General features: G+C 44.7%; 5 protein-coding genes across 7 annotated transcripts in view; 2 read left to right on the forward strand and 3 right to left on the reverse strand.

Moving 5' to 3' along the window:
• The window catches only part of gan (gigaxonin), a 7731-nt gene extending 3726 nt beyond the window's left edge, over window positions 1–4005 (reverse strand). Inside the window, exons 1-8 of one of the 3 annotated variants that reach the window (XM_070907416.1) lie at window positions 3897–4005; window positions 3092–3288; window positions 2801–2915; window positions 2293–2643; window positions 1473–1541; window positions 1134–1285; window positions 723–844; window positions 514–626 (exon numbers count right to left, since the gene is read on the reverse strand). In XM_070907416.1, coding sequence (XP_070763517.1) covers window positions 514–626; window positions 723–844; window positions 1134–1285; window positions 1473–1541; window positions 2293–2643; window positions 2801–2915; window positions 3092–3276 — 1107 coding nt within the window. In that variant the 5' untranslated portion in view covers window positions 3277–3288; window positions 3897–4005. Of the gene's footprint in view, window positions 1–513; window positions 627–722; window positions 845–1133; window positions 1286–1472; window positions 1542–2292; window positions 2644–2800; window positions 2916–3091; window positions 3514–3896 lie in introns of those variants that run through there. The other 2 variants (XM_070907414.1, XM_070907417.1) reach the window with 2 other exon arrangements.
• Window positions 4006–9607: 5602 nt separating this feature from the next.
• Window positions 9608–10892, forward strand: foxl1 (forkhead box L1). Its single transcript, XM_070907907.1, has one exon. It carries the CDS (start codon window positions 9608–9610, stop codon window positions 10760–10762), a length of 1155 nt encoding a protein of 384 aa, XP_070764008.1. The 3' UTR covers window positions 10763–10892.
• A 9512-nt stretch (window positions 10893–20404) lies between these two features.
• On the reverse strand, window positions 20405–32777 carry kiaa0513 (KIAA0513 ortholog). The gene is made up of 12 exons (XM_070907697.1): window positions 32274–32777; window positions 30808–30907; window positions 30290–30363; window positions 28839–28909; window positions 28182–28389; window positions 28043–28083; window positions 27284–27356; window positions 26050–26127; window positions 25625–25654; window positions 22521–22601; window positions 21421–21515; window positions 20405–21094 (listed from the first exon to the last, which is right to left on the reverse strand). Exons 1-12 carry the CDS (start codon window positions 32675–32677, stop codon window positions 21045–21047), a joined length of 1305 nt encoding a protein of 434 aa, XP_070763798.1. The 5' UTR covers window positions 32678–32777; the 3' UTR covers window positions 20405–21044.
• Window positions 32778–39153: 6376 nt separating this feature from the next.
• Window positions 39154–46830, reverse strand: ces3 (carboxylesterase 3). The gene is made up of 13 exons (XM_070907478.1): window positions 46764–46830; window positions 45190–45388; window positions 44949–45087; window positions 44287–44420; window positions 44001–44154; window positions 43805–43909; window positions 42257–42358; window positions 41691–41831; window positions 41501–41581; window positions 40506–40647; window positions 40226–40375; window positions 39918–39990; window positions 39154–39337 (listed from the first exon to the last, which is right to left on the reverse strand). The coding sequence occupies exons 1-13, from the start codon at window positions 46828–46830 to the stop codon at window positions 39154–39156; spliced, it is 1671 nt and encodes a 556-aa protein (XP_070763579.1).
• A 6186-nt stretch (window positions 46831–53016) lies between these two features.
• zfpm1 (zinc finger protein, FOG family member 1) overlaps window positions 53017–71065 on the forward strand; it is an 86413-nt gene continuing 68364 nt past the window's right edge. Inside the window, exon 1 of the mRNA XM_070907855.1 lies at window positions 53017–53067. Within this exon, the coding sequence (XP_070763956.1) occupies window positions 53028–53067 (40 nt within the window). The 5' untranslated portion in view covers window positions 53017–53027. The remainder of the gene's footprint in view (window positions 53068–71065) is intronic.

Raw genomic sequence — 71065 nt, forward strand, 5'->3', positions numbered from 1 at the left:
ATCTGACGTCAACATTATGAATCGTATATTCTAATATAACTCTGACTTTAATACATTAGTATTGTGTGCAACAATACATAGGCAACATATAATGTGAATGACACCACTGCCTGTCCTACCAGCTAGGGTTGAACCTGTATTGCAGCACTGCTGACAACTAGTGGTCATGATGTAAAAGGTCATAACATACATAATAATATATTATGTATATAAATAATATACATACTGTGACATGGCTGCAGAAATGCACTCCGTCTCATTTATCCTGCTTACAAAATCTTAAACAGCAGCAAACACCAACAACAAACATGATCATTTTCAAACGTTTTCAGTTTTCTTTGATAGGAAAATTGAAGTGAGTGAAGGATTGGACTGCATAGAAAAATATAAGGGGGAAAAAGGGGGACAGAAATTCTACTGCAAAGATAACATTTATATGGGGGGGGGGGGGGGGGGTAATTCTAACTGCTGAAGCCTCAGGAGAAGTGCAGTTACAGAAAGGGGTGAATATACCTGTAGCATTTGGGGTATGGGGCTCCAGGTGTTGGAGTCAGGGTCATATTTCTCTCCACTGTCCAAGACTGTGTTGTGTTCATCTGTCCCGCCCATCACAAACAGAAAACCCTCTAACAGACAGGAAACACAATATGTCATTCGCCCCCTTTTCTACCAAAGGAACTCTCTTAAGCCCTGATCCTGATGAAAAAAATCCCAGCACTGACCGGCAGCGACCACCCCATGGCCGAGGCGGGCAACGCTCATTGGCTGCAGCTCGATCCAGGCCTGTCTGTTGGTGTCGTAGAGCGGACACATGCAGCGCGTCACGGCAGTCGGCTTCCTGCTTCTGTACGGGACAAAAACCCATCAGACCAGACAGGATGTGAGCAGACTGTGTGAACTCGGCACTAAGTTAACCTCTTCCTCTGGTTGTGACCACAGTGTGCTCTGAAATGCCATTATTTTCTCGGTGATTGCGAAACAAAGTGGGTTTTTTGTGGGTCATGATAGGACACTAAGACCAAATCCGGCATTGCGTCAAAAGCGCCAGTCCTTCAGATCAATTTGAATGCAGGTAGTCAGTTTAGGCTGCGGCGGTGGTTACACGACAAAAGAGAAGGTGGACAGCGACTCACTTGCGATCCTCTCCTCCGGCGATAACTATACACTCTGAGTAACCTCGGGGTTTGAAGGCAGCGAGCAGAGCCTCACCCTGCAGCTGACCATCGCCCAGCACCGGCTGACAGTACTCTCTGATCACCTCCCTCATCAGCGGCTCCCCCATGGCCTGATGGGAAACCATGCAACACACGACAAGGTTAGCTACTAAGCTAGCCCGGAAGAGTTTTTGCCTCAAAAACAGCATATGCACAAAACTTTGTGAGACACTTTAACTGGACATTCGCATCATCATGGGTTTGTGGGTTCTTGGGTTCTGTTGTTACACTATAAAGGCACTTTGCAGCCCCCCCTACCTGCTCTCTCAGGTAGCTCACATCCAGGCCCTGCAGCCATACTGCAGAGATCACTTCCTTCATGTGTACCTGCAAATACAGACGGAATAAGATTCACTTTGTGGCTTATTGAACAAACACAAGCTTGGAGCACATAGAGCCAAATTCGTTCACGAAGGGCTGATGTTTAGGTTTTTCATAAAATCGTTTCTTCAGTGTTCGCCTGTCATTCCAGGTTAGCCATTGGTTTCCATTCATTTTGAACCTAATAAAAATCGAATAATTAAGACTCTTGAAACGTGTTATACTCGTGTTATCGATCACACTGAACATCAACTCCGCATTAATTGCTGTTCCGCGTTTCATTAAAGCATTTTAAGTGCAGATGGATTTGAAATGTTTACGGTTTTCATATCATGCAATTGTAGATGGAAACCATTGGATGCATTGAAAGAATGCGTTTACATTTGCACAACACGACAGTATGTTTGCGAAATACTTGTGTGTGGTAAAGTACATGTGATTTGTACTAAATAGGTTGAAACACGAATAGGCGTTGATACGTCTTAAAATCTAGTGTTTGTTATAAAAACAACTTGGTAAATAAACCTTTTGGTTCACAAAACTTGGTAACTAAGATGTCCTGATCTTCCCTTAAAATTTACTTTACTCCAACGATGTGATGTATTGCCTTGCATTTTCATTGAAAGCTTTATATTAGTCAGTAAAATTGATATCATTTTTCTAATCAGCAGTTGGCCAGTTGAGTGAAAAAGCTGCCCGTCTACATTTTTCACGACCTCTTCTTTCTACACTAAAGCCTGAAGTGAGCATCACCCACCCTGCGATCCTTCGGGTCGTGTGCGAACCACCGCACCACAGCCTCCAGCACGTGCTTTTCGTTGCCCACGTTCAGCTTCTCCATAGCCAGCACCTCACAGAGCCGGTCCGGGGGCAGCTCCCAGAACTCCTCGGTGTGCGCCACGTCGCCAAAGTGCGTCTGCAGGAACTCGGTGGCGGAGTAGTGGACGTGGTAAAGGCAGTAATGCAGGGAGAAGAGCCGGATGCCGATGCAGTTCTCTGCAGTGATGCAGCTCTCCAGGAACTGGCAGCACAGGGACTTGAGGTCGGTCATGAGGAGCAGGTCAGACGCCTGCACCATGTCCTGGATGGTCTCTTCACTCAAAGTGATCTGTGTGTGAAGGGCAGACACACACACACACACACACATGCGGGTAGTGAGACAAATATATTAGGATGGGCAGGACACAATTACTTGTGCTTACCACACCTAAAAACCTAAGCATGTCCTTCATTTTTTTTTTTTTTTTTAAAGCCCCCACACTCACTTCACCGCTGAAGATGTAGTCCAGGATCTGTTTCATGATGGGCATGGAGACCCCCTGCAGCTCAATTCTGTATGTAGACCCATCTTCCTTTGGAGGATTGTAGTTCAGCTTGGTCCTAACAGGAAACCATTAACACAACTGAATATGAAAATAACCATTGCCATTGTGAGCGTGGACACGCCCATGTCGCTTTCACAATGTAAACACCAGCGCGCAGATAACGAATGCGCGATCACATCTGGGCTGGTGCGCCCGGCTCTTGCGCCGAAAGGCCAGGGCCCCATGTCTGACCTGATATAAGGGCTGGCAGCAGCCAGGATGTTTTTCTGCACAGGGAGCTCCTCTCCACCAACCACCAGCAGCGCATCGTGGAAACTCTGCTCTTGCCAGAAGACGCGAAGGACCCTGAGGAGTTTCTGGGAATGTTGCGGGTCCGAAACCTTCGAACCGGTTCCACCCGATGCAGAATCGGGCATGTCTAGGCTTGACTTTAAACAAAATGAACAGAGGGACATTCTTCGGCTGACACAAAATACAACACAACACTTGTTTCGATGAAAAAGAAAAAAAAAGACTTAACAATCGGTTCGCAGGCTACTCGTGTAATGAATTAAACTACTACAACACACAACAATGGGCAGTGGCGACCTGTGTTTACAAATTAGAAACGTTCAAATGTATGAAATAGCATGCTGCTAAGTGAATCACTTATATGCCGAATACTGCGGGGAAACATGACGAGTCGTCATACGAATGAACTAAATTAAGTTTGGGCGAACTGGTGGTGCAAATGGTACGTAACTAAAGGCTAGGCTAGTAGCAAAACCACCTTCGGTAAACAACAGTTCCTACGTCAAAGACGACATAATGTCGCCACCGAAGTTGTTTACAGTTTACAGCAGCGAAAGAGGTGGCGTTCATTTAGCTAGTGTTTAGCTAACTTTGGTTAGCCAAATTGCTGACAAAAGAGGAAAGCTACAAACACATATTTGACGTAGCTGGAGTCCTGCGCTGTATGTTCACAATGGTTCAAACGTGTTATGTCATGTTTTCCCTTTTAACAATTAAACAAGTTGACTCAGTTTAAGTGTCTTACCTTAAGACAACAAAATGCGCTTGTCTTTTTTTATGGGCACGGACTGTACCTAACTGCATTTAGGTCAACATGAATCACTCCATGGGAGAATGTTGTAAGTGGACGTGAAGACATGCATTTGTGCTGCGTTCATGGTCAAATGACATTTGGTAAATGAGGGAGTCCCGTGTTAAGATCTCATTATATGGACTGCATGTCCAAATAAAGATAGCCGATAAACGAATATATTCACATATTATGATCAAAGCTCTCATAACAAGCTGGTTTAGAACACGCTTTCATCATCACAGCCGTTTGAAGTGCAGAATTCATCTGGCACTTTGAACGCAGCATCTGCTAGGCGGAAAGCAAACGACGTTCCAATACTTTAACAGCAACCTGTGTACCAGCAGAATTGTGGATAACAACAGACATGTAGCTCAGTTATACGAAAGACTTTGTGTGACTTGCCTTTGCAAACTAAGACAAACAAACCTCTTCGCGTGTTTCTTCGGTCAGATTTCGAAATGGACATATAAAGTGAGAATTCAAAAGAAGCGGAACGGGGCCACAAAGCGAAACTCCCAGCAGAAACCGATCGATATGGCAGAAAGCCGTCGAGATTATCACCGAACAGTATTTCCGGTGTGAGTAAAACCCTCTTGACTAACTAGTATTGTGTTCGCATACTTTCAGTCATATAAAGCAGCTAAATAACGCGGATAGCGGTTATGTGATAATGAATAAGTCATATTTTCGCTGTATATATTCACGGCCATATTGGTATGCGCAAGAGTCAGTTACACGGCCTAACATTTGCGCTTTTAATTTGAAGGAAAACTCGTCTCCAGTCTGTCCACTGTTATCTCTCGGTAACTTGAAACAACGTTGTCCGCCATAACTTCGGACGCACGTAAATGTCTTGTTATGTTTTGTTTACATAAAGGTAATAGCGCTGGCTACTTGTGTAGGCTAGGCTAATACTATGCTGTGCTAAGTTAGCTAAGAGGCTATCGTGCGACATTGCTGTAAAAACTGTCCGTGGCGGAGATGTCAGTAATGTGCCAGTGTTTCGCGCTTCAAGTGGCTTAAGCTATACGTGATAACTTCTTCCCGCGATTTAACCAGACTGTATCACGTTAAACCGACATGTTAGTGTTTTATAATGGCTCATAGGCAGTATGCCTTTCGTTTCTAGCTCCCATTGTGATGTTGCGATGGAGGAACCACTGAGAAATGTTTGCCTGACGGAACGTAACCGGAGACGCACCGTTTGAAACTGCACAACATGCCGAGACCTGCTTGGAGCAGACTGTCTCCCTGGATAGAGAGTCTGCTCCTGGGCTATGGCAGTCGGGAGGGGAGCAGCAGCAGTAGCGGGCGGCTGAAGGCTCATGTCATCGGGGTGGGTCAGATGTCTCAGTCCCAGGCTCAGGGCTCCGAGGGCCCCACGGGGCTGCTCTTCCTGTCCGACGGGGCGCTCCAGATCCCTGCCATACTCACCGCGTCAGCCTGGGAGCATCTTCAGGAGCAGGAGGACCGCGAGTGTTTCACCAGCCTGGTCAACACCACGGTGTGCATTCAGGACTACCAGCTGCAGTTTCACATGGCCCTCGAACAGTCTAAATGCGGATTCTTCTTAATGGTTGGAGAGCTGGCTACTACCGCAGCCGGTCCAATTAAAGACAACACCCCTTGCTGCACAACACTGCCCTCCGTCAGGCTCAAGATCTGCAAGACCTGGAGGGCCCTCATGGGCCAGGAGGGGCAGGACTCTCAGAAGGGCCAGTGTGGGTTCGATCTGTCGGAGCTGCTGGGGGAGTGGCAGGATGACTGCCTGCAGGCTGTGCTGGAGGACGTCAGGGAGAGGCTGACGACGGCGAGCAGCCGCCCTGTCAGCCCGCAGCCCTCCACTTCGACTTACACCTCACCGCCGACCAGCCCGGACGCATTCGCTGCCACGGGCTGGGACATCGACAGGGTCCGATACAAGGGAGTGAAATGTTTCGGTGTCCCCTTGAAGTGTCTTCTCATCCCAGAGGGAGATGCTCAGCGGCTGCAAACACCACCTAGCGTTGCAAGCGGGACGCAGAGTGGGCTTTCTGTGGCCTCTGATGACAGAAAGGGAGATTTACCACAAGTCTGCAGACCTCCAGAGACAACGCCGCCTTCTTTTGACGTTGCAGAGTGGCGAATAGCCAAGCCGGCAGTTGTGGAGACGGATTGTGACGCCAGTGAGAACTTGCCCCTTCCTGTGGAGGACAGCATGCTACTTGAGCACATAATTGACAGGGTAATTGACAGCGGCATCAGGCCTTTATGCCAGCCTTGGGACCTTTTTCCTCCATGCGACACCTCGTCATGCTCATCCCCAGAAGCGACACCAAGCCGCTCATTGCACGACCCCGCCGCTGCTGAATCTAAGCCGGATCATGATGCGATTTCAGCCAGCACGCAACTTCCTGTCCACAGTTCGAAGGACACCTGGCAGATTTCGGAGCGCAGCTACCTCCCGCCGTACCAGAAACTGCCACACTCCGCTAGCCTTCCCGCTCCAACCGGTTCCTCAGCTTCTGTGAGTCCACCAGGACCCTTTACCGGACCGTCAAACCCCTTTCCCTCCTCAGACGAACACGGCACAGACGCGACGCGACAACATATTCCCGCTGTGGACCAAGAAGGCCAGATTATGGAGGAGACTTGTGAGAGAAAATATAGCAAGGCAAAGAGAAAGAGAAGTGAGCCCACAACGGAAGCGCTAACCACCTTAGTGGAGGAGGAAGATGAGGATGCTCAGATCAGTGGGAGCCCTCCATCCTGGCTCTTCGACACTCAGGCGGGATGCGGGGCAGAAGTGGGCAGCAGCCACAAAAGGATTCAAACTGTCAGGACTGTCTCGAGGCGGACCCCCACTGGCCACGGCGACGGCAGGCTGTTCTCTTACTTTTACCAGGCGTCTGGACAGGATCTGCAGGACTTCAGCCGATTCAAAGTGGACGAATCCTTGCTGCACTGGGCCGTGAAGTATCTCGTCCCACAGCAGGCAGACGGTCAGCACAACACATCAGTAACCTCCAATCAGATGTCGTCTGACAGGGCCGAGGTCACTTCCCTTTAGGATCGCTGTTCTGTTATTGTTTCAGTGTTGGCTCCTGTAAATGTTCCAGAGCAGCTCTGTATAGTGAGTCTCTTTGGCACGGCATGTCTTAAGCACCGAGTAAGAAAACACTGGGACATGTTCACCGTGAAATGTTTTAAGCTTGTCCATCTTAAATAAAAAAAAAAGGAAACACAATTTCCTTTGCTGTCTTAACCCAAACTGAAATACTTTCAATTCAAGGTCCCATTACCAGCTTCTTCTTCTGGAGTGACACATATATATATGTATAACTACACAAGTTTCCTTCATTTAACTTTTCAAAGTAGACACACATGAAGTTAATGATGAAAGGTGAATTCTTGACCGCAGTTTTCAATTTGTCCAGAAGATGTCACCAAATACCACGCGTTTTCTTGAACCTGCATTAGAAACGGGACGGCGCTGAGTTTAAATGCAAATGGATGGTGAATCGTGACCAAGGTGCAGGTCACAATCCCGGCGGCTTTACCGTGCAGAAGGCTGGTGAAGCCTTTAGCTGACGCTCTCATGTGTTGTAATTGTGTTGCAACAATTGAAAGCTGTCTGCACATCTGCCCATAGCTTTATTCCCATAATTGCAGATGACCTATTGTGACACCATTGGGGAAAATATACCAGTGGAAGAAGTTGTAGTTAGCTCAGTGGTTAAGCGGTTTGAGCGCACAAAGGTGTGTGTGTGCTAGAGCAACAAGGAGCGCCCCCCCCCCCCCCCCCCCCCCCCCCCCACTTTCCAAATCAATCCTGCACCCCTGGCCCCTCTTGACACGGCTCTCAGTTGACCTGCGCTCACCTTCAAGTGAAGCAGGAGACATCTTTTGTCCTTTGAAATGCAAAATACTTGCTCAATGAGGGGAGCCGTGGGTGTCAGAAGAGTTTTAACTTTATAATTGAGCTTCTTTTTTTGTAAATGATTATTCAAAGCACCGAAGATCAGCGAGTTGCATCTTTCAGGTTCAACTTTACGAAACTGAGAGAAGGCAAAGGGTCTAACTCATTCACTCAACTTATTAACTTTTTTTTCTTTTTTTTTAATGTATTAGGGCTCTGCTTTGTCACACCAATCGTGTGATGTTGATCATGATGTGCAGCTTTTGTTAGTTCTGCAGCATGGAGGCTTAACTCGCTTGAGTTTTAACGCGTGCGTGCCGGAGGCTGCGGCATTAACACCTTAAAAACTCCCGACCGTCCACGTCACGGGCCCCTGAGTCTATAGTGCGTTCCTATTCCTTTTAAAATGTGTCTTCTGACGCGTCTCACTTTTGTTAGTTTAGTCTCATTTGCTCATGAATCACCGTCTGCCCGAGAGAGAGAGAGAGAGAGGGAGTCAGAGAGAAGCGACAGAAAAGGCCGACTTCTGAGTTTATCCGCTGAAAAAAGCTCCAAACCCCTAATGTAAGCAGGGGCCAGCTGTGCGCACTTGTAAAGTTGTTATAATCCTCCTTTGACCTGTAAACAGGAAAATACAGAATATAAAGAATCATGCTCGCATCTACAAATAATACACCGTCCGTGTTGTCCTTGTAAGGCAATACAGTCCCAAAGCGCCCGCCTGCAGCCTCTCCAAGGGCAATTAAAAGAAAAAATATGTAGACTTGTAATCCCTTTTAGATATGGCTCTTTCAGGGCGGCTGATGTAATGTAATGGTGTGTTTTTGCAAGAATATATATATATATATATATATATATATATATCTGGGATACACATCCTGGTTCAGGTGACCTCTGATAACTGACAGTAGACCAGCAGCAGCAAATATCATATTATACATATAGCATTTTCATTCTTCTGTTCCATTTCACGTAATTCGGGCAAAGTGGGAACACGGTCCCACCGGGCCCAGCAGCAACTTTGACATCTTGATATTATTACGTTGTTTTTATTTTATTGGTTCTGTCCTAAGTTTTGGATTTGTCCAACACACACTTGTTGCGTTGGGGGGGGGGGGGGGGTGTAGAATCAGTTCCTCTTGGTGGACCGGAGGCAAGAAGGGGAGAGAAATTGTTTGAGTTATTTTCCCTTTTATACACTTTGTTTTCATTTGAGCGAGCCCACAGCAACCCCCCCCACCCCCACCCCCACCCCACCCTCCCCCCCTCCCTCAGAAAAAGGACTCGGCGATGTTTGCTTGTTCTCTCTGTGTGAGCAACTCTCAGCGTCAGGGGTGGACGTGATATTTCAAACAGCACATCAGTGCGTTTATGTATTGGGTGCCCGGAAATTTTTTCCAAATAAACACAGCTTGATTCAACTTGGGTGGGCAGACTTATCAAGCGGCTAATTCTATAAACAGATGAGGGAATAAGCCGGCGCTTCATTGGTTGTTGGGCAGAGGAGGGAGGGAGGGAGGGAGGATGGGGGGGGGGGGGGCATGAGGGAGTTTCAGCGCAATGAAATTTTAATTAATGTGGGTGGGCTGAGAACACCACCGACTGTTTATGATGGACAATTTATTTCCTAGTGCAAAGTCAACATAACACAGCAAACGTACAACAATTATTAACATTTTCTGGGGGTCCTCATGAGGCTGCGGAGTCAGTCAGAGGAGGAGAGGAGCTCCGGGAGCAGGCGCAACTTCCCCCCGGCACGCACGCCATGACTCTCTACCACGGCCGTCTGCCGTCACTCGGAGCGCCATCCTCGGCCCTGAGCCTCCCCGGCCCCCCGCTGATCTACTTGTACGGAGGGGACAGGGGAGGGGTCGTGCCCGCCGCCCTGAGCTTCGTGCCGGCCCGCCAGGAGCCTCCGCAGAAGCCGCCCTACAGCTACATCGCGCTCATCGCCATGGCCATCAAGAGCGCGCCGGAGCAGCGCGCAACGCTCAGCGGCATCTACCAGTTCATCATGGAGCGGTTCCCCTTCTATCACGACAACAAGCAGGGCTGGCAGAACTCCATCCGCCACAACCTCTCCCTGAATGACTGCTTCATCAAGGTGCCCAGAGAGAAGGGCCGGCCCGGCAAGGGCAGCTACTGGACGCTGGACACCAAGTGCCTGGATATGTTTGAGAACGGCAACTACCGCAGGAGGAAGAGGAAAGCCAAGAGCCAGCAGGAGGCTCCGGACGCCAAAGCCGCTGGACACAAGCGCACCAAGGGCCCGGGGCCACCCAGGGACCCTCAGTCCTCTCTGAGACATCAGACTGGCTCGGGGACAGCAGAGGGACCGACGAGGCAGGATGCGGAGAGGATGGAGACGCGACCAGACACAAAAACTGTTCGGGTCGAGTTTAACCCCGCCGAACAGCCGCAAACCCCCCCAATACAGAGACTGAAACTGTCCCCCAACCGAGACACCTCTGCGTCCACCGGGAGACGGCTTGACGCCCCCCAGCCGGAGCCATGTCCCGCTCCGAGACACGCTCCGTTGTGGACGGACGGTGCGAATCTGCCCGGCGCGTCCTCCCGCCGGGAGCCGGAGGAGAGGGGCGGGGGGGAGCGAGAGAGAGGACCGCTCTGCAGCGTCAGCTGCGCAGGAAACACAAAGTTGGCTGCACTTGCGCAGGACAGGCCGAAGGGAAACGCTCCGGGCAGGGACAAATCAAAAGGGTTCAGCATCGAGAGCCTCTTATCGAGGAGCGAAGACGAAACGCGCGGTCTGTCCGCGGAGACGTGCGCGCAGCGCCGAAGTCCCGCTCTCGGTCCGCCTGTGGTCCTCGGCGCTCGACCGCACCAGTGGTACCAGATGGGACTCCCCCTTTGCTCTTACCTGTCACTCGCCTACCCCGACAGAGCCCTGCATTTTAAATGAACACGTTTGGACTGGAATGCGTTTTTACGCACAGGCGCGTCACGGCGTAACGTCTGGACATCACCACGAGGCATCTCTGCCGTCTTCATCCGCCACGGCGACGTTGAGTCAAGGACAAAGAGCAGCAGGTGTGGGGGGGTCGGGGGGTCGGGGGGGGGCTTTTAGATACACTTTGACGCCTGTCAGGTTTGTGGATATTTTTTGTTCCCAAGACTGCTGCTGACGACAGCCCAGAGTAAACATGTAAGAATAAAGTTTAGTTACTCAGTAATATAATCAAGTCACATTTTACGCTCCGCCATGACTTTTATACGTGGGACAATAAAACTAAAGTTACAAAAGTTCTTCAACGTGTGTGTGTGTGTGTGTGTGTGTGTCTGTGGCATCTATGGCATGACGGCGGGTCTGAGGTCTGATGCGCGGTCGATGTGGATCACCTGGTCCCGGATGGTCCTCTCTGAGCTCCGGCTTGCAGCTGCAGAACGACACCTGTGTGAAATCAAAAGAGCTGCACATGCGCTGACAGCATCATTACAAACACACACACACACACACACACACACACACACACACACACAGAGCGGCCATGTCTAAATATAGGCCTGGAGCCGGACCGCGGAGGGGCCGGCGCTGCGCAAATGAGGAATGTTTGTTGAAATAAATAAACGTCCCCACATTAGAGGAGAGGAACTAACAATCACAAGCACTTCCTGTGTATAGGATTCTTTTGGTCAGACGTGTAAATAGAACATGATGAAAACCTCAGAAGGGGAAATAATGGAGGACACGGCGGGGGGGGGGGGGCGCTGCGATTGTCTCTGTTGGCTCCAAAGTCTTCTTAAAAAAAAACCAACAAAAAAAAAAACTGAATGAATAGATGTTGGTTATCTGATGGTCTCTGAGGGGGTGTTTGGACAGTAAAAGATCCTCATGAGAAAGCAGCGCAGACACAAAAGGGGGGACCCCCCCCCCCCCGCCCCCATCATCTCGGTTTGATTTGTTATTGGTTAAAACAAACCGCGCCGGCGGGCTGTGGCCTGAGATCTCTTTAGCCTTTGGGGGCGTGGGTGTGATCCCGGTGCTCGTCTTCTGGGTCAGATCAGCCAAACTCAGAAACACACACACACACACACGTTTCCTCTAAATTTAAAGTTTTTCCATAATCTTTATTTGTTTTAAGGGCGTCCTATGTATGTATTTACTTTATCTATCTATCTATTATCTATCTATCTATCTATCTATCTATCTATCTATTATCTATCTATCTATCTATTATCTATCTATCTATTATCTATCTATCTATCTAATGTTTTTTTTACATCCATCAGTTTGCCTCATTCTCTTGAAGGAGCTCCCTTCCTTGACTTCAGGGTTTCTTTACTTACTTAAGAGCAAGAAGAAGAGATCATATTAATGGATTTTTAAAGCCTTAGAAAATCACCCACCGACTTGATGCGTTTTATGCGGTCTGCTTCTTTCACGTCATGCCACGCAGCTATCACATAAAGGAAAGTGTGGTTCAGGAGTCTCTCTGCTCACAATGTCTCCAATCTAGATCACCAGTGAGGAGAAACCTTGTTTTGGTTTGTAAAGAGACGCAGCAGGTCGATCAGCTGGTGTGAATAAAAATTGAAAGGACGCAAACAGAGTAGGAAAGAAAAGGCAGCTGTGACGCACATGTTCAGCAGGGGTGTGTGAAGGCAGGTAGGAAGGAGAGGCTTGTGTCCATGTGATAATAAAACAAAGGCATGGGAGAACATTCATGTAAATAAAACGGGACGTGATAAACTCGGTGAACGGCTCCTAAAAATGACTTCTTTTTTTTAAAATCTAAGGTGTCCAGCCAGATGAGAGTCCATGACCCTGAGATATAGAGGAGTCATCAGACTGCCTAGAATATATATATATATATATTTTTTTTTTTTAAATTTTGAACTTCATTTGATGCACCAGTGTTGCGGTAGTTTTTTTTTTTCTTTTTAAGGACCAGTCTCCTGATTTTAACTGTATGAAGAGAACATGTCTTTGGCTGGTTTGCAAATGGAGACATTTTGTTTTGCCTATTCTCACTGGCCTTTTGTTTCATTAGGAAGTGGTACAAATGTGTTTTTGTCACACTTTTTCTAAGGTCAAAAAAAGAAGAAGAAGAAAAAAAAAAGCTCGCTTTTCTTCTTCTATTGAATCCAAACAAACCAGAAACAGAGACAGAGGATATTCTTCCCACCCACCAGACAGTGCGTGTGCGTGTGTGTGTGTGTGTGTGTGTGTGTGTGTAACGCCGTCAAATGCAAACGCTTTCATCAAGTTCAATCAATGTTGATGTTGTAATGATCAGTAATGGACAAGTATTTATATATGAAGATGTTGTGGATTAATCACATCAAACTACATTTAGCCTCTGCAGACTGGCTGCAGGGAAAACTGAGGCAGAACGCAAAAAAAAAAAAAAAAAAAACATTTGACAAGGGACTGACATGCACTGACATGCACTGTGTGGCTAGACCGGCTACCAAAACAAACAAAAAAACCCCAGAGAAACTTGGATTCCAACACAAAGGGGGATTGTGAGTTCATCCTCTACTCGGGATGCAATCACTCCACTGTATCTGTACACAGCAAACAGCTGTTCGCTGCTACATTAACGCTCAAGATCTCATATGTTGAACCTTTCAGTCACTTTTGGGAGAAGGGCCATTTAAGATTGGAGTTTCCTACGGAAGCCCTGAGAGGCAAGTGAGAAAAAAAAAAAAAAAATATATATATATATATATATATATATATTCCGGTGATCTAAACCGTTTTCTCAGAGCAAATTATGTATTATTATACACGTTGGTTACTCGATCATATCACACAAGCTTTTCAGTGTTATCATTCAGCAAAATATTATAAAAAAAAAATGAAAAAAATGAAATTCAGCAACATTAAAAACTAAAAAAAAAAAAATGCAATATACGTTTGTCAAAGAAGGTGAGAAAGGAGACTAGGGACTTTAAAGGGGAGGTGGGAACACTGAAAGGTGGTCATGTGCCGCAAATGAAAGAAATGCAAACACAGTTCTAATGACAAATGATTTGACCGGGAGAATTATTATTATTAAAGAAAAAAAAAAAAAAAATCTTCAGCTGCCAAAACCATTTCACTTGTAAAAAAAATTTTTTTATTCACCTTCAGTAATTAACACAGGAAAGAAAACTGTTTCCATCACCGGAAGTTTTTTCTTTTCTTTTCCTCACTCACCTCTCAGGGCTTCCGTAAGAAGCCCTTTTCAGTGACACCCTCCTGTTTTGTTTGGCGGTCAGCTAAAGTAGTTAGCTGGTTTTCTCTCCCCCCCCCCCCCCCCCCCCCCTCACGCTAATTTTTAGTCTAGATCTGTGTTATGCTAAGTCAAGTTTTTGCTTTATTAAGTCCTTTGATATGTCCTTTCCCCCCCCCCCCTCCTATCATATGACTATTGTAAATACTGTAAATACACCTAGAACCAGAACGCTGCCATATTATTTCATATAATATAATATTGTAAAGAGCGCGGCCTAGACCTGCTGCACATGTAAACAAACACAAGCTTGTGTGTTGATTGGTTGGTCCAGGGGGGGGGGGGGGTCAGAGGATAACTGGCGTTTCTTTTAGCGCCACCATGAGGCAAACCTTTGTGGTTTTGAGTGAAACGTCTTGACCGTTATTGAACAGATTTTTCATGATATTTGGTTCACACGCTCAGCTCATGGTCATCCTCGAGATTGGAATGAAATAACTTTTGGTGGGGGGGGGGGGGGGGGGGGGGGGTTCTCCAGCACCATCATCTGGTCAAAAAAGTGTGTCCAATACAACACCGGCAAAACGAATGACGTTCATTAACGAAATGTTAGCACGCTAACACCCAAACTAAGACGGTGAACGTAGTACACATTTCTTGCTTGAAATCAGCGTGTTAGCGTTGTCATAGTGGGAGTCTTAGCATTTAGCATAAATGCGTGGCGCGCTTGCTGTGTGTGGGGCTCCTTCGGGGGGGATAACTGTGGATTAGTTCAGAGCATTCGGAGCGGCTTTAAATATCTTCACCATGACTCATTTTTAGACAGAGAGAGCTGCAAAGCGCCACCGCCTGCGTTTCATGTGCAATCAGGTCCCAGCTCGGCGCTCCGTCGCGCGCTTTCAAGCTCGCCGGTTCAAACGGGGCTCCCGGTCCAAGTGTTTATTATATTTTTTCACTCTCTACATAAACCGGCTGCACGCGGCTTGTCAAAATACACACTCGGCACCGGGGCAGAGGGCGGGGCCCCAGATGAAGATTGATGGGCTCGGCTCGGGCCGACATTAGCCGCTAATCAGGTTCGATTTCCTGGCACGGAGCTCTATACATCATTACGCGCCTCAGATGTCCTCCAGATTGGGACTGTTGTTGTTTACAAGCTGGACACGAACGCGTATGCGGAGAGGCTTTACAGCACACCAACATGAACACCTGTAAAACAAAAAATACAAGTCAGAGAAACCCTATGGTTGTGTCTGAGCCTGTGATTGGTGTATTGTGTCTGCATTGCACGATGTTGTATGGAGGCTCACTAACGCGCTCCGTGTCGCAATTACACTTTACAATTCGTCACCCATCTGTATATGGGAGTGGCAGTCCCACGTGGATTTCAGGAGGTCAGGGGTCGCACTTGTGGACAAGAGGAGCACTTATAATATGTTCTTCAAGCCACTTGACTTCGGCAAAAAAGCCCACAAATACCTAAAAGCTCCGAGAGGAAGTCATGAAAATCAAATCACAACGGAATAAATGTGACGAAAATGGGTTGCAACCTGACCACTCATTAAACATACTTCACTTTTTTTTTTTATAATATTTCTTTCACATTCATTGTCTTTTTTTTTTCTCACATGATAATCTGCAGCAAACCCCATTCTGATTCTGATAAACAGCGAGTGACGGTTGAGATGAAAGGAATGGGATAAACAAAAAATGATCCTATATTTCAACCCACACGAGGTTTTCCGTAAATAACTGAGTAATGTTTCATCCTCTCGTGTTGCGATTTGTGCTTAAAAGTCCTTCAAAGTTCACCCGCAATGTTGTCAGTTTTAATAAACAAATAAAAAATATGGGACCTTTAAAGCCTAATGTTTGGAAGCCCCATTTCACTCCCATTGCATCTGCAACTATAAGGTCAGTGGGTTGTTTCATGCTTATAGTAAATCCCATCAATCAGCGCCGGTGCCCAAAACAAGGCATGCCTCTCTTGTTTTATCAGCTGATCTCCCAAGATCATGAATGGATCTCAAAAGAAATAAATCATCGTATTTGCATCTCGCGGCGTGCTCGCTCGCTCGCCCCTTCTCCGTCATTCGTGTTGGCTGGTCGGTTACTTTGCGCTGTGTGAAAACCTGTGGGGCTTTTTCTCAGCCCCGTCGGGGGACGTTCAGCCCAAACAATGAGATTATTTTCTGCATATTTGAGACACAAACACATAGTAGTAGTGTAACGCACGGAGACAAATATTTATTTCATGTTTCACATGAGTGTGTTGCAGTCTTTAAAGCCCCCCCCCCACCCCCTGAAATCCTAAAGACAAAACCTTTCCAATCCGGCAGATCATGGCGTCACTCTTGGCTTCACTGGCTGGGCGGCTGGCTGTTGAAATACTGCTCTCATCAAGACTTTTAAACATATCTGCAGCTTTGCTTTTGCAAACTGTAAATAAATACCCAGAGTCTCATGAGGCTTGTGTGTATATGTATATGTGTGCGTGTGTGTGTGTGTGTGTATGAAAACAGGCGGGAGGACTTGTACACAGCAGCAGGATTACCACCCCCAGACTGGGGACCACCCTGACTTTAACACTTAATCCAGGAGGAAGTGGCGTCGCATCACAGGCTCACTTAGGGCCACCGCCCCCTCTGCACACACACACACACACACACACACACACGTCACACAAAAGTCGAAATTGTGTTGCAATGGAGTTTGGAGTTTGGAGTTTGTGTTCTCGCATAAACAGATATGCAAACACGCACACACTTAATTTGAGCACTAAAGCTAAAAACAAAACAGTTAGGATTTATACACACGCACACAGCTGGCCTCTTGTGCAAACCCCCGTGTGTTTCCTGAACGGGTTCCGTGCCAGAGTGGCTGCGAATGCATCATAATTATGTTTGCACACGTACAGAGTGTTGTGTCGGCGCGCGTCTACTGTAAAATACATCAGCGGGTGTCACTGCCTTTGCTTTGATGATCCTAACAGTCGAGTCGAGGCCAAATTCCGGGGTGACGTCGGACATAATGACGACGTTTAGATTAAGAGACAATTTATAGTAGCAAAGACGTTGGTTGTGCGGTTGGTTGAATGTGCGTAAATAAACCAATGGAAGCACTGTTGCATTTTTCCCCAAATATATACTATAATTGCCAAATGTCTTAGTGCTGTGATCACTTTCATTTCTGGCGTTAGCGTAGCATATCGCGTCGGGGTGGGAGATGCGCTTGTCTTTCTGCCATTTTCTCCTCCGCTAAAGAAGAGTGCTCCTCTCCAGAGTCTCTCCAGACTAACTTTACACATGAGTTACAGAAAGTAATGGAGTACATTTGCAGAGAAAGGTCGAGACGTGCAGATTTTAACATGTGCATTGTGACTTGCTGAGGCTGTGATGGAGGTGCGACATGTGGAGAAAACAAGACAAAAGGTGACTAGCATGCTTGCAGGACTGGTGTCCTGTGTGTTGAGGTCTGGTATCAATTAGACGGAGGAGGAGGAGGAGGAGGAGGAGGGTGTTCGTGGCGCGACACCGCCGACTGGCCTTTCACAGATCGTTGCATGGTGTCCAATCAGAGCGCAGCCAGCGTGACCGCTGTTTATTTATGCACAGAGGTGGAAATGGCAGAGTGCGGGGCAACTGGGGCTGAACCTCAAACACTGGAACACTCCGGCGCATTGTGCTGCTTGCAGAGGGTCGCAATCAACACCCTGCTCTTATTGACACAGACGTATACAAGCTCTCTCACACACACACACACACACACACACACACACACACACACGCACACGCACACGCACAAAGAAAAATGCATGGGTGTGCAGTATTTTTAAAGGGTATTCTCTTTTTTTCGGCCTGCATTGATAGATCAACATTACTATTATAGTAGTATTACATTTTATCTGACTTTTTTTTGAGTTTTATGGTCTTTCAGAGGATGAAATATAATTGTAGGGGGGGGGGGGGGGAACACAAATGTGCCACAAAATCACAAAATGTTGTTGTTAGCCACTTAAGCTAAAACGTATTATTGGTCAGGACAAGCACATCGCACAGAGCCAAGAAGAAGTGACATTTGAAAAAGTGACATCAAATAAAAAAAAAAAATACATTTATTACAGCATCAGCAACTTGAATCAACTTCATGACAACACGTCCTGGCGACCGCAAGCGCAGCACAAAAGACGTGAGGATGACGGTGACGCTGAAGATTCCTCCTGGTTTGATCAGTACGGTGCGCGTCGACATTGACCTTGCGTTCCCAGGAGCTCCACGCGAGCTGACGTCATGGCATGCAGGCTAAATGCTGCGTCACTTAGCTTAGTATTTGCTTCCAGTTGCTACCCATTCTTGGTGTCACCACCTCATTAAATGCTCTGAAACTCTGAAACTTTGGACAATCAATTCCAAGAAAAATAGATTCTTTTCATGCCTGTGACATATTCTACAGATACAGACATTGGAACTGTAGCGAAATGTGTATAATGTTGCTGGTATGATGTCAATATGACTATCAACGGATCGTTTTTTTTGTTTTGTTTTTGCTGAGAGCCAAGCAAAGTTTGCATGCTGTGTGTTTTCAGTTGGAACATTTCAGTGTTTACAATGCAGCACATTTATATGCATGTCATTACCTTTTTTTTTTTTTTTGCCATGGTGGCAGTTGGCTAACAAATGCTAGGATCATGAGCTAACGTGCAGAACATTTTATACATATGAAGTAGGCGATAATGAAAACTTGCAGCCACTCTAATCCTAAACGACAAGCCTGTGATAGCAGTCTTGTATATTGGCGGGAATTTGGAGTCAATGTAAGAATAAACACAAGCATGCTCACCTGAGATAGCTCCAGCTACATTAGCTACAGCGAGTTCACGCTCTTTCTTTTTGGTTTTGAGCTCATCTACCACAACGGCGCGCTTGTAAGCAGTTTGCTGGTTAGCTGCTTGCGGCTAAACGTAATGAATGCTAAAATGTTAGCACGGGACCTCAAAACTCACCTCGCCACCACATGAGTTAATCGACAGCAAAATCCCAGAAAGCTTAACGCACTACTTTAATTACACATTTCACTTAGTTGATCATTTGCAGTCAATACGGTTAAAAAGGTGTTTTCATCCAGGCAACAAAACCACTGTCAACAGGTCACGACAGATATGCAAGGTGGCGCCGGCCACGCGCAACAAAATATAAAAAGGCATCGGTGGAACATTATTCGGAGGAAGGTGAGAATGTAGAGATGTTGAGACTAAATGTAGTGCAAATCAAAGTGCAAATATACAGGTGAATATTTCAACCGAGCCAGAAGCGTGTACAGGCGTTAAAGCTGCGACATCGTCAAAGGTCAAGTCAGAAAAAAAAGAATTTACATTTACATGGGAGATTGTTGAACAGCACTATATATGCAAACACTGACCACGTCAAACAGAGGTGCGACATATGGGGGGGGGGGGGGGCACTTTAGGATCATAACAAGAGTTTAGACATTTATGTTCCTCATGGACACAACGGTCACGATGCACTATTACTGTTCACACATTTGTACAATAATAACCCCACAGTTCACTAATGGCGACACACGATCTATGTACAGTATTCACAAAAAGGACTTCATCGGCACAACAGATTCAAACGGATTATCAATCTGAAATGGGGCTCAACCTGCCAGAAGGTTAGGGCGTTCAAATGTAGACAACCATACTTCATTATTTAATAAGCTTTTTTTTTTTTGGGGGGGGGGGGGGGGGGATCTCTCACCGAGAAGTGCTTTGGACGACGATGCAATGCTACCCCACAGTGGTAGGATGAAGTAATACAATTAGGGAACGTCGCTTCACAGTTCAGTCACTCGTTTTACGTTTGCTTGATAACTCTGGACATGCAGATAAACGCACATGCAGCAGGATAGCAAAGAGCCCATGACACCCCCAATGAAAATAAACTACGCATTAGGTCCATCACCGAAACAGACAGACGGCAACAGAATGGGATTTTGCTTATCTAGCAGGGAATGAGGAAAAAGGGTGATCTCTGCAGGCTCTGCTTTAGCGTTTAGCTCGGGCCATCGAGGGTAGCATTGGAGGATATGAGACAAGGACATTAACTTTCACGGAAAGGCACTTCAGATGGACGGGGAGTCTCTAATGTTCCCTCGGTTATGATAAAGTTTCTAATTAAGAAAAAAATGAAAAAAGAAAAAGGTTGTAAACGTGCGCCAGACTAAAAGTGGCCAGATTGAAATAGGCCGTAATATTTCGGTGAGCAAGCGCTCGGAAAGGAAGACTCGTTTAATGTGAAGCCGGCGGTTAGCTTGGCTCGGCATGAAAGAGTGGAAGCGGGGGGGGGGGGGGGGGGGGGGGGTCTTGAAATGTCAAACTGTTTCTTTAAGAGAAGGCATACAGGGACATTGTTTCTGCCATTCGAAATGCCAGCGACCGGCACATATGTTACATGCTTTTTTTTTGTGTTACAGAAAGCACGGACGAGATTAAAACGCCTATGAGTTATCATTGCCATGTACTATTCTACCCGAGTCTGGTTTGAACTGGATGTAGACGTTAATGTCAAATGCAAGGAGGCAGGACGATACTGTTGCACTAACGTGTAAGAAATAGGGGTCGCCAAGGAAACACAGAATAAAACAGCATTAGAGGATACATGATCCAAGAGGTGTCTTGACAACATACTGAGGCTATTTAGGCTTTATACTGGATTGTTTCACTTCATGCTTTCAGTCCTCGTGAGGAGGCGTTGTAAATATTAATTATCTGCCCCCAGCTGATGGTGTTGTATTCACTGCTGACGTGGGACAGGGTGCGGAGAAGCTCTACCAAGTTGGATAAACAGGGTTTCGCTACAACGACGGCACAGCTCAGCACAGCAGGTTGGTTTTCCAGCGACGTCACCACACAAATGCAACGCGAGTCAAGCGGAGAGAGAGTTGACGTTGAGTTGAAAATAAAATTGCTGCTGTGTGTGTGTGTGTGTGTGTGTGTGTGTGCTGTCAGTCGGTCATCCTCAAAACTCACTCTGCCGCCATTTTCTCAATGTGGTCACTCAGCAACTTGTACTGTTCTGCAAAGGGATAAAACACACACACACACACACAGAGATATTTGTTTTAAAGCTGCATTAGGGTTATTTTGATGTCAATTTCCACCTGGTATGAACATGTCGTGTGTGTGTGTGTGTGTGTGTGTGTGTGTGTATGCACTACTAGGAGGCGTCTACACATCTGCATGTGTGGAAATGGTTGGACAGTGATTGAACAGCGCTCCCCTGTGGAGAACCTGCAGCTTGCACAACGCTAGTGAGTCAGTTCATGAGTTGTGGCTTGTGGCTTGTGAGTTACAACCTAACGCTGTCAGGTGCTTCACATCTACAGTAATTCAGTGCTTTACCTTCATTCAGGTTCCCAATGACCGCCTGCTTCTTCAGGAAGTCGTTGCAGAGCTTCTTACTGAGCCCGAACGCCAGCATGTTGTGAGTGAACGTCCTGAAAACACACATAGCACCAAACTCACCTCAGCACGAATGGGAATTGCTGCAAACACACCATATATTCTGTATATACCATTCACAAAAAAAACCTTGATATTGCAATATATCGTATCAAAAGAAACGCACTTTTATGTTTATATTCTGCTTCCTCATGACAGAATCGGACCCCCACCCTATTCACGTGTGTGTCTAGACTCATAATGCATTTGAATTGAATAAGTACTATTCTAATATTTTATAAATAAGATCAATAAGTATCCATCTTAAATCGCCAACCCGGCCAGCTCTCCATGCCATTTTACTCTCTTGCAGCATGCTCTTCTATCGCCCCACAGCATGTCATTTTTTTTCTGTTACTTTTTTATCTAACCTTTCTGTCCAAAATGTACATGGTTCAAAGGATAAGTCCATATTTAAGAATGTTTTTATTTAAAGCTACAGTAGGCAATGTTATTGAATTATAACTGGTTGAAATAACTCATTTTGACCACTGCATGTGTCACTAACAATATCTGATTGAAAGGAGCCCTTCAATGAGATATTCTTAGTGACATGCAATGGTCAAAATGAGTTATTTAAAACAAAAATTATAACACAATAATGTTTACTTTAAGGTCATTGGTGGCAGTCCCCGTTAGACTACACCCTGCCCAACGAAGTGCACTTTTTCTATGATGGGGAATTGGTCATTTTCTTTTTTTCAAAATACAGCAGAATCAGATAATGGTTAACTGTTATCTACAGATGGAAAATAAAACAAGCATGCCGTTGCTCCATCTGTACATAAAGTGTATGTCATGTTGTTGCTATTTGTGGGAGCAGTAACTTGTCTTACCACTAGGGGGCCTCCCCTAAGCGTGGCTGCATTTGTAATATTTGCCTCTCATTCATCCCTTTCACACACACAAACGCACACACACACACACAGTCACACAGCCGCTGAGCAGCCAAACGCCTTTAGGGGCCTCGTCGGTAGACAACACAGTGGCGGCTTCCTCACCCCAGCTGCCCAAAGGCGATGTTCTCATCGATTTTGGAGCTGTCGTCCCTCTCCTCCTGAGTCATGTGACACCACTTCTCCCTGCAGCACAGAAACAGCCAGAGTCAGGCTTTCATTCCAAAGTCTCCGTTTGACCTTCAGTCTGCTCTACAGACACAGCCCAGGGGTGGGTGTCGACAAAAAAACCCCCAAAACAGATCACCCTGTTTAATGCCATGCTTTTGCAGCGATCCCACAGACCACTGGTCTCGCATATATGTGAAGTGTTTGTCACTAGTTTGTGAGCTTTTTTTTTTTTTTTTTTTTTGAGGGTTAAAAACCAGCTCCACCAAATCACCTTAAAAAAAAAAAAAAAAAAAAGCCATGACATCCATCCCTGTAACTGCTCATTTTGTGATGGAACGCACAAAAGAGAGATTCCATTGCACATGAAACGCGTCAAAAACAACATCAAAAAGGGGCATACTGACAGGCACATGTAGCAAAGTAACAAATGATGCGTTCAAAAAGAATCGTCGCCGTTAACAAGCAGATGCAAAGCGTTGATTTGCGCTGTGCATTCGTGTAAAATATGGATTCAGTAACCCGGAAAAAGTCACGAGGCTTGTCAAAATAAACTGCTGCGCTGTATGTTTGCCACATATCGCTGGGGACAGTTCTGATATTACTGAAGTCCTTCCATTTGCCGCCCTTGAACATGAACACAAATGCACGCTACCTATTGTGATACTACATATTACATATGATATTACATATCGGGAGGATGCGGATTCTGTACGATACCGCTAAAAGCCACCGTACACGTGCTACTGCAGGCCTATGACAACATGTACTATGACAACACAGTAAAAAAACAAACAAACACACACATATTCATGAAATCATAAAGTAAGAATAACCAGCATCACCTTTTATTTTAACTTCAACGAGCGAATCTCATCTAATGCAACTTGTTTGTTTATCCCACTTTATCCTTTATCTGCATTTTCTGCTTTTATTTGTTTTTAACTAGAATGCTTCACAGAATGCTCTTTCGTGTCTTTTGTGTCTGTTGTCGTGATAATTATGTCGGTTTTGTCATTCCAGTCCGCTCAGCCCTGCCCCCAGGTGGACCATAATGAAAGCGCTCTGTAACATAAGTAAAAGAAGGGGGTCACTTTTGACTATTTTGTCGAAAAAAAAAAAAGGAAAACTTAACAAACAAAACAAAATTTGAATATTTTAGAATGCTGTGTTGACAAAGAACATTAACTTCAATATAGTTAAAACATTTGCTCCACTACGGATCCTCTGTGGATATGACGCCACATTAACAACAGTATATTTGGTAAGGTGTTGGCAGGAATGAAAAAAACAAAACACATCTCCAAACTTCAAAATGGACCGAAAATGCAATGCAATACGTCAGCAATTGTTTTAAGGTGGAAATGTATATTTACGGCATTTACAGTTCTCAGTTGAAACATGGAGGCGTGCAAAGGGGAACATGCTGACGGGGGGGGGGGGGGGGGGGGGGGGGGGGAGAAAAAAAGAAAATATCCCGTGCATGGCGATGAATGGTGTGAACATGCAGTGAGCTGCGAAGAGGCAGAGAACACCTCTCTCCGACCGCCTCCGTCTTCTGCTCTGGATATAAATACCAGCCCAGACATTACACAACCTCTGTCTGCACATTCAGGATATTAACTGTGGGGCTGCGATGCTTTTACTCATCAGAGGTGGGCACAAAAAAAGGCATTTCGACAGCGGCGCGACGGAAGGCCTCGGTGAACCACGTCGCACCGTGAGACGGCCACAACAACATACCAACAGAAGCCAAATAAAGAAAGATGGGGGAGGGGAAAAAAAAAAAAAAAAAAGCACAGAAATATCAACAGGGTACACTCCAAAAAAAAAAAACTATTGTTCAAACACAGTAATCACACACATACACACATAGTAATCCAATTATAATTACAAGTAGACCACTTCTAATTTATAATTCTAGTGATTAAGCAGATTATATCTTTTAATTTATACACAACACAGTCTCACACCAGACTCCTGGCATCCAGTCTGGAGATTTACCGTTAGAGACTATCCTATCGCTGTTCACTAGAGTGCATCTGACCGACTGCAAATTAGACCCAGGGCAGAGCTCCCAGACCTTGAGCATCACACCCTCTACCACACCAAGCTGCTCTCAACCCCCCCCCCACCCCCACCCCTCTGTAATCAAGTGTATTTCTGTCATCTATCAGATCTCTCAATCTCTCCCTCAGCTTTTTATGCTTTTCACTACCTTTCAAAACGGTCCTTCTGTTTGTGGTTTTTTTTTTTAGTGATGAGGAGAATATGTCTTGCTGGAGGTCATCCATCTTGGCCACTCCGGTCTATTCTAATAAATGAATACATTCTACGCATTACGAAACCCAAAGTGCAAAAATACGAATGGACACACAATTAGATTAGCTAATTAACACTTCTGTTTCCTTATTCTGCCTTTAAACGGTGACTTAACGATTGAATGTTAAAATGGAATCGCCTAAATACATTTTAAGGCTTTTCATTTGTTATATTCCGTCTTGCGATTCATTTGTTTCCCGCTCTAACATTCACAGACGAACGGTTCTATTTTGGTTTTTGAACTGGGGATGTTTATATAGACATGATTTTCAGAATAAAAGCTCTGCTGTGTCCCCTCTTCCTCTTAAGTATTAGTTAATTCCGGTATTTAATCCTGCGTCTTATCTTTTTTTTTATTTATTTTTTTACTTATTTTGGGGTCTAAATGACAAATAGGTAGAAAAAGTTTTGGAACTGGTCCAGTAGATCACCTCAGCCGGCGGCTGCGAACTGGCTGCAATGGCCCCAAAATATATAAAAATAGGGCCCTTTAAGTATGCTAATGAGTTAGCGGTTAACTGTTTGTCAGCTTTATATATATATACAATACCTATCTTTTTAGCTAGCTCTCTGTCCCCTTCAGATTTAGCCAACATTTCAAAACTGTTCCACTGGACCCCCATGATGGTGCCACAACTGCAAAAGCCTCGATACATATCGGCCCTTTCTCTTAGTTTGTCTCGTTCTTTTTCGGGCAGCGGACAAATAGAAGGACAGACCTTTCGTATTTCTCTTCATCCTGCGTTCCTCTGCCCAGCAGCAAGGCAACAAGGAGACAAAGGGTTAAAGTCAACGTGCAGAAAGAGGGACAACAACAACAACAACAACAACAACAACAGCTTGCAGACCGGAAGAGAAGAGAATAGCAGGTGTGGAGCATCAGAAGATCATCAGCAGTAGTGGTGGTGGTGGTTTAGGCGGGAGCATACTGAACAGCACTGGGAGATCTGTCTTAAGACACAGCTCTTTGCTGAAGCCAAGAGCACATCAGTACGGGGTCTCCAACCTTTATTTAAACGTCATCAGACAGATACAGTGACACGGGAGCTCACACAGAACAGCAGCCCACTTATGTTTTAAAAAGACTAATCCTTGCGGCTGTGTAACATATCACGTAAACACATTGTTTCGTTCACCTGCTCACCTTGTGGTCGGCGATCGTTTCTTCCTCTCACAATGGACGGCATCAAAAAACGCAGCGTTCCAAAATCTTAGTGCGTGCCTGACAAGAGAGAACGGACGACACGTTACGGGTTTCCTGCCTGACCGTTTGTAGCAAATGACAACTGGTGGTTGCGAAGAATGAAATCATAATATAATATAATCTGCCTGCTCAAACTTTCTCCAGGCAAAACATGGAAGGCACACGGTCACTAAGCTGCGATATGATTCATGCTGCAATTCTGTGACGCATGCATAACGTGGCCAGTCGTTTGTATAACATCTAATCAAATCACACTCCACTTCAGCGGTTCCCAACACGAGGATGTCCTGAAGATAAATCTGAAGGGCCACGACATGATTCAAAGGAGGTAAGAAAGAAAGTGTATATTTCTGTTACACAGATTCTTCTTTCATTTCTTTTTTTTTTTTTCCTCTTGTGAAATACTTGATACTTTTACCCTATAAACCCCTTAACAACTGCTCTAGTTAAAAGGAGTAATACGACGAAAAGCGATTACATTGGATTCCAAAGTGTCTGCATCTGTATGCTAAGAGTGTTCTAGACAATCTCTCAAGAGTTGATGGAGAGCCATCGATAGCCAGATGGAGTGTCTGGTGGATGTGTAAATATGCTAACACGTTGATAGCCACATGAACTTAAAATGGGTTAGCCCTGACCTTAACCCTGACCCCTTATGTCAGTGTTGTGTTCACAGCTAGCTTCTGCTGTAAGTTAGCATCGCCCTGGTTCCCTTTCCATTGGATTTTGGATTATTGCAGAAAATAATCTTTGCGGCAAACAAACGTTTATGATACTAAAGCATAAGCATCAATGGAATCGCCAGAAGTTGACGACGTCACCACCACTGAGCTTCACTTTTAAGAGAATATAGATAGATATAGATATATAGATAGATAGATAGATACAACAATGTATAAACACAACAATGCTGTAAAGGCGGACTAGTGAGTAGATGACTCTCTTAATGTCCGTGACAACCAACCTCATTTAGCCACAACCGCCTTTTTTAAGACATGTAAAAGCTTCTGGGGTATCTATATTTTATGCCGTAGAACAAAACGTTGAACTCTCTTAAGCTCGTGTTAACCATAGACCTTATTTCAGGCATCTAACCATTCAAAAAAACCCACCGACTTCGAGACGAGGGAACCGGAAGTGTAAAAATGCTAACTCATTTAGCAACTCAACTTACCAGATGGGTTGCTGCTTCAGGTGGGTGTACAGGTACACCTTTTCTCCTCTCTTTCCCTCTGGAGCCTCAGACACTGTGATGGAACAAGAAACATGACGACACGATACATTTATAAATCACGTTTCATAAGAACTAAAGCTGGGGCTCAGACTGCAGGAGATTTATAATCCTCCTCGATTTTGAAATCGGGTTGCGCATAAAGAGAATTTTCACAGGTGTCGAGCCAGAGGGAGAGAAATGCACCACCTCACGTGATCTCACGTGATCTCACAACTTGCCGTAGTGATGCTTTGCAGGGAGAAAAAAACAAACAAAATGGTCCTCAAAATGGTTGAGGAGATGCGGCCAACAGTAGTTTGCTAGCTAACGTTAGCCTCAAAGGCTAGAATATTTCCCGTTGCTTGGTGACCCCACCAGCTGCTCCGGGACTCGTCTGGACTGGTGTCTCTCGTCTCATTGGCTCTTCTGGTCCCTCTCGGAAAGTACTGACGGGATGATCCAGATTTTTACTTGTAAATATCAAACACGTTGGAACTTATCTGGGCAGCCTCAACGAGTCTGCGAGCAGGTCCAGAGGTTTAAGACTGGATCTGCAAAACCCTCACATTACCTGATAACCTCGGCCGAACACTGGCATCAACCAAGGTCCCAGACCAGATTTCGGCCCCAAAGCTCCAATAGTATGAGCTCGGCTTAAAAGAGCAGTGGAGCAGGTGAAAGAAATTGCAGTTTTCTACTGTAATGTTTGGTGCACTATACCTGGCGATGTGGGCTTTGTCTCGACTGGGCTTTCGCCGTCCCTGGAAATGAGAATGCAGCAGAAAAAAACGAGTAAGGAACGAGACTACACACGAAGACTGTGTTTATGAATTCAAAAGCAGGAGATGCCTTTGCTCACTCAGGTTTGGGAGCCATGGAGCTCCGCAGCTTGCTCTCCAGACCTCCAAAGAAGCCTTTGACGTCGGTCTTAGATGTGTTCTTAAGGAGGCGCTCGGCGGCACCCTTCTTCTCAGACAGCCAGGAGTTGGCCTTGTTGAGGTACGAGTCCAGAGCAGCTGGAGGACCACCGCGATCCAGCAGCTCTGAGGGAGACGGCTGGGACTTCCCTGAACAAGAGGAGAGCATATATTTAAATTTATATATTTCAAAGCCCCACAAGGTAAATGTGTCTTTTTGACTAGATGGTCCCTGTGGTGTCCTTAGTCTAAGGCATCACAGTGTACAGATTACAAATTGTACAGTTGACAGACATCACCTTGATGGGGGGGAAAAAAAAAAAGGGGGCCTCTCTGAAATTTGAAGAACCAATTAGCTTCATCTTAGCCAGCTGCAACTCAGCGAGCTGGAGATGACAACAATAATTAGTCCATCGGCTTCGGATGGATCCCTCATAGACTTCTAGCCTCGCGAGACAAAGAACTGTAAAAATGCACAGCTGCTCTTCCTTTTGAATCAGGTTTCTTTTGCGGTTTGTGGTTTTCAAGGAGACCACTATGCAAAGTTGCCAACAGCGCACTGACTGTAAAACTGCGACAGAGATGGGAATAGACCTTACCACTGTAGTAGTATGTGAAGCACATAGTCATGAGGTTTTTGGCCGGGCTGTAGTCATCCATCTGGTAACATCTGCAAACACACAATATCTTTAGAGCAGACGCTGTCATGACCTCGCTGCTAGAATGGGAGTAATTCACTGGAGCGTTTCCACTAAAAAAAAAAAAAAAGGATAAGTGGGTGATATTCTCATGTTTTTCTTATTGTAAACAAATCCCATGAAAAGACCCTGACCCACAATGATAATTGATCCTACTAACAATTGTTGTCTGTTTATCCAAAGTGTGTGACTTCTGGAATATAGAGATAAACAGCGGCCTTTTATTTTTGTTTTCACCAACTTGATTTTGGTATGAGGGAAAGCGGGCTACTAAACTCTTTAATCTACTTTAATCTACAAGAGGAGTCGGGGTGAGCTGTAAGGACATACACAGTTTTGGATCCTACAGACGCGTTTCCGTCAGCTGGGCTGAGTCTCCCCTGTGGGTGCGGCAGTTCTGGTGAAAGGCTCTGCTGGAGATCATACAGACCAAATCATTTCCGTATGTTTAAACCCAGTTTAGAATTGTTGGGCAGTGTACAAACAAACAGCTGATCTGTCATGTAATATTCGCTATATCATTATCTATTCAACAAACATGCTCCAATCACCTAAATGTGGCATAAACTCTAAACACCTCAAGCGACTGTAAAACACTTTTCGCATTATTGTGGAAGTTTTGTTGAATACTGTCACTTCCATCCAGCTTTTCTAATTAGGTCCTTTAAAAATGCTTTGAAGGAAACATGGCTTTGTGTTTCCCCATGGCAAATTAACTTTTGGAAGAAAAAAAAACCCCCATCAAGCATCCTTTTACATTAATTAACCGTCTTGAACCACTTGTTGGTTACATTAGGTGAGCCTACACAACGGTTTTAGAACAAGCTATTTAAAATTAATGTATGTGCAGCGGATCGAGAGGTGACGTAACATGCAAGTGCGTGAAATATGTGAAGATTAATTGGCACTCCTTCGCCAGCCGCGAATCGTTTTGGATGAGCAGCCGTCGAAATGAACTGCTGTATGGAGTAAAATGAACAGAGAACAACAGAAAATTAAATCGTCAATCACTATTGTTTCTCTGACAACTAATCGCCGACTCAAACGTCATGATTGTGACAGTCCCGCTCACTAAAGCGTCAAATGTTTATTCATTCGCCGCTGAAATGAGCCCCTTTAATAATGCACCATTTCCTCCTGTTTGGGTAATGTTTGCTAAAAACTACTAAAAGAAACGTTTTAAGGGCTTGGGGCTCGGGTGCCACAGACAGGGTAGAAAAGTCAGAAAGTTTGGAGAAATGTTCATCTTTTCATGGGAACTGCTGACAATAACAACTTCATAGATTGTCACAGGCCTTATCCCTTTACAGTCTAATAAATGCAATGAGACAATTACATTGTGTTAGACTTACTCAAACAGCACAACTGCAAAAGACTGCACCAGTCTATAGAAGGTGGCTTCACTCACACATTTAGAGTGGCAGCGCTGAGAACACAGTATGCCAGAGAGAGAGAGAGTTAGAAGCTTGTTCAGGAAAGCCTGGTATAAAAGACACATGATTGAGGACTTCCTTACTTATTTCATGAGATATTTTGGTTTGATTTCCTGCCTGTGTAGCTAATCTGATGTACTTGTATTCATTAAAAAAACGGGACAGTTCATCCAAAACATGATCTACTCATCACTATGTCTGTCAAAACTCATGTTACTGTCAAACACACAAGGAAAAAGGAAAAATGGACTTCAACCAAAACAAGGAAATGAGGTGATGTTGTTTACAGCTTGACAGCCACTTGCTAATCCATAAATATCCGGTCATTTTTAGATCTCTTGGATTTAGACTCAACTCCAATATTGTCGTTATTGTCCCCTTAAAAAGGTCACGTATGACGTCTGACTAGTTACCGTCCATCAGTTCCCCATATTCACCTGTGCACTGACGTATTTGGCAAACCACTCCCTGCCTTTGCCGTTCTCTCCGCTGCACAGCTCTCCAAAACGAGCCTTCTCTTCCTGGTCAAAGTCCTCCCTGTGAAAACATTGGTCCACAAACTCATTACAGCACTCATTTACAGACCCTGTGAAAAGACACACTGCCAGGCTGACGGCTAATGCTAACAACAATGAAGAATGACGAGAAGACCTTGAATATTTTGTTACCTTTGGACAAAGCTAAGCTAGTTGTTTCCATGTTTCTAATATTTGTGCTAAGCTAAGCTAGCCGCCCGCTGGCTGTAGCTTAATGTTTGGCACACTGGCATGAGAGTAGTATTGATCTTCTCATTTAAAGGTTCTACATGGAGTTTTCAGAAAGAAACTAGCTTACTGTTTGCAAGATACATCAGCTAACGCTACGAAGCAACCAACGCCAGATAACAACACCAGTAGCCCCCGCCATTTCAGCTGGGAGATGTGCGCAAGTGGCGAATTCGCTACGCTCCACAAGCTCTCTTAGCTTTTTTTAGTCTAAATAAATAAACTCACAAAATGTGACACCTACTTTCCTTATTAAACAGAAAAATAAAACTGCATTGAAAGCTAAGTTTAGCCGGCTAGCTGTAACTTCTCTACGCTGCATGGCTCCGCCGTTGGTTGCTTTGTATAGTTAGCTGTTAGAGTGATTTGCAAATGGAAAGCTGGCCAATTTAACAGCCAGGTTAGCCCTGGGAGTCTGAATGAATTAGCTGACGTTACTCACTCAAGACAGTATTTTGCTACGTTAGCGAGCTAGCAATTTGCCCGTGTTAGCAAGCAAGCTAAGTGGACTTTGTGTTGGGCTCTGTGATTTGGCGGGTGCCAGTCGTTAGTTGACTGTAGCGGACTGAGCTGAGCAAGGAGCTGGAGAGAGGCTAAGCACTCGGGAGCGACCGTAATGTCACCTCCACTGGAGTCCTTTACATAGAAATCAGTCCACGGGCTGTTATAGGCAACTGAGAAAATCGGGGAGGGTCTCATATTTTTATGCGACGGTACACTCCGTTCACACATTTGTAATAAAAAGCAATAAATTGTTGCATATTGTTACATATAGGACCTTTAACTCTCAGCAAGAAAGTGAATATTTCCAAAAATATCGAACTATTCCTTGAAGGACGAACGTGGAACTTTTTCTCTACAGAGTGATAAACTAAAGAACCTGGCTGGTGAGCTAGAGGTCACAGTGAAATGATGATAAGTTTGTAGAAAATTGTGAAGGATCGGTGTATCACCCGCCTCCCAAATTATTGTGATTTTCTTTTTAGTATATATACAAATGACATGAACTATACATGCTCCTTTGAGTTTCCCCCGAATAAACAAAGGGTAGAGAAACAAAAACAAGCTGCTAGGTAAAGAAAGAAAAGAATGATCTTAAATAAAAAAAAGTCAGTGTATCCCTTTAAGTTATTCCTTACTTTCCGTGAAACACCTTCTCCACGTAAGCCTTCATGAACCGCCTCCTCTCCACCGCTTCAGCGTCAACGTCCTCTCCACTGTGCGCGGACGAAGATGATGACCTCCTGAGCTCCCACATGTGAGAGGGCGGGTCCATGTCGTTCTCGCTGTCTGCTGACTCTGTAGCGTCGCTGTCATTGTCTCCTTCTTCTTGGTGGTGGTGGTGGTGGTGGTGGTGAGAGCTGGGCCTGGTTGGCGCCATGGGCTCTGGCAGTGAGGGCTGCTGGTGGACTCCCGGGGAAGATGCCGTTTCTGGGGAGAAAATGTCTGTATGGCTTTGGTGTTGGCCTCCATCTACACTAAGAGCTGTGGCCTGTGAGGGCAGGTCAAAGTCTATTAGGTTGTCCACTGCTACGCCCTCCATGTTGGAAATAAAATTCTTTCCTTTTAGCTCTGGAACAGTTTTTAGAGTGAGCTATTCGGCGCTCTGCAGGAACATGATGGTGGTCACAGATGTGGGTACTAGTTGAGGGTTTCAATTGAGGTCACTGTCATTATTGGGATTTTGATTTTGCAGACCCCCCCCCCTCCCCCTCCCACCGCCTGCGGGTGCTGACATGAAGTGAACTCACGAACCCAATGCATCTGGGAACAAAGAAAGGAAAAAATTAGCATTGTGACCATCATTTACAATCAATAAAAAAATGCACTAGGCTCCAAGCAGCATGCTAACATGCTCCCAATGACAATGCTTACATGCTGATGTTTGGCAGCTATAATGTTTACAATGTTTGCCATTTTCGTTTAGTGCGTTCACTGCTAATAATGTGCAGCTGAGGCTGATGGGAACGTCATTAGTTTGGGACAAATTTAAATTGCGAACCGAAGATTACATGTCAGGAAATCACCAATTATTACAAGTCATCCGGGGGAGAACATGAATGTCAATTCATCCGATATATGTCCAGGTATTTCAGTCAGTTTAAATTCTCTCAGGGGTTAATTACTTGTATCTGAATTTGAACAAGCGTGGGACCTGAGTCAACAAAGAGACAGGAGGCACATGGGCATACAAAGGCAGTAAACCCTTTTGACAACCTCTTCAGCACACACAATGTAAATGGGCAGGGTGTGAAAATGCATGTGAGGGGATTTCCTGTGGTTGCTGATCAGTATAGACGTTCACCTTTAAAGAATGTTAGCTGAGCAGAGCAGGTTTCGTGGTGTGAAAATTCAAAAATAACAAAACTTCCTGCTAGGAGATACTCGTGTGTTTCCTTGATCAGAGGTTGGTAGAAAGAGACCTCCAGCAGCCCCGTTCCTTTCTTACAAAAAGGAAAAGGGAAATTAATTCCATTTTGAGCAAGAACTGCACCTTCTGGGTGTGAACAGGACGTTGCAGTTCATTAGCGGTTCCCTTTGCTTGTATTTATGAAATCTCTGACTAGTTCCTTTTTATTCATAAGTCAGCGTTTGCGTCGTGCAAATAATGGGAAGTTGAAATGATTGATTGAAAAACCACAAAAGGCAAGAAACTCAAATCTTAAACCTCTGGTGTCTGGCGTCTGTGTTCAAACAGTTTCCCACAATCAGAAAGTGTCTGCACATCGTGTTGTGTAACTCAGATAGGACTGGTCTGATTTTACATATATGGCAGTCGTGGCACAGTATCTTACTGCCGACTCCCACTCAGGACTTCCCAGGACACTTCACCCTGGCCTCACATGCTCTGAGGCACAAAACAGCAACAGCTGCTCGTCTCACACACACACACACACACACACACACACACACACACACACACACACACACACACACCCTGTACCCTTTCCTTGGGGCTAATCTGCTGTAGATCACCGATCACAGAGCACCTTTTGGTTCTCTGACCGAACAAACACCGCTATTACATTGTTAGCCTAAACGCACATACACACAAGCTAGGCAAGGAGCCCCTTGGGCCTACTGTATGTTTGGGCTGCAGCTCTGAAGACGAGGTGGTTATATAACGCAGTATTTAGTGAGTAAGACCCAGGGTGACACAGAAATATGAGACAGAATTGTCTCATAGACTTAGTGAAAGAGACTCGGTTTTTGGTTTTGAGGTACATCAACTTCTCAGTATGAACACTTAAATAGCCCTTAGTTAAATCATTATGTCCTAAAAGCTGTAAAACATTAGCTAACGACTTTTTACTTTACAATGAAGAGGCAAGCTGAGCATACGGCCCACAGTTCATCAGTCTTACTGGCGATGCTAGAGGTGTGAAACCCGTCACCCGTCACGTCTTTCCCCTCACAGCTTTTATCTGGGAGGCCAGCAGCAGGGCCCCTCAGTCAGTCACGATTTCCTGCTGAGGATGGATGGCAGTGGTACAATCACCTGCCGACCGGTGACGCCATTTGGCCTGATTAATGTGGCCTGTCCTCCTGTCCTGCCACGGCCACAGCACGCACGCACACGCACACACGCACACACACACACACACACACACTGGGGGACTCGGTAAATCAGCGTTCCTTCACCCAGACAGCAAAGGCTGCAGTATTTCTGCTTCCATGAGCAAGAAGGTGAGCCCCCACACAGCAACCGCAAGCCCCCGCACAAACACTAGCCCTTGAGGTAATGTACGCAGACCGCGGCGCTTCTATCATTACAGAAGAGAGAGGACAGAGAGGATCTGTGCAGCACAACAGCATCACAAGACTCTTTTCTCACTTTCAGTTGCACGCTGCACTTAGCATGATTCACACATGGAAGCCAGCGCCACGTTATGCAATGTGCAGCCTCTCCCACCCCCAGGAAATATTATTCAGCACACTCATCCGCAGAAACATCAGTTAAGCAAGAAATGAGCTGACTCGCTGTTACCCCTCAACACTTGCGGTGTTTCACGGTTCATCTGTCTCAGTCACCTTAACTTTATAAGCAATATGCAGCACATGCAGAGCAATTACTCCGCTTTTTTCTTCCGGGTCAAAGACGGTATATTATAGAATATAAATTCAGCATGTGGGCAAGGCAATGTTTCACACAGGACTTTGCGAGACTACAGTGGGCATGCTCCCCGGAATAACATTTTGCACATTTTAAAGTTAAATGCATCAATCTGGTGCACATAGAGAACAAAACTCAGAGGCTAGATCTATGAAGAACAATGTTGTGTCCTCAGAATGCCTTGGTGTCTCGGATGCATGAGATCTTTTATGTTATCATGAGAAGTGTGAAAATATTTTCAGTTCATAATGAAACTGTGGCGGGCCGCTATGTTCTAGGTAATTAGTGGGAAACACGGGGGCAAGGTATTTTCAAAGTCCTCTTCTGAGGCCACTAGTCCTTTACCCAAAGCGCTCTCTCAAGCACTGCTGAACAAAGCTCAGTCTGATGGAAGGTAGGAACCAATACCCAACTAGGGACTTACCCATACCCACAATGCTTTGGCTTCCTTGTGTAACTTGAGAGGGTACGTTGCTCAGTATCTTATTATTGTGTCTACTGGGGCGTCTCAGTCGCCAAAACAAAGGCAGTGAGTACATTCTTTGTCTCGCCACTTTTGATACTTTGGATGAATACGTTCAAAGAGCTGGAAAAGTTATTGTATTGTGCCTAAACCAAGAACGGGTCCTTTCAGTCCCAAACTGATCCTGCCGAGGTGTATCAGTGACTTTTACAGGCAGCAGAAAGTGACGTGAAGTGTTTTAGGTGCAGGAATTTCATATCTTGAATGGACTCTGTTGGCCCCGGCCCCTTATAGAGGAGGAACAAGATTGGACCATATCAGGCCCCTGGTTACAGGCATTAACAGGGGCAGTAATAACTTTTATCAGCAACAAGTAGGGACTACTGCTCTGTGTGACTTACAGCAATAATAAAGTTTTACAATACAGCCTGAAAGCCAGAAATCCCACCACCTAGCCAAGCAACCATTGATTTACTGTCGCTTATAATACGGTTACTTTGTTTTATGGAGCCAAATACCTTTCGAATTCCACATTTATAGCTCAGTTTGGGCACCGCAGTGCCGGAGCGCGACGGCTGAACTGCACGACCTCACATCACAAGCTACAATAGATGTGTGACAAGCAGAAGTGGCTGATGGCAGATAAGTTAGGCGCAGAACCTCGGCTGAGGTTGGCCAGCGTACCGGCTGAGGGGACTTGCACTTACAGATGTAATCTGCTCACCACAGGCAACACACCAAACACAGCTACACGAAATCTGTTTTCAGAGGACACGCTAGGATTTATGGGGACAGAAAAAAACAGTAGCACAAGACAGCTGCACCTTATCCGCCACATCTACCATGCGACTGCAACAACGTGTTTCTTACATTAAGAGTGCAAAACTGAAACTACCAGGGTTTGGTTTTAATAGTTAATCTTCCCACTGCAGACACGCATATTCAGTGACAGCACAGACAGGTCAGAGAGGAGTACTCTCTTGTTTCATTTGAACCCCATGTCTCTCTGTTGTTGCTCTCCCACCACAATCTAATATGTAACACAGCAGAGCAGTCGAGACAGAATACCATGCCTGTGCAACCCATGCTCATATGGAAGCTAATAAATACTTCAAGTCTTTCCTCCATCTTTCAAGATCTGAGTGGAACATGCATGACATAGCAGCTAAATAAACCCTACAAATCCATGGTGAAAAGAGCGATGGATGCCACAAAACCAGGGAGGAAGTTCTCCTCCATGTGCACTTCCAGATAACACCAAACACAGACTCTATCTAGAAAGAACTGGTGCTCCATGTAATATCTATTTTCGGGCTGGCCTTTCCTTTAACCGTCATGCGGCTATGAAAGACCTCTAGACTGATGGAATGAGAAAAGTAGTGTGAATGCAGATTTTAAACATGTAGCATGGGGACTTGATCAATATAGAAATCATGACTCTAAACATTTGTACATATTTAATAAGCTACATTTCTAGCTCCTGTGTGTGCAGTGTTCACTGTCTATAGTTATTAAGTACTCATTATGTGCTGCTTTATTTAGGGCTATGTGTTATCTGCCATCTGCTTGTGTACCTGCTACTCTGCCACGAATGGAGAGAACGCCACGCCAGACTCCATTAAAACATTCGATAAACAGGCTGGCCTTTGCTTTAACTTGAAAGGCCTTTGACTTGATTGTTGGTGCAAATCACAGAGGAGGTATTCTCCAATGCGGCATACCTAACAGTACTACAGAGCCGCACTTCTGTTGTAAAATGTTAATATCCTTCGGCGCAACTTTGCCACGACCGACCACGGTGCAGGGTCGATTTATGTTGGAAGCTTGTTCAATTTACATGTGGGCGAACTACAAAAGTTGACATTTCCCACAAATACAACGTGCTTCGTTGATGGTTCATTCGCCGAATATAAATGTGGACAAAAAGCTTTGTGTCATGTTTCACCTCCTATATATATCTTTGTCAATAAGCAAGGTCACCTTATATTGCAGTCTTACTGAATGAGGTTTGGTTTACGCCGTCTCCCTAGGCGACGGCCAGAATCTACCGCGGATGAATTCATAAATGAATAGTTAAAAACCATACGAAAGAAAACAGGTGCTCGGACTCCCACGGCGCAGACCACAGCTTGTCGTTTAAACACGAATGCTGACCGTTGAGTTGAAGTTGCTGGACTGGGCGCACTTGACAGCTGAGATAGGAAGCAGCACTGAATAAACACCGCAAAAGGCTGACGTTTCCTGTAACGTTGCTCGCTGGCATTTAGGGGCAACCCCCACGTCAGTCGCGGAGGTGTAAGTCATCTGCAAGGGCAGCCAAACGCACGTCAAAACAACCATTAGGGCCAAACCATCAGGAGAAGGGGGACAATTAACCCGCCGCTTTGACCCCAAACCCTTTCACATAACAATATGCTAAAAAAAAAAAAAAAAAAAATGGCGTTTACAAGTCGCAGTGAGTCTCGAAGGTGTTGAATTGCTATTTTATCAGACGGCAACATTAAGTGACAGCTGTACGTACATGAAACGTCCCGCGCTGACCGGGGAACAGTGCTGCTCCTGGTCCTCACTGCTCGTCTTCTCGCCGAGGCGGCGTAGATTTTGCTCGAGTCTGTGGGTTTTCGGGAGAACGGCGCATGCGCAAACAGAGGAGAAAGCGAAGGGAGGGCGGGGAGGGGAGGGGGGACCCAATGACGTCAGGAAGCAGCACAGCCAATGAGCAGCCGTGGCGCCGCTTCAGGTCAGCACGAATACGACCGGATATTTCCTCCACAATAAAAGCATGATGGCTACATTTGGACCTCGAGTAACAACAATTGGAGAAAAAATGTATTTTGAGGAAGGTTTTTTTTCTTTTTTTTTAAATTAATTCCCTCAACTCACACAACTGAATGCAGTTCTTGAATATTTGTCATAAAATTATTTAATTAATCAAAGGCTTGACTATTTCATGACATTAACAAAACGGCAGGTATAAACTGAGACTAGATTTTTGAAAAAGAGGCCCCTATTCCTTAGCACATGATGATGTATTAGCCTTGTGTATTTCCCCATGGTTAATTGTTAACCGGCCAGTTTGCACATCTTTTTGAATATTTTACATGGCGTGTTAAATATATATATAGTAAATTTATTTATGGGAAATCATTTTAATTTCCAAATTTATGGGAATCCCATTCTCACTCACTCACCTATAGTATCTCTCTTTGTCCTTAAAAAACTAATTTCAAACTGCTTCTACAAACAGTGCCATCGGGGGCGCAAACAAGAGACACACGTCGCTTTCTTTGCAATGAAAGGATTTCATTTAATTACAGCTATGTTGCAATATACACATAGAAAATAAGACACGTGGGATTAAAAGACTTAGGAAAGAAGCCCAGTGAGGCATAAAAACTCTCAAACTTGGGACCAATACAAACAATATGACATCTTGCAGAGATCAATTTCCAGGTTTGACCGCTGCTGCTAACTGCTCCAGCTTCTGAGGGAGGGTGACAGTAGAAAAATGGACCCTGTCCTTCTTCAGTTTCTGTCTCACCGTCTGCGCCAGGCCCAACTCCATGTACTCCTGCTTCTGTCTGTCATACTGAGGCCAGCTGACCAGACTGGGACCATTGGGAGAGCTGGGGAGACATTCAAACATGCCAGCTACAGACATTAGGGCAGACTATGCCGCAAAGAAGCTCGTCTATGTATATGTTTGCTACTGATTTCATATCAGCCTTTAGAATGAATGTCTGTATACATTTTTAGCCGCTGCCTTATTGCATGGTTGAATGGAATGCTAATTTTGCACATCATGTCTATTTTCATTTGTTACTTAAATTAAACTTACTTATATGTTCATATAAATATGTAATTAATAAGACTTAAGGCTACAGTAGGCAATATTATTGAATTATAATTTTGGTTGAAATAACTGATTTTGACCATTACATGTCATAACAATATCTAATTCAAGGGCTCCTTTAAAAAAATGTGTGTCTGTGAGCAACTGCCCCCCCTTTGTATTTAGACTTTTAGCAACCTGGACCAGGCCTGAATCAAACAACCAATAAAAATGAGCTAAAAGATGCTAAAAAAGCTCCATAAAGCCGAGGGTAGGCGACCCCCTTTCATATTCCTTTCGTCTTTTTTCTGTTGTTGACATAAAAATATTGACGTGTGCCACTTTAATGATGTCGTCGTTACTTTTGTGCTCACCCGTTACGGGCGAAATTGGCCCAGTATGTCATCATGGTCCGACAGAGCCGTTCATCTTCCTTGGTGATGTTGCCTGAGGATGGCACAGGATGAGCACAATCACAAATACCGACAGCCATGATCTGAAGTGACTTGCAGTGTTTTTGTGCTGTAGCCACATGATCTCACTCCTTCATTTCAAGTCCCAGAACTTGGGCATGAAATGGCCACGCCTGATATTGAATCCACATTACTCGGCGCTGGCATGCATGCAATGAGAAAAGACAATATGAATATCTATCATGGGTGGCACATTGCATATAACCTACCTATGATTTTTATGTGTCCATCCCAGAAGCATCCACCGAACATGAAGCCGACATCATCTGCGTGGTCCGCCTTCACAAAGCTGGGTCTGGTGTGTTTGTGGATCTCAGCGCGGTATACGAACTCGTACATGTAAACTGGAACACCCGCATCTACAACACCAAACACACCGGGGAGAGAAAAGAATAGAGGTTTCCTTACATCTGTAGGAGCAAACTGCACCAACGCTGACAGAGTGTCCTTCCTACACAGGCCTGTCAAGAAGCTCTCCCCCACTCTGACCTGAGTGGTACCCGGCCACCTTGACGACAGGCAACGTCATCAGCAGGTCTCCGATGATTTCGGTGAACCCGTCTCTGATCTCCTCTGGCGTTTTGGCGTCTTTCAGGTATTCGTCCATGATGAGGCCATTGGCGAAGGAGGCCTAGAACAGGGAGGAAGGTTGGGCCGTCAGATGTCACACTTACGTGGTGCTGTTTTTTTTGTTTTTTTTTCAGGAATATCAATTTGTGTCTGATATATGTTTTTTTCTTGACAATAGACGACTGTTTTCACATTCATCTGCTGAAAGGGAGAACTTCCTCTGCTCTCCTTAAATCTCAGTTTCACGTGTGTGTGTGTGTACAAGTAGGACTTTTTGGAAGCCAATCATGGTTCAATATGCGGTTCATTCAAGTGTGATGTGGAAACTTTGGAAATACATTCTAGAGTTTTCATTGAGGAAGATGGAGAAGAATGTTTAACTCTATAATTGACCGCTCTTTCTGAGAAAACCTGAGAAAATCTTGAGAAAGGTTTCATTCGATAAAACCAGCCAAAATGAAAAGTGATGTTATTTGCTGTAATGGACACTGATATCATATTTATTATTTATTATATTTCAACTTTTTTTTTTTTTTAATGATCATATTTTGTATTTTTGGACTGTTTTTGTGTATGTGTTTGTGTGTGTGTGTGTGTGTGTGTGTGTGTATTTGTGTTCGCAACTTGCCTGCCTCAATTTTCCCCATGAAGGGCAAATTTAGTATTTAACATGTAATTCAATTGTTGTTATTGATTTTTTGAATGAATAGTTTTTTTTATTTTTTGGGGTGGGGGGGGGGGCAACAAATAGTCAAATGATAAGTAATAATAACAAAGAATTAAATGTGTAAACTGTACAATTATACAGTCAAATACAATTAAAAAGTGTCATATAAAATAAATAAACTCTCTTCAATTAAAACCAATCTATCAAACAATCAGTCCGTGTCCAGTATCGCCAACGAGCAGCTCACCCCTGCTGGATTGAACATGTTCACCACCGCCAGCACGGACTCTCTGTTCATGCCGTTCTCCCAGCCAGGAGGGGCAAAGCTCTGTGAGATGAAGAAAACCACCTCAGCGTAAACAGAAAAAAAAAAAAAAAGGTTTGCAGAGGCTGAGTAAAGCGCGTTACGCCTGAAACCACTGAATGAGCTGTGCGACCTGAGGCAGGATCCATCCAAACTCATGGTCGGTTATTCCCATCATCACGGGGACCTTCAGCACCTCTCTCCTCTTGAGAAGCTCCTCTGCCGTGTCAGTCAGAAACTCACCGTCCACCACGGCTCCCAAGTAGAGTTTCATCTAAACACAAGGTGGAAACGTTGCTGTTATTGGGCATCAGTGCGACTTTGGCAAGCCGAACACTCAGTGGTTGTTTCCCAGTCAAGGGTGCTCACAGGCTGCCATCTTGTGGCTAAAGTTAGGCTCGACACTGATCCTAGACAAAATGCAAATTCCCCTCTCTGTTGGTTTGTTCACCCTCTGGAATTCTGTGCCATGCAAGAATCTTCATATTGACAGCTTCAGGTTTCTTTATGTTCTGACTAGTTTTGGGCTCCTGATTTAACTTGAACCACACTGTCAAGACACAAGGATCCAGGAAACGCGAGAGAAAATGAAACACCCAATCAAAATGAAAGCTAAAATACATCTAGAGTATAACATCTGCTTGTATACCGTTCACATCGTGTCTTATCTTTGTGTATCTCACCACCGAGTCCGTTTACCTTTTTCGTCGCGTCGACTAGCTCATCTTTGCTTTTCCCCCTCATACACCGAACCAGTTCCTCTGTGCTGCTGCGGTCACACCCAGTGAGGTTGGCGATGATCTTTGGATGAAAGTGTATTCTTATTACAGAATTTAGCCTATTTGCTTTGCTAGCATCTCTGCTGGATCTCCATGCTCCGTGATCTACTGGCTTGCTTGCTCCTATCTATCCATAAACAGGTTCAATTAGTTGTTGTTCGTGAAACTTTCAGGCTGCAGCGAGCGAAACATTTTGGCCTTGTTCTTTCAGTTTCAGTGAATCATAGATAGTTTTCCTACGTGGAGAAATCTATGTTAAAGTCTGATTCACACGTGACATGTCTGCATCCAACAGATAAGGCACTATGACTGGATTTACATGTCGTGCCTTATGTGGTAGTAGTACTAGTAGTAGTATTTTATTCAGTCTTCACGCATAATACAGCAATTATAAACATATAACTATGTATTATTTTGTACACAGTCTGGTAGTGACTTTGATTTAGCTCTGAACATTATTTGCATTATTTCATAATATACCAAATCATTCAATTTCACAACATGAGAATTTATAGACAGCGGATTCGTGTGATCATAGTAACCAGCCTTACTGATCATGCGTATGGCTTGTTTTTGCAGTAAAATGATTGAATTTATACAATTCCACGCAGTTTTTCCTTTGATGGACTCAATATGTTGTTTCCACGATAGGAATTTAATCTCAAAAACACAGATGTTTTAATTGAATATCCTCATCTATTTCTTTTCTCTATTTCCAAAAAACCATACATTTCCATCAAACCACGTTTTGAGGATTCCCAGCTCCCTTTAAATATTTCCCCCCAGAGCAAAATAAATGTATATCGTCTGCAAAGAAATGACACATTTTAACAAATCATAACATTGCAAATGTCATTAATGTAAAGTAAAAAAAAAGTTTTGGAGCAATCACTGTTAAACTATGATATGAAACGACGGCATGACTTTTTGTGTTTTACTCGGAAAAGTTGATGGAAGACACCAAAAATCATACTAGCTCCTGAGCAAGTATCCTGTGCATTATGTGAAAGGGGCTACAGATTTTAAATGAAAATGTGGCCATGTGTAATGTAAAGGCAGTTCTGCACTTCCTTTCAGCTCTACAGAGCTTTTCAGTCTATTTTGGACTGTTATTTTGGTTTTTCCGGCATGGAATTTCGCTCTCATCAACTTCTTTTTCAGCAAGGTAGCAACTAGCCGGTGAACAAGTGGAGCATTTAGCAGCGAAAGATTCGAATTGTAAAAAAACTGTTGACTAACATGTTTATATATTGTATTGTATTGTACATTTGGTTTAAGCGTTGCTGGAGGAAACCATCAAACGGCTTCACTGTAATTGCCGTGCATGTGACAAATAAAGGACTTAATGTTCACCATGATGCCGTGACATAACACGCCGGTGTTGTGTTTTTGTCTTAAATACGGCCCCTCAGTTACATGTTCAAAAGAATAAGCATGTGTTTGATGGATGTTTGAGATGCTGCAGTACCTTGGCATGACCCAAAGGGTGGCTAGTAGTGTAGGTCCCAAGTGTTGCTACTCCACTTTGAAAAATCGCCCTCTGAAACAGTCCTTTTGCTTGTGGAGAGAGAGTCTGTTCGTCAGAGAGAAACACACCACTTGACAAATGGACATGATGAATGATACACTCAAGATGCACTCAAACATATATATTTTTTTTCTACCAGTATGGATGCACTGATGCCCCCTGCAGATTCTCCGGCGACCGTGACGGCTTGTGGATTTCCGCCAAAGGCCTCGACATTTGCCTGCACCCATCTCAGGGCTGCCAGCTGATCCAAGAAACCCCAGTTGCCCTGAGCGTGTTCGTCTCCAGTGCTTTGGGACAGGAAACATCAAGACACTTGCTTTGGATTCTCAGGGAATCATTTCACTGAGAAAAGTATAGAAGAATGTTTCCAGTTTCCGGTTTATTTCTGAAACTGACAAATGGCCAACGCAGCTCCTTACCTCAGGAATCCTAGAATGCCGAGGCGATACTGAATTATAACCATCACCACGTTTTCATAAGCTGCCAGCGGAGCACCATCATACTGAGATGCCGCACCCATTGCCAAACCTCCTCCATGGATCCACACCATCACCTGCCGCACGACAACAAAACGCGAGACACATACAAACACACACAAACGAGCATCAAACTGTGTTTACGTTAGCAGGAGATTAGCGTTAGCGCTGCGTGGCGGCAACCAGCTGTCATGGAGTCGGCCAGTGAAATGTGGTCTTGGTGCTGCCCCATAAAATGATAAAGTCCAGTCCAGGGGCCACTCGCTTTGCCCCTGGGGCCACTTTTGCAACATGACACAAGGCTTTTGAAAAGCAAAACCCTGAAGGTCAAGTGTACGTGAACTTTTTGAAACCGCTGACAGGCTGATGTGCAACTTCCCAAGCAACAGCCGCAGGGACATTATTATATACATATACCAATTGGTACGAACAAACACAAAATACCACTGTGAATCAATTTATTTTCACTCCCCGCCCCGCCACCCGCCAGATTTGGCCCACGGGCTGCAAGTTGAGTATCGCTGAGCAAGTCCCTCCCTTTCACAAAGTTACTGCTTGATGCAGGGCTGTTCCACTGGATTTCACTTTTGCACACTTGATCTCACCGGCAGCTTGTCCCCTTTTGTTGCCTCAGCTGGCGTGTACACGTTCAGGTACAGACAGTCCTCTGAAAGCTCTGGTGGGGTGTACTGCATTGACATGGTCCTGGAAACATTCACCACTATTTCCGGATCCTGGATACACCTGAGGTAGAAAGAGAGAGAGAGAGAGAGAGAGAGAGAAGTGTGTCACCCAGAGAGCGAAAGAACTGAATATTCAGTTGATTCAGTGGTCGCTCAGTCTTACATGGGGGGCTGGTGTGTGCCATCTCTCTCCCCCTCCCAGGGCTCTGCGTCGCGGGGGGCAGCCAAGCGGAGAGGCCCCACAGGGGGTCGGGCAAAGGGGATTCCCAGGTATTGCTTCACTCCCCTCTCCGTGCCTTTCACCATCACATGTTCCCCTCTGATTCTGCCATTTTCCAGAGAGACCACAAGGTCGACGCTCCCTGGCGAAAGATACGAGCGTGTGGTATGTGCATGTTGAATCCCAGTGTCTTTTTGCAAGCTTACAATCAATGCATATGCGTTTTCCAGGGCACGCCACACCTGGATTACCTTTGATTTGCTGTTTTGATGTTCAAAAGTTGAAATCGTGCAGAGAATTAGGCGATACGTCACAGTAAACATCAGACACGTCAAGTTGGTTTTTGTGCAGTTGCAGTGCTAAAATGAAGGGAAAAGCCGGTGGACGCTGGATAGTTTTGATATTGAGGATTAGGCTGTGGATGTGTGCAATATTTCCTATATGCCTGGTCTTTTCATCTGCTGTGTATCTCCGTTACTGTGATATGGTTGTGTTTGTGGAGTTTCCACTGGACCTTGGACACAACACTGGTGGTGTAGCTCCCCTGGTAGTACCCTAACCCTCCCCCCCCTCTCTCCTGCCTCTTTCTGTCTCTCATCAGCCGTCACAATCCAATAAATGCCCCCCCAAAAAAATAACCGCACGTTTAACTGGCGGTGACCTTCCGAAGTCTTTACTGTTCATTTCTTGTAGAACACATGGGGGGGGGGGGGAAAACACTTGGATACTGCATGTAGCTTAGCATTGTATCATGAGTACAATGATATTTCCCAAAAAGTGTGGAAAACACATTTAGAAATCCATTCTACGTGAAAACAGTCCATTTCCATTTGACTAGCATGGCTGTGTGTCCACTGTATACACTGGCAGCTACCCTCCACATATTGTTATGGAAATATTCCATGCAAAAACTGGCAAAAAATACCGCAAAGCATACCGAGGCATTTCTGACAGCAACATATACTGTGAGGTAGCACTTTCCACACATCTCATTCTTGTTTTGCCGTGAAGTGTTTAGTTTACGAAAGATACTGCACGCCGAAGACAATATTCTTATGCCGCCTGTTGTGATCTTTAGGGCATTGTGTCAAAAGATGACAAAGTATTATTAGGAGTGAACAAATTTGTGGTACCTCCACTTTACTTGAGTCCATTTTGTGCTACTTTGCACCTTTACTTCCCGACATTTCAGAGACAAATATTCAACTATTTACCACATTTACTGACAGCTAGACTTACTACTTATTCTAACTGTATCCTTTTCAATTTTTAAATGCAAAACATTTGACCATCTAATAAAGAATTTGTTATAAACCGGGATCACTTGGCGGGCTTGGAAAGAGTCCCTAATCCTTTCAAGATTCCTTCAAAAAGAACTCACACACGAGTGGTCAAGCCGCCAATAAGGCCGTTATTGGGCTTCTAAGATAGGAAATCTTGTACAGTGAACCGACGCATGTGTCCCTCACAGTGGCTGCTGCATCAGAATGTGAGTTTGAAATGAAATGTTTTCTTACCCGGCGATGCCTGCGCTATCGCTGTCAGCGCAGGAAGGAGATAAACAATGAACAGGGCTGCTCTCATCCTGACCGAGCTCGAAGAAAGCCACAGCTACAGTGTACTTTCAGAGAGCTAGTCCTCTGGCACCACCCCTCCTTTAACACACACACACACACAAGCTCATTATGTCACAAACACAGCTCAGCACGAGTAGTATAATCTCATTGATTTAACCTCCAATGCACCACAAGCAGAACTCTGACCGCTGAGTCAAAACTGACAAACTCCTGCTCTTTGACCACTGCAGCTCAATGCCGCAAGCCGTCGTCTCTGTGGTATACCAAGCACACGGTGTCCCCTCACTTTCTGAGGGGTGCTAAATAAGATCGTACAGAACAAATCCTGTCCAATTGTATTGAACTGACTGCTCGTGATGTGCTGACGTGTGTTAGGTAGTTTATTAATGCTTTCAGATTTCCAGAAGGTGGAGGAGCAACCACTTGGAACGTGGGGGGGGGCTGACCGCTTTGGGGTGGAGCGGAGAAAGACCAAAGGCCCTAAGGGGGAGATGGGTTGTGCTTCTCTGGGGAGCCAGCCGTCTCCTTCGACGATGGGGGAGCCCAGATGGCAGGAGGTCAGTGACTGAAAGACCAGGGTAAGATCTGTAGAGTGTACTATATTGAAAAAAGGGACGTCTGTGGAAGTTGCGGAATGAGTTGCGTGGAGGAAGAGCTACCTGCCAGAGAGCGTTGTTCAGGGTTACTTCATTCACAAAAAGGTGAGAGATCCGAACAATCTTGTTGCTGAATGTGGAGGGGGTGGACTCACGTGCTCGTGGGACGACAAATGAACATTTTTCACTGGTGTGAGAAAGAAGCTCCTTCTTAGTGTTCTATAATGAGTGGCATGACAATCAGCTAATATTGGTCCACAGCGAAGCAGTGGTTTCCTGCCCAGCTTAACTGAGTTAATTTCACTCTGGGGCAGGATGAACTTGGGGGGGGGGGGCACAGAGGAGAGCTTAGACGGACCAGGCTGAAATAGATAGAGCAGATAAATACATGGAAATAGATGTTCACACCTGGAGTTGCCTGCAAAAGGTTTGTTTTTTTCACTTGCACATCCTGACACCCGGGCCAAAAGTGTGCCACAGACATGTACGAACCTCTGATGCAGCCTACGCGATAGCTGAAGCTGGGGGCTGAGCTGTGGGTTAGGGTCTGGGAGAGCCTCTCTTGGGAGCATAGGCTGTCCCTGGTTGGGATACACCAGCAATGGGAAAAGGGTTAATTTGGGATGACCTGAAAGCTCTATTTAAATGAAATTCACGCCGATAGATTGAAAGATTGTGTGTTCTTTTTTTTTTTTACCCTGTTTACACGCTATATATATATATATATATATATATACTGTACGATGCAAGAAATCCGGAGAGTAAGACTTTTACTGGGCAGTAGTCTAGACTAAAGTCGGAGGTGGCATGATGGCAACAAAGCCATGACAAAAGAAACAACAATCTAAAGAACTCTGTTGTGACTCACTTACTGCACTTGCCAAGGTAGGAGATGCTTGATTTAGTAAACTCATGACAATAATGCTGATCATCCAAGTGCAGTTCCCAATTATCCGCCACTAACAGCACCTGACACAAGTTGCGCATGGATGTAATCACGCGGCAAGAGATCGGTCAGAAGCTCTAGGCGCTTTATGGGCGCTTAAATCTAATTTTGGTGAAACAGTGAACGGGTCCCAGCATGTCAGTTCAATCCTTCCACGCCAGAGGTCAGGTTTGGCAACACTGTTTGTTTTCCTATAATCAGTGGAGAAACTAGGTGTTCCACCTGGGCCGAGCAAACACAGCGAGCTCTGTGAACTTGAGGTGGGAGCAGCAAGGCCGAGTCGTCGCAAACATTCAACCCCATTCTGTCGCGTGGCGCGTTTACTCCCCAGGCATTCCGCTCAATGGGACGCTTATCTGCGACATACATGCTGCAAGAACGGCGGTTTGGTGAAGGGTGAATATTTTGCCTTGTACAGGTAGAAACACAAGTGCAACTAATAGCATTAATGATGGCGAGTAAGGCATCCAAGTGAGCTATCCTGCACAAAACTAGATACTGCCTCACCTAAACGGAGTGCAACTGTCTTTAATCGATGTTACTTATTACGCCTGTGCTTTTTCGTGCTAAGACTAGTCAAAATGTCTCCCGTAATAAAAGTCTATTAGAGCCACAGTGCCACTCCTATGAGACCCTGAGGGACGATACGAAGGACACCAAACACTTCCTCTGGCACGCAGCAGCAAACATCGTCGGCCGTTGAGTCAACCTACTGAGGCGACACACCACTGAAACTTAGCACACACCCCAAAGCATGTGTATATCCTGAGTCAGAGCGGCATTTGAGGCAACCAGAGGGGCACTTGGGGGCACTTGCTGCGTCGAGACCAAGCCTTGAGAGTCTACAGCCGTTGCTTTTTTTTTTATGGACAACAGTAGTGGCCTGAATTCCATTACCATCCCTGCGTGTACCCTGTGAAACAAGGCCTAGCCTACTTGTGATGCCTCATGACTGGGGTTGTGAGTATTTGCAGGATTTTTAGCAGTCTAAAGAGGTAAAAGCATGCAGTATTTCACAATAAAAAAAGCGATTGGAGAAAAAAAAAAAGAGAATCAACACAAATGTGTGTATTTTATTCCTTAAATTATCTGGTGACCCCTTAGATCCTCTTGGGGACCCCTAGGTTGGGAACCATTGCTTTAAGGCATGGACCTGGTTATATAAAATTAAGGACTCTTCCTCCAGAACATTGAGCGCTGACTGATGACGAACCAGATATTACTGCTTTGTGAAACAGAGATGCTCCAACACGACTGCTGTATGGAGCCAAACAGCTGGTGAAACAGGTTCTATAGTACTGCTCCCGTCCCAATAAATACACAATCAGCTGCGTTGTGCACTGTCAATGCAGAAATTGCAGGTGATCTCAGTTCATATTAGATCATAAAATCCTGTGACCATCAGCTGTCTGCAAGACTATGTTGTTTACAACATTTCCAGATAGGAAACAACACATTTATTTCTCGAGAGTTGTTTGTTTTTCACAAGTTACTCAGAATTCCCAATCCATGTTGCAGACTGCACCACTTCACGTGCAACAGCAAAAATCTCCGTTCTCAAAAGGAAAGTTTCTTGCTGTGTTGCCCTTGAAAAGCAGACAGAAATGGCACAAACGCTAACTGTTTTCTGTCAGCCATAAAAGCAATCATATTTCAAAAGATACACACGCTAACAAAACACATTCTGGCCACAGTCTTTTGTTGCGAGCTGACAAATAGTCCAGATAAAAATAAGTAGTGACCCCAAATGAAATCAGGAAACGACGTCACAGTCCCAACAAACAATCTGGAAAATGGATTAAGGACCGAAATTTCCAGTAAACCACACTAATCTCCGAAATGCCAAACGCTGCTGGACAGAAAAAAAAAAAGTATGTAGAACATTCAGAGTGGATGCCATGTAGCACATCACTGGAGAACATACCAAAAAAAAAAAACAAGGCAGAGCAGGCTGCCATTGCAGTAAAGACTGCATTCAGATGTTGTTGAGACATACAAACTGATGCCAAATTGAAGAAAATCTGGATAAATGGGTTCTGTGCAGAAACATAGTGAATGCAGAGGCTTCCATACAGGAATATGAGGGCTCACTGAATGGTTTGTGAATCATATGCTGTGGTCTCCTGTGGTGATTTTGAAGTGGCCCTTTCCATCACGCACACCAGACGAGGGTATGTCTTTTGGATGAATGCAGTTCATCCCTCTGCCAGAGTTCCACACACTTCGAGAACCTATGACAGGGAGCACTGAAGCTGCTCTGAAGGCTCCCGGTGGAACAACACTTTAAGTTGGGTTTTCCTCTATGCACGGTCACAGGCTAAACCCAGTAGCATATAGCTTCACAAGATGAATTCTGATTTGTAATCCCAAACCTGCCAGTATGGCAAATCTCCATGCAACTGCGCTGTTTAGCTTCACAGAGCATAAAACGTGTGGTGTCTTTTTTTTCCCCAGCTCTCTCTGAGGTATTCTCATGATTTGAAAGATGGCCACTGGGTGGCACCAGTCCATTTAGCTGGTAAGAAGCCAACTGTCGCTGCTCTCCATTATTCATGTTAAAAGCAGTGGTGGCTTGTTATTATTGCTACTATGCAATGGAAATGTGAGATTTTCAGTAGTGGACTGTTACATCTGGATACAAACCTTAAAACTTCAAACGCTCCTACCTAAGGTAAAACCTTCCTATTTCTAAATATGTGCTGGATATACCTCTCCCAATTAATGTGTCACGTCCCTGCAATATATCCTTATTTTCACTGTTGACAGAATATGAGATGAAACAACAGTGGGAACACTCAAAACTCAATTTAACAACAGCAACGCATTGATTTCCTGTTTAATGGCGCTGTATTCAGGAGGTTGAAAACATATTTGAGAAGTCACATGCTGAATGGTCAACTCCTTGCAGGGGCACTGCTCCAGCTCCATGAAGATGGAACTGATGAATACATAGAAATAGATGTTCACACCTGTCAAGGGCCTCTTATCCATGGCATAACAGTGAGCCTCTCTGCTGGTTGGGAGCGTGGACTTTTCCTTGGTTGGGATACACCAGCATGTCGTCACAAACAGTGTAAAACAACACTCAAAACTTCATTTACCCCTCACCTGCTGTTCATAGTCTAGTGTTGATGTTAGTGACGGTAAACACATCCAAGAAAATATTGTCTACACACCAAAATCCATGTATGTCCTTAAACCCTCAATATACACCACAGTCTAATACTGCTAACAAACTTCGTAGGTACCTTTTGTAATGCGATTACTTCAATCTGAGTCATCCACGCAGGAAACCAAGACAGCCGGTCGCCATCCCAAAAGGAAATCCTGGCTTATCTCATGTCTGTATCGCATTTAAACAAGAATCAAAGCACAGAACAATGAAAGCACTCAGCAATACCACGCATTGCACACTTGATAAAATCTGAATTATGAATGTTATACAATATCAAGTGATCCTGGGGTGACACACTGCTCAGGTAAATGACTGCTCCAGAAAATCATCATGTGGACAAAACTCACATCTTTTGAGAGTTTTCGTGAGCGCCAAAAGCTTCAGGATTCCCTTAGCCTCCCAATAGAAGACCATGTTATCCTTCATTTGAGGTAGGACACGGAAAAGTTTATGACCACATACACAAAACAATAATTTGTAGCTCTTATGACATACTAAACATTTTCCCTTGCTGAATAATTGTTTATTATGTTAATCTTGTTTTTTAAATTTATTGTTAGAATAGCTATATCATAAAGGGATAAAACAAATCAACTTCAATGAGCATTTCATTTGACAATAAATATTCAAATTTCTTAGTGCCTGTACACAGAATATATGATTAACTTCCCCGGGAATAAGGTCGTTGATTTATCTATATTTTCATGCATTTGTACTTATTTAATAATCCCGCAATTGAAATCTGAAGTTTAATATATATTTAATTGTATTTTATTTTGACAGATTTAAAAAAAAAAGGAAAAAAAAGTGCTTGCTTTAACGTGGAATAAGTGTGAACCAATAGCGCATGAGTGCGGTGCCCTACGTCAGACGTAAGGGGCGTTCCCGAGGCGCGTTTTGCCCCCTCAGTAGTAAGCAGAGTTGACCATAGCGCTCGAGCTCCATGTAAAGTGGCTCCCGTGTTTTAGAGTGAGCGCAGGCGAACGAGGGGGCGGACCGGCCGGGGGAAACTTGACAGAAAACAGTAGCAGTCGCTCTCGCTGACCCACATAACTGTTATTAAATATCAACGTTAATTCCGTTTATCAGCCTCACTGCGCTCGCCGACAGACGCGGGGAGGGGTTGCGACGGAGGCGCGCCCAGCGAAGGAATAACGCGTAGCAGGAAAACGGGAGAGAAAGGTGAGGTGAAGGCACGTTTGGGGAGAGGAGAAGGAGGGCAGTGTGACAGGTAGCTGCTCCACGTCGGCTGTCGTGGCAGAAGATATCAAAGTGCAGGCGGGTCTCCGGTCGCTGATCGGAGCGCCGCGTCGCAGCGGTAAACGGTGGGGAGAGAGAGAGAGAGAGAGAGAAGAGAAGAGAAGAGAGAGAGAGAGGAGGAGAAGAAGAAGAAGAAGAAGCAGCAGAAAACAGAAGGACCAGACCGCTTCTCCGCCGCTCTGTGAGTCCGTCCAAGCGGGCTCGTGTAGTCCGAGGGAAGAGCAACCATGTCCCGGAGAAAGCAGAGCAAACCCCGGCAGATAAAGCGTAAGGATGAAACAAGTTCATTACTTTAATGTTTTATTTGTTGTTGTTGTTGTTGTTGTTGCTGTAGGAGTGTGTGTGTGTCTGTGTGTGTGTGTGTGTGCGGTGTGAGCCTAGCGCGCTCTGGGAAAGAAGCCGCGTGCTGAACTGCGCGCTCGCTACAAAGTTAATGAGTAGTACGAAATCCAACTGCGACGACCGGCTGTCTGGTCGGCGGCTTTCATGACACCGCTACAGCTCCAGCCGGCGAGCTCTCCTCTCGAGTGACCGCTGTAGCCTGCACTTTGTCTGGGACCGTTTTTCAAAAGAAACGAGTTAAAGCGCTCGCTCTGGCAGCCTCACATCTATATCTATCTATATATATCTATATATCTATATATAGATATATATATGTATGAAAATCAAAGAGTAAAGTTTTCACGTTTTACCCTGTGAAGAATGCTTTGTCCATTTGGCAGCTCAAACCGTTGCCGTTGGCTTCCTGTTTAATTCTGTTGTGGAAACGTCAGTGTTCTCTGAAAAAGCCGATGTGGACAGAGATAAAGCAGCGATCCGATGTGAGCCCCCGATAAGGATTAAAATTGGATCTTTTTTATTTTTTTATTTTTTTTATTTTTTTTATTTTTTTTATTTTTTTTTATTTGTTTTCTGTCTGAGGCCGCCGTTTGCATTTCCCCCTGGCTTTTCACTTCTCTTTTCCAGAGATGGGGCGTCAGATAGGCCGCCTGGCTGATCTCTCCGGCTGATAGCTGCTTACAATTGGATCTCTCTCTCTCTCTCTCTCTCTCTCTCTCTCTCTCTTTTTTTTTTTTTTCATCTACGCTTTTAACACAATAATGCATCTCGGGGGCCGTTTGAAAGGCCCCTTTTCTTGCTCTGGCGCTTGGCTGGTCTCCTTGCTTGACGACTTCTTCCTGTTTATATATAAAAAAAAAAAAAAAAAAAAAAAACCCATCTGAAGGTTTATCGCTGGTGACTGATATTCAAAGTTGATATAAAAGCATATTAATGATGTTGTCGTTAACCCCCCCCCTCCTCCTCCTGCTCTTGCTGCCTGTGCCTGCTGCGCTCTGAGCTGACGGAGAGGCTCAGTCTATGTGGTCTATGTCATTTCGTACTGGAGATGAAAGATTAAGGGGAAAAAAAAGTGTGCATGCATCTATTTGGAAGCCACAGGTGGCGTGGAAACCATTGCATCAGCAGGAGCGTTTGTTTGGCAAAGTTATCACATTGAGCAAATAATAACATGTTGTCATCAGGGATCACTGTGTTCTCAGAAAAACAAAAAAAAGATTGGAAGTTTAGGCTGGTATCACTTTACATAAAAATGCTTTCATATGATATTAATGGATTGACATTTCTGACCAAAATAACCCCCGATTAAGTGCCCTGGCTCTGGTGGCAGGCAGGTGTATTTGATGCATCTAATGGCAGTGACCCCCCCCCCCCCCCCCTTTTTTTTTCTTCCTGGTCTAATGGCAAACCTCACTTGTGAGCGTTGTTAAGAGCAAAGAGGTCAAAGGGTGCAAGGAGCATTACGTCAGCTCCCCAAGTTACTGCAAACTTAAAAAAAACAACAACAACAACAACTTTTTATATGAAAATCACAATTTCAGTCATAACTTACATTATTAACAGTGATGAGGTCAAGGGGGTGAAAGGTGTCAGTCAGTTGATTTTTCCAGATCAGAGCTACTGTTGTTGGCGAATTTACTCAGCTGGAGCTAATTAAAGTGAATTCCGTGAGTTGGAAAGATAGCTAGGAAGTAGCTCGGTAGCTTGTTGTAGTGTACAGTGGCAGCTTTCACGCAGATGATGTCGTCGTCCTCCAGGATCTGGAGCTGTGACGCAGAGCGTCCTGTCAGTCTGCGAGGGTAACGTTAACATTAGCTTAAAAAAGCTAAAAAGCTAAAGTGCAGAACTGTCAACAGTGTCATTATGTGGCTGCCGGGCTGGTGTCAAACATTTTAAGGTGCGACTATGGAGTTTTATTTATATTCTGTCATAAAACAACATACCCACTTTGTTATTACCTCAGGTGGCATGCAGTATGTGGTCGTTGCTTATAGATGTAATGTCATGATTATCGGACATTATTGAACAATGTGAAGTATGAATTGGTACATTTTTCTGCAGAAAAAACGAACCAAAGTTTACTTTTCTCTGACTTTTCTAAAAAAGAAAAAGAACCCTTTGAGGGTCTCGGCAACAGGAATCATTTTTATTTGTTCTTGTTTAAAACTATGTTTGACCAAACTCCTTGTCGGATGATCAAGCGGGTCCGCTGAATATCCCATGAAGGATTTCTCTTGATGAGATTCTCCGATGTGACACCGCAACTCAGTCTATATAGTCTCTCACTTCCTGTTTTTTTTTTCATAATGTTTCCATAGAGAGGCATATCAGCTGTGAACTCCCAGTAGGCACTTACAGTAAAGCTAGCAGCCTGAGGCCTGGAGATGTATTCCAGACCCTGAGGCTGATAAACTCAGGCTAGACTTGGTGTGAGAGAGAGAGAGAGAGAGAGAGAGAGAGAGAGAGAGAGAGAGTGTGTGTGTGTGTCTCAGTGGTGTCATGGTTGTCTTTATCAGCGCTTCTGGTCCACTATGCTTCCCAGTGCACCAGGCCCCGGCTGCGGTCGAGGCCAGCCAGGCTCCTAGCCCCATGACTCTCTTGTGATTTGGCAGACATTTTGATAGGAAAGAGTGAGGAGTGATTAGGACTTTGTTCGGCTGGGGTGTGTGTGTGTGTGTGTGTGTGTGTGCGTTGGGGGGGTGGGTTCAGCAGAGGTGGGGGCTGCTGGTGCTACCACTACTACTATTATATTACTACTTAATGCAGTGTGTCCACCATGTTGTTTTGAGCACGCTGCCCGCTGTTACTGATATGACAAATTCCAGCCAGGTCACAGTGTTGTTGGGTCGAGTGACATTGTCACAGTTATACACCTCTAACTTCCTGTCTGAAAATGATTCCTACCACACATCGATGCAGTTTGATAGTATACAACTGGTTGTTTAGTGATTGTTATTAGTTGTTTTTTTTTTCTGATCCGCTTCACTGTGTGTTTGGAGCCGTAATGTCTGTTTTTGTTTGCATTTTTTATTTTGCACACTGACATTTTGGCCCATAAGGGTGGAAACAGACTGGTAACTTGTTTAATTCTTAACATTCCAAGGGAAGAATTGCAGTGCGGCCCTGTTGACCTGCCAGTAAACCATTCAATTTGTCCTCTTCAATTTATGCAAAATGGAGGACGCTAGTGAGCCTGTGCTGACAAACAAATATCCAAGAAGTTAACGTGAGGGAGTGGTTTTGATTCGACACCATGGATAGAAAAATCAACTGTGCGTTAAATGTCTTTCGCAAAAACCTCCACAGAATCGGGTGTGATGGGCGACCGCTTACAGAGACATTAGCGTTAATCCGAAGTCACCTGTTGCTGCCACTAAGTGAGGCAGCTAAGGCCACGAGGACTGCGTTTTGAATTGATTTGCACTAATTACATGTTTGCTTCTCATTCACTTGAACTCGAACCGCCTGTGATAAAGGGAAGGGGGTGCAGGTGCTTCCTGCAATTTGGGGCGAACCTACAACCCCCAGTGTATCATCATGGTAGACAAGCGATAAGGGCCGGGTATTCACCAAAGTGTGTCTGTGTCACTGAGGATCAAAAACTGTCGAGTACCGAAGGCTGGTGTTGAATCTCTCGACTTCCTCTCTCTTATCAGAGCGTTCCTTGGCTTCAATAATCATTTTGCCAATTTTTTTTTTTTAGTATTGATATCAGTCCAAACCCAGGTATTGTATCGGCACTTTTACCAAAGATGTATGCATTCCACCCCGGGCCCTGCATGTGATGTAGTTTGGTAGTGTGCAGCTCTAGAAGAGTGAAGCTTTTCCCCCTGATTCTACCTGATTCTCTGACCTGAAATAACTTTTGTAAGTACCACCAGAAAAACAGCAACAATTGACAACAACCCCCCACCCACACACACACACACACACACACACACACACAACAGAGCAGTGCATTAAGACGACATAGCAGGGATATCTTGTCTAAAGTTTTTACCCCCAACAACAATGGATTAAGTCCAGGGCTTTCTGGAAGCCCCTAGTTGAGGAGGAGAAGTGGGTGTTTGTGCAGAAGATAGATATTTGTCTGCGTCTCTTTGTGCGTCATCCTCCCCAACAGTTGGTGATCTTTCAGCCCGATAAGGCTTCTCTCCTTGATAGAGAGATAGGAGGAAGGCAGGCAAGCAGGCAGGCAGCCCACTGAGGCTGGATCCCTGGGCTTATATTTTGGTGGTTGAGATGGGAGACGTGATAAAACTTGGCGGCGATCGCTGCCGCTGATATCGCAGAAGGCAAAAAGAGAGACGGAGAGAGAGATGGGAGGCTGGGGAGATGGAAGGAGAGATGGAGGATGGAGGGCACATTGTAATTACATCTGGCTGTTGCATGCCATTTTCCCAGCGTTGTCACGTTGTTGTCAGTGGTTTTGTTTGCGATTAGCTAGGGGTGGATCTCTAGATAATTAAAAGAAAAGAAAAAGCAGAGGGAGAGCGCGGGGAGGGAGGGGGGGGGGGTAAGAGGGACGAGAAGAGGAGGAGTGGAGGTAGATAGTGGGTAGAAAGAGATAGAGAAAGAGTGAAAAAGTGTGTGGAATACATAGCTGCTAGATGAATGTGTTGTGGTGTGTTTTTAATGGCAGCCCAGCCAGCTCTGCTGCTCCCCCACCCCTCCTGTGAAAGATGTTTGAGGCTGATAAGGGGGCCTGCTGATGGTAGATAGATAACATCCTGCAGATCCACACAGCTGATTATTTGTGTGTGTGTGTGTGTGTGTGTGAGAGAAAGCCTGGCTCCTCAGACATCAGTGCTACAGCTCAGAGGTCAGCATGAATAATATGCTGCCTCCCACGGCTCAAAGCAAACCAGGATGCCTGCAGAGGCCAGACAAGGAAATCACCATACTGACCTCCTCCTCCCCCTTTTCTTCTCCTCCTTTCGCTTCTTTCTTTCTCATAAAAAAAAAACAACCAGTGGTTAAACTTCTTTTAAAGCTTACAGAAGAGGTGTGTGTGTTTTTTTTTTCTAAAATGACTGGAGATAGGTTCCAGTCGAGTGTAGCGGCAGCTGTGTGAAAGGAATGTGTTGCTTTGTTTCTTTTCTTTTTTTTTATCTGTAGTCTGACAAGGCTCGGGTCACGTGATCGTTACACGGACAAACAACAATCGAGAGATTAATTCATTCTGTGTGAGCCAAAGTGAAATAAAACACACAAGCACGTCTGAATTCCAAGCACACACACACACACACACTCACACAGACTCACGCAGCGCCTTGGTGGCTTTGCCTTGTGTGTGTGTGTGTGTGTGTGTGTTTTTTTTCTTTTCTCCTTTTTTGTTCTGCTTTTAGCTTGATGTGAACTTTCGATAAGCCGCGGGGCCCGATCTCCGGTGCAGATAGAGATCGCCAAGTGTGATAAGAGTTGTTATCAGGCGAGAGCAGGCAGGAGCCACGGCTCCACCGCAATAACAACAGGCCCAGGCAGGAGCAGCTGGGGTCCGGACCCTGGCAATCAGTTCCAGCCCTAATGGGATTAATGTTGTTGTATAATTAGATGATAGGTGTGAATGCATTTCTTTTCTCCCTCAATCTTTTCTCACTCACCCCCCCCCCACCCCACACACACTTTCCACTCCTCGTCTCTCCCCTCTCTCCTCCCTAACAAGCATTGTCATTGATTAATTTAATTAAAATGAATACCACGTAATACTCATTCCAGATTCTGTGTAAGATAGTGCAAACATGTTGGGAAATTTTGGTGTTCGTCGATGATTATCTCCAGGGTGATTTTTTTAAAAAAAAATTTATATATTCTTTTCTGTTAAAGGCATAAAACTTGAAGAGCGTACAGCAAGCCCGGGGTGGGGGGAGGGCGTGACAGCATCAGCTGGATGACTCGCACTGGGCTGATTCGACTGGCAGATATTAAACTAGCTAGATGGTGACAGATTAGGTATCGTTTCTCATGCTTACGATGCGATAACTGGGAGCTGCAATGTTTCTGCATGCACACACATGTGTCTGCAAGGGAGGCGGACAAAATACCTAGAACACTTCAAAAACATAGCGATGATCCAAGTTTTCAGTGGGCAGCCAAAGCAGTCCTGATATATCCTGATTGGATATTTGAAGGTTGAAGAAGCTGAAAATCCACTTAATGGTTATTAAATAATGGTTTAATAACGTCCTTGTCATGTGACCTACGTGTTATTGAACTTGACTTCTTCTCTTCCTCTCAATTCTTTCAAAATGAGATACCTCGTGGATTTGCCTGTTTTCTCTCTGCCCCTGTTAGTGGTGCTAGCTTCTTTGCATGAATATGTTTTATGCTGCGGCCATCCGAGCGTGGGTTGGTGTGTGTGTGTGTGTGCGCGGTCAGATACACCAAAAGGGGGAAGTGGGCAGGGTTACAGAGGAAACACCGTTTGTGTTTGGTGTGTGGATGAGTTATTGCCCTTTCCTGCTATTTACCCAGGGGACGGCCTTGTGGTGAATTATGGCTCCCCAACTCAGAGCCGTTGTAAACGGTTTCACCCTTGACCTCGGCGCTGACGACTCAGCAGACGAGGGAGGAGAGAAAACATTACCCCAACCAACAGTAGCGTAATCTACGCCCCAAACTGTTTGCTCTAGCAGTAATTACCACTCTGCCTGCTCTTCCCAGGGAGCTTTGTGAGGGCTTAACTCACGGCTGATGTGCTTTCTATTAGAGATGGTGGGTGTTTAACCAGAGTAACCAAAGAATCCTTGAGCTACTGTCCCACGGACGCCTGAAAACACGGGCGATGGTGCGGTGATGGTCATCATGCAAGGTTTTTCCATCAACATGTGGTCAATGGTCAAATTATTTGGGGTGTATGGGCTAAAGCAGCTGTGTGCGTGTGTGTGTGTGTGTGTGTGTGTGTGTGTGTGTGTGTGTGTACACTAGTGTATAGTGTATGGTTGTAGGAGTTGTCGGAGAATTTGTGTGTGGGATAGCCGTGGGCTCTGATCTCTGGTCTGAATGACTCTGGACACTCGACAGTGTGTTCGTGTGGATATATCTGTGTGTGTGTGTGTGTGTGTGTGTGAGAGAGAGAGAGAGAGAGAGCCAGTGTTATGACAAGGCCCCCCTAACGGCGGTGATAAGACGGACCATTTGCTCCTACTGTGCTGAGCACTCTGCTCTGGGGTTTTAAGGCAACCTGGGCAAACAACACCGCCTGACCTGCTTTTACAGCCACACACACACACACCCACACCCACACGCACACACACACACACACACACACACACACACACACACACGTTTCCATCACTTCAGAGGACATTACACTGACTTACATTCATTACCTGGGGACTCACTCTAATCATAAGCACTACTTGCCTAACCCTAAATAGGTGAAAACTTTGAACAAGAACGAGAAGAAGAACTGGTGCCAGTGCATTATAATTTCCTCTGGGGAGTTGTCCTTTCTTTCACCTAACCCAAAGGGATGTAGGCGGCCTAAATTTAATGACTGACGTTATGGGGACTTGCCTTTTGACTGTGTAAACAGATTTATGTCCCCACAACATGAGTAATACAAGGCCACACACACACACACACTTCGCAACTGCTCCTTTCCGGACCAACCGGCAATAAATGCAAGTGTGGCTTGAAGCCTGAATTCCCAGATCAACAATATTAAAACGGACAAACAGTCGAGAGGTCAAAGGTCACAGCAGCCTGACAAAATGGAACAATACTCCGCCGTCCCTAGATGGATCATGAAGTGCTTAATACACACACATTCATTCGCACTGACCTTTGAACCTGTGTGCACCTGCTCCCCGTGCAGTCAGCCATCAAGTGAACAAAAAGCCCGTCATGTCATATCGTCACTGTTGGCAGGAAACCTTGTATCTGTTAAGTTTTCGTATATTTTTTAGCTTTTTTTTGTAGAGCATTTTTTTTTGGTGTGTGTGTGTTTTCATTTGGGTCTTATGTGCAATGAGGGAGGTTTTTATAACTGACAGCTTTGCATTGAAAATCCTTCATCAGAAATAATGATCTCATGTCAGTATGCTGGAAGGAGTGTGACACCTGAGTAACATATTGAAGACACAATAAACAAACATGCAAAATGCAGTGTTAGACTCATCATGTCATACTCCTTTATTTGATATATGTATGAGTGAAGTAATATTTCTTAATTATAGGATAATTCAATTGTACTCGTATGATAATATCTGGGGGGGGGGAAACAGAAACTAAACTAAACTCTTGTTTTGAGAAATAGGACGAGAAGGGTCATTTTATTTTCTGGTTTGTTGTCCTTTTTTTTTTTTTTTTAGCTACATTGAAAACTGATTTAACTATTATTATTTTACTTTCATTCACAGTATTAACTGTCGTCTTCAGCTGTGATCTGGGGAGGTCTGGGAGATGGGCGAAATGATTTGGTCAGCTTGTATAAGTAGCAAGAGGTTTCCAAGTTCTAACTTGGAATGGATCGCAACGATGGAAACGGTCCTGAATGACAGGGGAAGGGTCAATGCAATGAAGACGCAGAAAGAGGCCCATAAGCTGTTTTTATTATTTCATTTAGTCGCTGGTGAAACGTCATAAGCAAATTCAAAATCAACCCCATTGGCCATGTGTGTTGACACATACAAGGACTTTGCCTCCTGTTCTCAGTAGCTGTTAGCATACAGTGCTTACACACAGTGCAGGGAACACATGTACACACACAGCACATGTACGCAGACATAGCTAATAGTTTGATGTCCAGCTCTTGATTATTTCTACAGCATTGTGCAGGATAGGAGTGAAAAGAGGAGATGCTGGAGGAGCTCCTCCTGGGAGAGGGGTATCTGGTCTAGACCAGCCTCTGTCCGTCTACTCAAGCACACACTCGTTCAGCGATGGCCTGGGCAGGTGTACATTCTGAAACTCACCGTCTGGTCTATTAATTAGTCTACATTTAAATGTAGTGTTTATGCATTTGATTACATTTCGGAACGGAAGGCTGACCACGGCCGTGTTGGGGAGTGATGAGTGAGGTATCACTCTCTCTCTCCCTCTGTCTCTCTCTCAGTATCTCTCACGTCTTGCTGTGTACATTATGAGTCATGTGAGCCAGCAGTGTTACCGTGATCCAAGCCTTTGGATTGCTTTGTGCTTGTGTAAACTACCGTGTTCTGGCTCCCTGACTGATAAGTGAGCTGCCAATTAACTGGCTGTGTGTGTGTGTGTGTTTGTATGTATGTATGTATAGTGGGGTGGGAGAGGTGTATGTGTGTGTGTGTGTGTGTGTGTGTGTCTGGTCTGCAGTAGGCTCGTAGACTGTACAGGATGTGCCACAGGTGAAAAGACGTCACATTAGGAGCATTAAATATAAATCAGTCACTGTAAAAAAAAAGATTTCAAGAGGAAATCGCTGTCTCTATTAGGATTCACTGTAAATACACAATATGTTTTCATTGGAGTGATTATATGAGAGCTCTTGGAGCTAAAGATTATCATTACTATCTTAATTATACCTCAAAGTGTTCCAGCACTGTGCTGTGTGGACTACATTGTCTTTATTTTGAATGTGACTTTTAAATAGTGACTTAACAGAGAGGGCTTGTGCTCGTCAAACAGTTCCCACCAAGAGCAAGGAAAAACATTTAACAGGCAGAAACCGACATAATTAAATGTCTTTTTTTTTTTTTTTTTTTTTTTTTAATCCACTCAACTGTCTAAAAACCAAAGATGTTCAATTCGAAATTAAACAAACCAAAGAGAAAAGCAGTATTGCTAATATTTTATAAACTGGAAAAAGGGAATATTGCCATTTTGGCTTAAACATGATATAAACGATGAACTGATTGTCAGAGTAGTTGCCAATAAATGTTCTGTCAGGTGACTTCTCCATTATTCACAATTGTTACAACTTGTAGTCACAAGCCAAAAAAAATGTCAGTTTGTCGACATTGGTGACCGCTGAACCGTACGTTGCTGTCACGATGGAGAGGCCAGCACCTTGCGTTGCGGCTCGATCACCATTGGTGTGTGTGTGTGTGAATGTGTGTGAATGAACCGTTAAGTTTGAAAAGCACTATATAAGGTGAGGTCCATTTACTGCAAACATGCATGCTTGCATACAGTGTTTCAGATTTTGATATATTTTGGGTGGGAATAATTTGGGGTTTCTGGTGTGAATTTGAGTCTTTATGCACATAGCTACCGGTCAACGCTAATATAATTGATACAGTGCCATTATGTGAAATACAGTGAAATATTTTGAAATCCCTCCCTTTTTTTAAAGGGGCACTCATTCTCACATTTTACCCAGGAAGGTCAGTTCACTAGTCATGGGGGAGGACTACTCAGCCTGTGAAAACAGTTGTTTAGGAGCTTTCTAAAGTCTAGAAAGTCTAAAATAACCGTATGGGATTGAAGACCATAAAAGGAAGGTCTAAAATGGGTTAAGGAGGGGGGGGGGGGGGGGACACATTTGTGAAATATCTTGACATATTGTTTCATCTTCTCTTTCGATAGACAAAGCTTGAGGGATCTATAGAACTTAACTAATGTAATCTTCCAGATTAATGAAGCCCTGTTGTAACACAATTTATTACGGGCGTGTTGATCTAATATAACTTAACAGCCTGGAGAGACAGGAAGTCAAGAGCGTAAACACTCCCCCCAATGCATAGACGCAACAACAGAGCGCAACACAATGTCACCGCAATATCAGGTTGAATAACAAAGCCTAATGTTTTTTTTGAATGTTTATTATGATTTTTGGACACCCCCCCCTCGGTTATTCAATCTCCTTTCTCTCTCCTTTCTCTTTCCTCGCGACCCTCCACTATTTTTTTTTGTAAACCCTACTCCCTCGATCTCTACCCTTCCACCTCCACTTCTCTATCACCCTTTCTTTTCTTTATATCTATCTGCCCCCTCCTCCCCACCTCCTCTCTCTCTCTCCCTCCCTCTCTCTCTCTGTCTCCAGCCAGACCCCTAGCCTTGGTGAACCAGGTCTTGGCGGTATGATAATGTGGAAAGTTGAACTGGCCCCATTACAGCGAGGCTGATGGTAGGGCCGATAAGGCTGTTGATAATGGGTGCAGATAGCGCTGACACAGCGGTCCAATAGCCTAGCCCTATCCCCCCCCCGTCCCCCCCCCTCACCCCCTCAACCCCCCCCCCCCCCCCCCATTATCATTCCTGCCCACCGATGGGCTCCCAGAACGCTATCTCCTCTCCATTTCCACTCCTGCGACAGATAAGAATGGAAATACTGACTTCATAGCTGACTGATTAAAGTGTCTGCCTTTCTTGATAATACACAGATAAATTATGTTTTTTTTTCTTCCTCATCTTCTTCTTCTCCCCCTCTCTCTCTCTCTCTCTCTATCTAGAAATGGGTGGGGCGCAGCAGAAAGAAGAAAAACCCTCTCCTCTTTTCATTTCTCTTTTCCTCTGTGGAGCTTTTCCTTTTTTTTTTTTGGAGGAGGAGGAGGAGGAGGAGGAGGGAGATGAAGTGCAGAGAGAGGAAGGGAGGGCAGATCGAGAGATTCTGTCGTGGTCATGCGATTGGAAGAAGAGTATTGAGATGTTGAGAAGTGAATTTTTATTTGCAGATCCTGTGGGATGTGTAGATGTGTGAAAACAACCCGGGCCAAAAAAACAGATCATTGCTTTCGTCTGGTACTAATGACCATTCTGCAGAGTATAAAGAAAACTTGTATTACTGGCTTTTCGAGTCATTATAAAGGCGACAAGAGTGGCTGGGGGGGGGGGGGGACATAGAGATGGAGAGATAGAGAGAGTAGGGGCAGACAGGAGTAGGGGCAGACAGGCCTATTTGCAGCCCAGTGAACTCCCACTGCAGCTACAGCCGTTTCCAGGTAGACCTTTTATCACTGATCGCTCCAGTTTGATACCAGGAAAGATCCCTGATGGATATGCTCCCTGCATCCAAATCCTCTAACCCATTTGCCCCCCACCCCCCCGTCTCTTATCTTTAGCTCTCCAGCTCTCTGTCTGTCCAACTGAACTTCTGTCCTCCTTCCTCCTCTCACCCCCCCCCCCCCCCCACGAGGGGAAATTCCCCATCTACACCATCACACCTCTCCCTCGATCAGGATGGTGTAGATGATGGCGTCCGCTGCTAGTCAATTTGCTGGGTTTCTGTTCAAGTCGTTGGATGTGAGCATTGACTTATTGCGTTGGAAGAAATCCTGATAAATGGATTCGGTTTCCATCATGTTGGTGGGGAGTTTTTTTATACATACAGGATTATTAGTTCGCACCATGAGTGGGCTAAAACCTGGATACGAGTTAGCGTTTTTACGCTTCCGGTTCCGCTGGAACACCCATTCAGTCAGTGGGTGTTTTGAACGGGCTTTTGGTTAGATTCCTGAAATAAGGGTCTGCGGTTCACACAAGCTTAAGAGATTTTAATGTTTTGTTCTGCATAAAATACGTCCGTAGATACCCCCACTCGTACATTTTTGAAGCTTTTATGTGTCTTTTAAAAAAGGCGGTTGCTAACCAGTGGTATTCTTTTAGTTCTTTTAGTGTTTTGTTAAGTTAAGCTTAGCGGTGGTGACTAACATTCGCTTTCAACAATCACAAAAGTGGTGTTCATTTGCAAAGATTATCTCGCTGAACAAAACGTTTAAGTATCATAAACTTTTGTTCGCCACAGGGTTTATTTTCTGCAGTAACCCGAAATCCCATGGAAAAATCCCACCGGCTTTTTGTCGAGGGAACCAGGGCCGTGCTAACTTCCGGGCTGGCCTACAAAAATACGTCGCCCCTGCAACAACTCTATTGAACTCCATCGGTAAAATAAAAACATGTATATTACTAATCAATTGCGGAATCAAATGAAATCAACCGTAATAATTGCAGCAATGTTTCTGCAGAATTTTAAGACAAAGGTTCGCATAAAAAGCAATATCCAGGACAGTAATAGCAGTAGTTGGGCTATTATTTTGGTCAGTTCTGCTCTCCATTTTACTCCTAAACTGAAACTGGCCTCTAGCGCCAGCATGTAGGAGGTGGTTTCTCATTGGCTTTACTATTGTTTTTGGGACTGAGGTATCAAGGGCTATGTGAAATCTTGAAAATGAACACACAGGGTCATTTGGTAACCGAAGGGTTGAATAATACTGGTGTTATATGTAATACAAGATAACCCAAGGGTATTATAATGCGGTTTATTAAGTCTGACTAACCTTTAGATATGAAAAGTCCTATATAGGGGCAGTCAACCAGCCGGCAGATGTTGCTGTAAAGTGACATCTCTGCTCCTGTCCTCCCTGCTGACGCGTCCATGGGCAAGATAGTGAGTCCTGCTGTGTTTTAAACATGTTTGCAGTTGCATTTAATATGAATATTATAACATTTCAAGAAACAGGTTTTCTTGCAGGGCTGTTAAAAGGAATAATTTGGCAATTCAGAAAACACGCTTATCCTATCATAAAGACAGCTAGCCTGGCTTTGTCAAAAGGCGACAAAATCTGCCTACCAGCGCCTCCTATTGACTCCAGGAAGTCAATGCGTCCGGCTCGCTGTTTCCCCCTGTTGTTGTCAGTCTTTATGCTAAGCTAATCAGCTGCTGGCGGTAGCTTCCTATTTAGCATACAGATATTATAGTGGGATGGATCCTCTCATCTAATTTTTTGGCCAGAAAAGCAAGTTAGCACATTTCACAAAAATATAAATAAATAAAATAAGCTGCTTGTAACCGACTGTATAATGTGATCTACTTTGGACTGTTGAATACTAGCTCTGAGCTAGTCACAGCTAGTCCACTTATTTATAATGAATCTTTATTTACATCTCAGTGAGGCCTCTCATGCAGGAAGACCAGCGCAGTCCAGATCTCATATTCTGCCCAAAGGTTTTTTCATTTTATTGTTTTTGATGCTACCAAAAAAAAAAAAAAAACACACACAACAGCTCAGCAAATGTTAATAAAAACAATGAAACTGATCCCATCTACCTCTCTCTTTAATAAAACACACACATACTAAAACTACTTGGCAATAAACCTGATTCTGAAACATGTCAACAAGGCTGCGCTAGTGTATTTCAATGAAAAGAAACATTTGATTTTAAATGACGCCAGACACGTTTCCCAACCCAGGATCAATTCATCATGACGCAGCGGCGTCTTTTGCACATGTGTTATTTTCACACGAGAAGTCTGGTCTTGCTTGTCATATAAGTCATCCAGTAGCCGGGTCAGTGAGTCATCCCTCCAGCGAGCCAGTCAGATGTTGTGTTCTCCAGCAGGGAGCAGCGGGACGGAACAACATGCTGTTTGTCCGGGCCACACTAGCTGACCTTGATAGATTAAACCCAGAGAAGCTTTTCGTCTGACACAGAGCAACGATAAGTCTGTGTGTGAAATAGTTTTTCCTCTTCTCAGAAATATGGCTGCAGTGTAGGCTGGGACAAGATTGTGTGTGTGCGTGCGTGTGTGTGTGTGTGTGTGTGTGTCAGTCTGCTTCTACCAACCAATCTTCCTGTCTGTGTCTGCTAATAAGCAACTCCCCTCCCATTTCACTAGATCACATATCTGAACATATTTTCTTTTCCAGCCCGCAGTCAGATTTTTTTTTTTAGTTTTTTTTATATGTGACCAGTTCTATCTCTTCAACACACTGCTGCTGCTGCTGCTGCTGCATTTTAACCAGATTAACCAGAATGATGATGTGGCAAATCACCATTAAGGTTCATGTGGTACCAAAACCTGACTTTTTAAGGGCAGTGCTCCTTTTTTTTTGTTTGGTCCCTGTGAGTCCACAAAGAACGGGGAGTGGAAGGCTTAGAAAGAAAGAAAGAAAGAGAGAAAGAAAGAAAGAAAGAAAGAAAATAGAAGAAAAAAGAAAAAAAAAAAAAAGCGAAACTGCGATAAAAAGCCCAGATAAGAGAATGACTGTGTTGTGTAGGAGTTGATATCAATGTTATCTATCTGTCTTTTTTTCTTTTTCACTCTGCGAGCCCTTCTGTTGTTTTTGAGCCCTTATCTTGCTGCACCAAAATGCCAGGAACAAAAAGGGGAGAAAGAAAGAAATTACCGTGCGGATTATTCATGGGGGGGGGGGGGGGGGGGGTGTTGGCTGATTATAAAATGTTGATGCTGAAATTAAGACAAATACACAGAGGCACTTTATTTATTTATTTATTTTTTGCACTGCAAGTGTTTTTCATAATGATATTTGGTGTTTTTTTGTGTGTGTGTGTGTTTAAGGTTTTGCATTGTGTGCAAGCTGTCGATAATTTTGTGCCATTGCTTGCTATTAGCAGATTAGACCTCATTTAACTCTTTATGCCCTCGCTGACACCAATTCATTACCTGCACACCCTCTGTCTCCACAAACACACACACACACACACACACACACACACACACACATTCTGGTGAGCTCAGATAAGCTCAGTCCTCAATCTGTCGCTAATAGAAAGGCACAAACGGGACAGGTTTGAATTTCCACAATGGCGGGCCAGAGCGTTGCCGGCGACAGCGGCGGCAGGAATGGGGCGCCGTCATTGGCCGCTTTGCGACATAGAGCTGTCCGGTAGCATCCCAACAGAAGACATGAAGACGGGCAGGTTAGCAGCTTGACCCCACTTGACCCCACTCCCTAATTGCTCCTGTGCTTAATACAATAGCACTGAATTCCCAGCTGACTGACTGACTGACTGCATGTGTGTCTAAACACTCACGGGTGTTTAGTATGATTTAGCTTAGTAGTCCCTATTGCTCCCAAAATTGCTTTTATTTATTTATTCACAGCTGCCCCAGACCACAGTTGGATGTGAGAAAGCTATTTTCTGGCTATAAGAATATTTCCCAAATTATAAATTAGATTCAATTAAATTAAATCCAGGCATTTGGCGTGAACTAGGACTGCGACCACACAATATTTTCCACTTATCTATCCAAAACTAGCTTTTAAAGAGTTAGCCCACCCTCAAATTTTGCCACGACCCTCCCTTCCATTGAATAAAAAAAAAAAAAGACCCTATCTGTATGAGGTGTGGCTACATGGTACAGGGATGTGGGGAGACTGGGGGTTCTGACTGACTGACTGGCTGACCATGACTGTCTCTGCTGTGGTGCTTTTGACAGTCACTTACCAGGCTAAATTAGCTTAGCTTAGCTTTTTTTTTTTTTTTTTAAAGACATTTATAGTGACAGCTTGGAGAGAGACAGGAAATGTGGTAGAGAGAGAGAGAGAGAAAGAGAGAGAGAGAGAGAGAGGGGATGACATGCAGCAAAGGGCCCGGAGCAGAATGGAACCCAGGCCGCTTGTGGGAGGACGCTCTGCCCGGTGAGCCACCAGGGTGCCCGCCCCCACATTTTCTTTTTGACAAAATGGTGATATTTTGCGGCGAGTGACGTAACCTTGGCAGAACAGAACAGGAAAACATTATTTCGATGTAACTGCCACTGGCTTGTTGAGCTCTTCTCACCAAGTGGACATACTGTATTTGTCAGATATTCCCCATATTGCTGATTACTAATTACAGTTTGAAGGCTGTCTGAGGCGTGAACACCCCCCCCCCCCCCCCCCCCCCCCCACACACACACACTTGGCTGCATGTATTTTACAGTCTGTATACAGTACATAGATAGATCAAGCCACCCTAAAGCTATGTTCTTCTTTAGATAAGTCTTAAATATGTGGTTAAAAACGTGACGTTTCATAGATTTCCTAGTGTTGACTTTCAAGACTTTCCACTTTTGACGACGTAGCTGGATGAGCGAACTGTTTCCACTGTTTGTGCTAAGCCAGGCTAAACACATTCAAGACTAATGTGCAGTGGACGTACAGTTATGACACTGATGTCGATCTTTTCATCGGACTCAGCGGCCTATTGCTTCCATGTGGCTCTCTGAAAGTCATTGCTCGTTTTTGCATGAGCAGTCCTTGATATTTTATAGTCATTTTATACAATAATGTCTCTCTCTCTCTCTCTCTCTCTTTTTTTTTTTTTGTTGCTATGATGGAATACACCCGCAAAAATAGGCTGGAAAAATCCATAACTGAAATGAGAGAATACTGCAGGAAGATTAATGAAATGAAATAAAGAATGATGAACCATTAATTTAATATCTTCGGAAAGATATTTCATTAGGTTATATTTCATATTTTCTGAGGTTAGATTTTTATGAGGGTATTCCGACTGAGATTAGGATCTGTCGACGGGAGATTTTATGAAGCAGAAAACTGTCTCTCTGCCCCAGAGAGAGCGAGAGAGTGAGACACACTTGCTTTGGCGATGTAAACGTCGGTTTCCCATGCCAATAAACCCCCTTAGAGACAGCGAGAGAGAGAGAGAGAGAGAGAGAGAGAGATCCTTGTGTTTCACACTTGACCCTATTTTTAACTGTAGGTCACCTGGCGCTCTATCCTCTGCTCCCCCCACCAACTCAGGTTACCTGTTTAAGTGTGTGTGTGTGTGTGTGTGTGTGTGTACACCTGAGTGGCATCTCACCACTTTTACAAAATAGTTAGCCTGAACTTGCGTGCCATGCGCAAAATCCAAATGCGCGAGCTTATATTTCCACAAATGACTGCGGAGGCAGAATGAGGACATATCAGACGCCGGCCGTAATTATCCTCCAGCTCATCGTGGGTTTCCTCGCCTTTACCTGTTTGTGCCTCCTTTGCCCCCTCCTCCCCACCTCCCCCTCCTGTCCCCAGCGAGTATTCTTGTCTGTGTATTAGTATTAGCGGCAGCAGCAGTGTCCCCTGAAGTAAAACAATCTGCTGTAATCTATCAGCGCGTTATCAGACCTATCTGAGAGCTGAGAAAGCCAGGGCCGGGGCTGTGGCGCCGCTATCCAGAGCTGATAAAGTTTCAGAGTTCAGCGATGATGAATGTTAAGAAACTACACCCTCGTTACGACGATGTGGACTTGGCAAAGCGGAGCAATAGGGAGGGGCGT

The sequence above is a fragment of the Enoplosus armatus genome, chromosome 6 (assembly GCF_043641665.1).
Source record: "Enoplosus armatus isolate fEnoArm2 chromosome 6, fEnoArm2.hap1, whole genome shotgun sequence".
In the NCBI taxonomy this organism is placed as follows: Eukaryota; Metazoa; Chordata; class Actinopteri; order Centrarchiformes; family Enoplosidae; genus Enoplosus; species Enoplosus armatus.

Excerpts from the sequence above, each read along its gene's own strand:
- ces3 (XM_070907478.1), bottom strand. The coding sequence starts at position 46,830 with ATGAGAGCAGCCCTGTTCATTGTTTATCTCCTTCCTGCGCTGACAGCG. Across the intron at positions 44,421-44,948 it reads CAAAAGGGGACAAGCTGCCG|GTGATGGTGTGGATCCATGG; the intron begins GTGAGATCAAGT and ends GTCGTGCGGCAG. Across the intron at positions 39,991-40,225 it reads TGGACACATAAAAATCATAG|GCAACATCACCAAGGAAGAT; the intron begins GTAGGTTATATG and ends TGCCATCCTCAG.
- foxl1 (XM_070907907.1), top strand. The coding sequence starts at position 9,608 with ATGACTCTCTACCACGGCCGTCTGCCGTCACTCGGAGCGCCATCCTCG.
- kiaa0513 (XM_070907697.1), bottom strand. The coding sequence starts at position 32,677 with ATGGAGGGCGTAGCAGTGGACAACCTAATAGACTTTGACCTGCCCTCA. Across the intron at positions 26,128-27,283 it reads CTGAAGCAGCAACCCATCTG|GCACGCACTAAGATTTTGGA; the intron begins GTAAGTTGAGTT and ends CTCTCTTGTCAG. Across the intron at positions 22,602-25,624 it reads GATGAAGAGAAATACGAAAG|GGAGAAGTGGTGTCACATGA; the intron begins GTCTGTCCTTCT and ends TCTGTGCTGCAG.